Raw genomic sequence first — 72,089 nt, forward strand, 5'->3', positions numbered from 1 at the left:
ATGAGACCGCTTCAACGCTGGCTACACGATCGAGTCCCGAGGTGGGCGTGGCACAGCGGTTCCCTCCGTGTCCAAGTGACTCCGAGATGCCGCCAAACCTTAGGCCCGTGGTCGGACCCTTTGTTTCTCCGGGCGGGAGTTCCCCTAGAGCAAGTGTCCAGGCACTCCGTTGTCTCCACGGTTGCCTCATCCACGGGTTGGGGTGCCACGTACAACGGGCTTGCAGCTTCAGGTCTGTGGACGGGGCCTCAGCTGCAATGGTATATCAATTGCCTCGAGTTGTTAGCAGTTCGTCTTGCACTCAGCCGCTTCAAAGTGCCGCTCAGAGGCAAGCACGTTCTGGTCCGGACGGACAACACTGCGGCCGTAGCGTACATCAACAAACAGGGTGGTCTACGCTCCCGTCGCATGTCGCAACTCGCCCGCCATCTCCTCTTATGGAGTCAGAAGCATCTGAGGTCGCTTCGTGCTGTTCACATTCCGGGCCTGCTCAATTGTGCGGCCGACGAGCTGTCACGTCAGCAGGAACTTCCGGGAGAATGGCGACTCCATCCCCAGGCGGTCCAGCTAATCTGGAGTCGTTTCGGGGCCGCACAGGTAGACCTGTTTGCCTCCCCAGAGACGACCCACTGTCAGTGGTTTTATTCCTTGACCGAGGGGACCCTCGGGTCGGATGCCCTGGCCCACAGCTGGCCCCGGGAAGAACGCAAGTATGCGTTTCCCCCAGTGAGCCTTCTTGCGCAGACACTGTGCAAAGTCAGGGAGGACGAGGAGCAGGTCCTGTTGGTTGCTCCGTATTGGCCCAACCGGACCTGGTTCCCGGAACTAGTGCTCCTTGCGACAGCACCTACCTGGCCCATTCCTCTGAGACAGGACCTCCTGACTCAGAGACGGGGCACCCTATGGCACCCGCGTCCAGACCTCTGGAAACTCCATGTCTGGTCCCTGGACGGGACGCGGAGGTTCTAGGTGACCTACCACAAGCGGTAGTTGACACCATCACTTCCGCTAGAGCCCCCTCTACAAGGCGCCTCTATGCGTTGAAGTGGAACCTGTTCGTCGATTGGTGCTCTTCCCGCCGAGAAGACCCCCGAAGATGTTCGATCGCTTCTGTGCTTACCTTTCTACAGGATGGGTTGGAGCGAAGGCTGTCTCCCTCCACCCTCAAGGTCTATGTCGCCGCTATCGCCGCTAATCATGAGTTCGTAGATGGAAAATCTCTAGGTAAGCACGATCTGATCGTCAGGTTCCTTAGGGGAGCGAGGAGATTAAATCCTCCTCGTCCTCCCTCTATACCCTCTTGGGACTTAGCTCTGGTGCTTACTGCACTACAGAGAGAACCCTTTGAGCCTCTGCAGTCAGCCGAGTTGAAAATCCTGTCGTTAAAGACTATACTCCTGATTGCGTTGGCCTCCATCAAGAGGGTAGGGGACCTGCAGGCATTTTCGGTCGACGAATCGTGCCTGGTATTCGGGCCCGGTAACTCTCATGTGATCATGAGACCCCGGCCTGGATACGTGCCCAAGGTTCCCACTACTCCCTTCCGGGACCAAGTGGTGAGCCTGCAAGCGCTGCCTTCGGAGGAGGCAGACCCAGCCCTAGCTTTTCTTTGTCCCGTCCGTGCTCTCCGGACTTACGTGGACAGAACGCAAAGCTTCAGGACCTCAGAGCAGCTCTTCGTCTGTTACGGAGGACAGCAGAAGGGAAAGGCTGTCTCCAAGCAGAGGATGGCCCACTGGATAGTGGACGCCATCGTCTTGGCTTATCAGTCCCAAGACGTGCCCTGCCCGCTCGGGTTAAGAGCCCACTCCACTAGGGGTGTTGCCTCTTCCTGGGCGCTGGCTCGTGGCGCCTCGCTGACAGATATTTGTAGAGCTGCGGGCTGGGCGACACCTAACACGTTCGCTAGATTCTATAGCCTCCGTGTAGAGCCGGTCTCTTCCTGTGTGCTCACTTCCCATAGTCAGTAACACCGAAGTACCCGTTCTAGTGTCGGCTTGCTGCGCCATTCCCTCCCCTATGGTAGACGGATGCGTGCGCTTATTCTGCTCCAGTCGAGTTCCCCGGAACGGCGAACCCTGTTGAGTCCTCCGCAACCCACGGCAGTCGGACGTGGCAGAGCGTTCGACGCCAGGTCTAACACTCGTATGCATTGGTGGAACTTGTGTTAGGCTGGGTTCCGTATGTAGTGACCCCCACGGCGGTCCCATATGTGTATTCTTCCACGGTACGGCTCCCTACGGCGAGCCCGTGTCTTTCCCTCGGCAGAGTTCCTCTGCCGTCCCAGGTACGTGTTGTTCCCCCTCCACGAATTGGCCGGGGCCACCCCTGGGACTTCCGTATGTTGTGCTGCCCACGGCCAGCCCATACGTGTATTCTCCACATGTTAACTCCCTCTGGGCATGATGTGGCTTCCGCAGCTGCCTTCACAGGCACGCTTTCCCAGCGTTATCCAATACAGTCAGCTGAGTGGGTCTTGCGGAACAGCAGCTTTGACTCTCCCTGCGTGAACCTACCCGCCCGCATCAGATCGGGGTCTGTGGGGCTCATCGCTGGGCGCTGGAAGTGGTAGTAACTATGGCGTTTTCCATAGGGGATCCCAATTCGTCGGTACGTCCGACGTACGTCGAACGTGACCGGCTGAATGGGAACGTCACGGTTACGTATGGTAACCCTCGTTCCCTGAAGGAGGGAACGGAGACGTACGTCCCGTCGCCACAGTTGCTGTACCATCACTGCAGGTCGAGCCACTACGTGTGGCTCCTCAGTGAAAAACAGCGTGCATTCGCTCTCGCTTCCTGTTTATACCCGCGGCGCGGGGCGGAGCGCGAGATGCAAATCTCGCACGCCAATTGTTCATTGGCCGGTTCTAGATAGCTCGAAGCTGATAGGGGCTCCCAGAAGTGATCCCAATTCGTCGGTACGTCCGACGTACGTCTCCGTTCCCTCCTTCAGGGAACGAGGGTTACCATACGTAACCGAGACGTTATGACTTGTCCAGTTGCTCCTAGTTATGATGATACTCTTCTCATATCAAGAGTCAACTGTAGGATTTTCTCCACAACATGTGTGTGTGTGTGTGTGTGTGTGTGTGTGTGTGTGTGTGTGTGTGTGTGTGTGTGTGTGTGTGTGCGTCTCCCTCTGCTGGACAGGCTCGTGTACTGCAGGAGATGATGCTGTAACTCAGTATTTCCCAAACCTGTTCCTGGAGACACACCAACATTTGTGAACTCTTCCTAATCAAACTCACTGAGGCAACTCATCAGCTCTTTAGTAAACGCTTCAAAGCTGTGTTCAAAATCATGAACTTTTAAAGATGGGTTAGGGTTAGGATTGGTTTTACTGCTAAGACAAAAGCTGAGCTCCAACCCCCTGCAATAGCACAATAAAACTCACTAATCTGGAGAGAAGATCTCACAGAAAGACTGTGGGACATCATCAGCCTGCCCAAACCTTCTCCCCTCTCCCTCGCCCGACTCCCTGCCCCCTGATTCAAGACACAGAAGGTGTAAAACCACAGATGATGTGTCTTGTGAATCTATTGTTTTTTCCCTTTTATGTTTGGTATCTTTTTAAAGGTCTCAGTGCGATTGGTAAAATGATCTTAACTTCACTGCAGTCACTGGTAGGATGAGAAAGATTGAAACTTATGTTAAAACTAAATGTTAATGTTAACTCAAATGTTAATCTTGATTTATCTTGTATTATTCTGAAATCATTATTCTAGTATAGATCGATGTGGAGTCCTTTATTTCTGCAAATCTCTGTCAGGATAGATCATACCGAGGACCCAATGGATGGAGCATGGGGCACACCATTAGGGCCGATCCGATTTCTGACTATCACTGTAATAGTTGCAGCTTTTGTGTCTGTTCCAAAAAATGACATGTGCCATGTACAAGCATGGGCAGGGCCGTCGCTAGTGGTGTGAAAGGTGTGACAATTATAGGGGCCCCCACTGCCCAGGGGCCCTACTAAATTCAGTAGTTATGCTATATAGAAGTTGAAGTTAGAAGCAAACTTACAGTGGAAGTGAAACTGACTGAAAATGCAAAGAAAAAATCTGTGTATCAGTAACGTCATGAAAAGGAAAGGGAGGCCAGGACAATTGGAAAAGTCTATCAAAAAGTTCTTTAACAAGACAAGTCGGTGTGATGGGATGCCGTGCGCCGATATTTTCTCTGCCAGATTTACTCTGCGGGAATCGGTGCGCACCGCTCGAATGATTACGCGCTCAAAGTCCTCGTCTTTTTTGCGCTATTACGTAGTTTTGTTGGTTTGTATAACATGCAGAAATATTTGCATGTCACAAGCATTACAGATCTGCCGGCTGCTGATGTGATAAATTTAACAATACTGTCAAGAAAACGCGAATAAAACTCACTGCTATTGATGGATACATTTATTAGCTTTATTTAATAAAATAGCACATTATCTTCATCAGAAATTAAGACAGTGAGAAACTTCAGTGGTTTTATTCTACATTTGACTGCATACATTTTCATTTCTAAATATTTATCTCAGCTGTTAGACAGACTGACATTTTATACTTTTAAAAAAAGTTTATTTTATCATTTTTATCTATTTCTTGTCTTTTGTTGTTATTTTATTTGTTTGTCTTGCATAATTGCTTGATGACTGTAAACAAAGTTATTAATCGCTGGCACATAATGGCATTTTTATATAATGTTTTATCATAGCTGTCAACCCTCCCGTATTTTCCGGGTTTCTCACGTATTTTAGCTCTTTTCCCGCTGTCTTCCCGTTTTAGTATTTTCCCGTAAAATATCCCGTATTTTTACGTTCTGATTGTGTTAACTCAGAACACGCAAATCTGTGTCTGTGAAGTGGCTTGAGTTGCTAGACCTCCAGTCCAGCAGGTGGCAGTACACAGACAGTAGCTTAGGCCAGTGTTTCCCAACCTGGTGCCGTCTGACGAGAGCAGGGGTGCCGTGTAAAAGTCCTTTAAATATTTTTTTTTTGTTCAAATTTTTCAAATAATTCTCTCTTTGTAAACTTTGTTCATTGCATGCCGTATGTTCGAATATGACCAGTCATTTTCGCCATCATCCCCCGGGTTTAGTGCCAGAAGATGCGAATGAGAAGCAAGAATGAGCACGCTGTGAGAAAATTAGTCTCTGTTCACTCATCCGAAAGTCTCACGTCTCACAGCACGCAAATATTGAGTTCTCTTTCAAGTCTCACTCTTGAACGGATGAACTCACGTAAAAAGCATGTTAACATGTCCATGTTTATGAGTATTCTAGCAGACATAGTCTGTATATGCCTTAAGTAAACTTTATACAGTCGAGAAAAGACGACGCATATCCGAGCATTAGGTCTTAAAGGGGCAGTAGCCTTTACTGCTGTCTGTTTAATGTCAAACAAAAGACAAGGACATCACTCACTGCTCTTGATTGAATAACTTTTGTAAGTTTAATAGGATTAATCTTTAATTTATACAGTCAAATATGCAATGTTATTTTACATTTGATCAATTTCTGTACCTGAAAACTAATGATAGACGTACCTGAAAAACCTGAAAAGCATAGTTTATTTTATTAGTATCTTTGCTCGATAGTATTTATTTGTGCTGCTGCTTGTATTTAAATGATTTGTTCTTTTTATTTTATTTTTTTTTATTTGACAGTAGTCCTTTTTTCCCTGAACATAGCAAATACTGAACCGTACCAAAACGGTGAACCTAAAACCGTGATACAAACCGAACCGTGAGCAATCTGTACCGTTACACCCCTAGCGTAACGTATGATAAAATGACTGAAAAAAGGTTGGGAAACACTGGCTTAGGCTACTATCGAAGAAGAAGAAGACAGTTGCAGCGGCGGGCGGGAATTGGAGCGTCAGCATCTGCGAACTCAGACATGAGTAGTTACCAATCTTTTATACCCAAGTTTTAGAATGTGATTGGATAGATAAAAAGTTGAAGTGACGTGACAATTAAGTCTTCCCGGCAGAACTTATGCTAAAGCTTTCATTGTCTAAACGCACAGTTACCTGACAAATATTTTTAAAGTAAACCTGACTCTCCATTTTCTTTCACCCCAGATAGGGGATTTCATCTTTTATTTTCTTTTAATTCCTATTATAACTGTTATACTATATATATATTTATTTTATTCACTTATGATTATTTTAACTTAATTTCTGTGTAAAGCACTTTGAATTGCCACTGTGTATGAAATGTGCTATACAAATAAACTTGCCTTGACGTGCCTTGCCTACAGTTCACTTGAAGGAGTGTCTCATCTTTTTAAACACTCCCAACATCACACAGTTTAATCTGACCCCAATTTTAACTTTTGTAACTCAGTGTATTGGGCTGAGTGTTACAACTGTTCCACCATCTGACGAATGTGTGAGGAAACACACCGGCCACCAGACTGAGTGTTGTGCTCTGGCATGGCACTTTATCATCCGCTGGAGCCCGTCATGTATTTTTGTCAGAATCTCTTTCTGCAATGTCTCTGGAATGACACCTGTCATCTTCAACCGCATGTCATCGGGTACAGTCAGTTCTGCTCTCACATGCCAATATGGCATCAGCTCTTTGCTCACTGTGTGTTTTTCTGGCCATCCAGCAAGATAGTGTTCTTCACCTTTTTGTGTTTCTCTTCTTCTTGAGCTTGCTTTATCTGCTCCAATCTGCTGTCTGTTACCGGGAAGGAAGACATTGAGATCTCTGTCTAGCTGTAAGTCAGCCCGTGAAGGACACACATCCAGAAGCACGTGTGAAAGTGTGTCTGCTGTGATTACACTTTTCCCTGGAACATGTTGGATGTTAAAACTGAATTTCCTGTGATTTAACCTGAATGGAATATGATTCTTGATCTCTTTAACTGTTACAAGTTTTACACTTTTTACACTTTTTCCTCTAATGAGGCTTGAGATCACTTTTTTCTTGCTTAAGCAAGATTCAATAAAGACACAATTAAAGATCACTTCGCTCCCTGTTTGTGACTATGGTCTATTTCTTTGTTGTGATCTGCTAATGCTCTTGGCAGATCATCACACCATGTAACACTGTTTGCTGCTCTTGACTGTTTCATTTTGCGTACTTTTTGTATAGCTTTAGCTAATGTTAGCTCTGGATCCGATTGTAAGTGCTCCGACAGTCCCATGTCTCTGATTCCCACAACTATCCGTCTTGGATTAATTCCTCTTTTAACGTTCTGCCAGCTTGTGAACTGCTGTTATAAAATGCTCTGTAGTTTCACCATCATTTTGGAATCTATGATTATAACTGGCATTACGCCGACACAGTGCTGTCTAAATGCTTCCACCACAGTCATATCTGTTTCTCTCTGACTCGCTCAGCGGTAATAGTGCAAAGATACCGTCGGCATCGTCTCCCATGGCATTTAACAAAGAGCTGATTTGGTATTCCTCAGGTTTTGCACTCATTCCTGATGCTAGACGAAAGGGCTCGAACCGTCTGATTCATCTTGGTAATCCGCTGAATTGAAGTCAAACTGCTCCGGATGTGATGTCTGTACGGCTCCAACAGCCATGCTTCAGTTTCTCTCCTGCGTGCGGTTCTGTGTAACCTATTCTTAAGGTTCACTTCTGACACCACATAATATATCCTATAATATCTTTCAAAAAAGCACGTAGTCATGTCTCACTCACATTTGGAATGTCTTTTCTTTATTTACGTCACTGTTTATTTATTTAAGTCCCTATCCTTACACAAACCACAAGACTTCTGGAACAATGTCCTCTGGACAGACGAGACCAAAGTGGAGATGTTTGGCCATAATGCACAGCACCACTTTTGGTGAAAACCAAACACAGCATATCAGCACAAACACCTCATGCCAACTGTCCATCAGCTGATGGAGGGGTGATGATTTGGGCTTGTTTTGCAGGCATCTTGCAGTCGTTGAGTCGACCATGAACTCCTCTGTATACCAAAGTCTTCTAGAGTCAAGTCTGAGGTCATCTGTCCGACAGCTAAATGTAGCAGGGCGGTCTAGGTCCCGCCCTATTGAACATAGTTGTCACCTGAATGGTGGGTGTGACAGCCTATCACTGCCATTCCTGGCATATTTAAGGCTGAGTTTTGTCAACTGGGTGCGTATCATTGTGGTCTGGGTGTGCACGCGCAGCTCTGCGGGAGGTATGTATCTAGCTGTTTGGCTAACGTTGCTGCTTAAGTTTAAGTTTAAGTTTATTATTTATTTGACAGGGACCATGTGCAAGTACATTAATCTTACAAAAGAAAAGATGCTTTACACCAGATTTAGCCACAGCTAATTTCCATCCGCAGTCCCTGGGCAGATAAAACAATAAAATATATACATCTAAACTATCTATTTACAACCTCATTTACACTTCAGCCTAAGCTAACCCTGTACATACTGTTTACAATCAACCTTTTAAAATTGCTGCAGTTAATTCTTACTAAACATTAACATAATCAGTGCTGACATAGTTGGTTTTCTAATAATACCTTTTCAACATTTTGAGAGAAGTCCCTCAGGTCAGAGGTTAATTTTAGACTATCTGGAAGATTGTTCCATTCTTTAACAGCTTTGAATGAGAAGGCTGTCTGTGCAAAGGCAGAGCATCTTTTAGGTAATCTACAGTCATTTCGACTTGTGGACCTAGATGTCCTGGTAGTCTGAGCAGAGCTGTACAAATCTCCTCAGTGGTGGAGGTGCGTTATTATTAAGAATCTTAAAAATTAACCTAACATTTGAGTATACAATTAGATTTTCAAAATTTTATATATTTAACCGCCTAAAAAATTGGCAATGGTGATGTCTTAATTTTTTTTATCTAATACTTTTACAGCCTGATTATAAAGTGATTTTAATGGTTTTAATGTTATTTGACTTGTTTGAGACCAACAGGAGATACAATAGTTAACATGAGAAATAATCATTGCATCAGATATATTTTTGCTGCATCATAAGTGAGCATATTTCGAATATGTTTAAAAACTGAGATATTGTATTTTAAAATATTAGACAATTTTTTAATATGTTTTTTAAAACCGAATGTTGGTTCTAAAATGACCCCTAAGTATTTGAATTCATCTACTACTTTAATCTTTTTTCCTTTTACAAAAACACATGGAAAAGTCATTGGTTTTCTAATTTTAGTAAAATACATTGACACCCTTTTATTTACGTTAAGTGTAAGAGAAGCAGAGGTGAGCCAATCTGCAATGTTATTCATGACCACAGTTAATTTGTTAGCCACACTAGTGGCATCATTTCCATGTGCATAAATAATTGTATCATCCGCATACATTTGAACATCCACCTCACCACACACTGAAGGGAGATCATTAATATAGAGTGTAAACAGCAGTGGCCCAAGAACAGAGCCCTGGGGGACACCTGTGTCACAAGCCTTTGATGTAGACAGCATATTATTGACTCGCACGCACTGTACACGGTCACTAAGATATGATTTTATCCACTGCAGTGCACTGTGAGACAGTTTGTAGTTTGTCAATTTCTTCAGCAGCACTGAGTGGTTGACCGTGTCAAATGCTTTGCGTAGGTCTAAAAACACAGTGCCCACGACCCCTCCCTTGTCCAACTTAGCTTTTACCCCTTCTATAAAATGGCAGCATGCAGTTTCAGTGGAGGGGTTTTTCCTATATCCAAATTGCATGGGATGCAGTAGATTATTTTTATTAAGGTGTTCTAATAACTGTTCTGCAATCACTTTTTCAATTACCTTTGAGACAACAGGAAGTATGCTGATGGGTCTATAATTGCATACTTAATGTCTGTTGCCGGTTTTAAAAACTGGCGTGATAGCTGCATTTTTAAAAGCAGCAGGGAACACAATTTCTTTGATTGATTTATTTGTCATGTGAGTAATAGGAGTCATAAAAATATCTTTATGTCTTTTTAGAATTGTACTATTAAATCCCCAAATGTCTTTACTTTTAGAGTTCATCATTGATTCCAAAATTTTGTTTATTTTAAATTCATTGGTCGTTTCGAACTTCATAAAACTTGGATTATTCTCAAAAATAGGGTCAGATGTTTGATTGGTGCAATTTGAATGTTTGCAAAGTTCCTTAACTGATTCTATAAAATAATTATTAAAATAATTAGCAACTATTTGTGGATCGTTTTCAAGATTTTCGTTTATATTAATTTCCATTTTCTGGCGTTTAGAATGTTTTCGTCCAGTGACTTTATCAATGGCTTGCCAAAGTTTTTTAGTATTACCTTTTGCTTGTTCAATTAAATTCATATAAAAATTTGCTTTAGTCCTTCTCAACAACATTGTAACCTTATTTCTAAGCTCCTTATATAAAAGTCGATCAGTCATGTGGCCTGTTTTCAAGGACTTTTTAAGTGCTGCATCTCTTGACTTCATTAGATTCCATATGGACTCATTTATCCAAGGCAGAGATTTTTTGGTTTCATTTTTTAAATGGGATTGTTTAGAGTATTTGGATAAGAGTTCATGGAATGTTTTTAAAAAATCATTACATGCTGACTGACAATTTTTACCAGATGTTAATTGATTCCATTTAATTTTTTGTATTTCATTATGAAACAGTTCCATATCTTTTTTGGGAATATAAGAGGCCACTAAATTAAGGTCAACTGAATTACATTTTTTATATCTCATTTTTGATAATTTCCTAACCATTAAAGTGAGGTTATGGTCGGACAAGCCTGTTATCAAATTATAAGTTTTGGTAATTCGTTCTGCTTGATTAGTAAAAATTAAATCTATTAGGGTTTGGGACGATTTTGTTATGCGTGTTGGATTTTTTATAATTTGTGCCATCTGAAACGTATTACTAATTTGTTTTACATTTTCCCTGTTCCTCTTGTCCAACCAATTTATATTAAAATCACCTAACAAAATGGTTTCTTTATTGTCCCATTTTTTTCAGTATCTCAGTGAAATGGTTAAAAAAAAATGTATTTTGCTGTAGGTGGTCTATACAGCACAATAACCATAAAAGACATTTCGGCTGAGAGTCTGATTGTTACTCCCACACATTCCAACGAGTCAGTGAGATTTTCAATTAATTAACATTCCAAATGTTCCTTCACATAGATCATTACTCCACCACCCTTTCCCTGTTTCCGGTCACATCTAAAAACATTGTAGCCAGGTACATGAAATACAGTTTGTGGAGTAGAGGGTTTTAGCCAAGTCTCTGACAAACACAAAAAATCCAGATTAGAACCCGTTAGCAGATGCTCCAACTGTTCAGTCTTTGACACGACACTTCTAATATTTAAATGTCCCCCGAGAATCCCCTTCGGCTTTACGTTTGGCTCCCAGAGTATTTTTGCATGGTTTACAGTCTGGAACAATCTAAATTTTTGTTGTTTGAGAGTCACTCTGTCTTTGCTCTTATCCACTGAACACGGGGAAAAGTGGGGTGTTAAAGGGTTAACAGCAGAAATTTCAACTTTCCTTTTCACTGTGCGCAATATTATGTTGGTCTGCAAAGACGACACACACATGTCCGCGGCTCTAGAAGCAGAACTCTCCGCTATGGAAGTTGTAGAGCCATGAGCAGCAAGTGAAAGGTTGACACTGTGTTCCGCAGTTAGCCGACAGCTCACAGGGCCCGGGTTAAGATGGATATCCCCACACAGTAGCAGAAGCATACACAGTAAGTTTGACGCTTTCTTTTGTGCCGATGTTTGAGATCCATCGTTGTGGTTATGTTGATGGACGTCAGCGCGTCCGCAGTTTAAAAACACAGAATAAGCGATGTACTGGCACCACGAAATGACAGGTGAGAAATTAATATGCTTCACAGAGCGTGATGCAAAGTGACAGGAAGTTGACCAGGTGTTCCGCTGCAGCACAGATTGCAACAAATTGAAGAATCAAAACTACGCGTTGTACCTGAGCGTTCGTATCCTTTATGTGCAGACGTTATGATAGTGGTTTTATCCCTTTGATGTTGTAAGAGAAGATAGGTGGCTTCCTAGATTGTTTTAGGTTAAGTGGAGTCGCAGTACCTGCCAGCCTGCGGGCACCTACCGCCATCTTTTTTGCCATAGTGAGATGCTAGTGCCTATGCACCAGTTAAGTGTGTCTATTTTATTCTAGCCAGGTTACGGCTGGTGTGACTTTGCTGATGGGTACAGGCTCTCTTTAACCCCAGATATGGTAACCCTAATGCATTAATGTGTGTTGTGGTGTGACTCGTAGTAACTTGTGCTTCGCTTGTGTTGCAGCCCAGGTGTGTGTGCTCTTATGCAGCGTCTGCATGTTTGCAGTTTCGTCTTCGTTAAATACCTACAGATAACGTTGTGAGTGATTGAACCCGTGTGCTTAGCAATCTACTTCTGGGTACGTATATCTAGCCCCTTGAGCATCGTGGGTTTGGGTGTTTTAACTGATGTTGTAAATCTGTCTATTTTCGTGGGGCAACTGCTCGTGAACACTTCGGTTCTGCGGCAGCGCAAACGCTCCTTCGACGACACCGAGACTGCACTGTTTTGTTCTGCTGTAGTTCTGTGACTGACCATTCTGTTATTTTATTTGTTTTTATGTTTCACGCTCAAGCTGGTGGCCTAGGGGAGGATGGCTAGCCCGAGCCGTCACGTAAAATGAGATGTACTCTTAACAGTGCATGTTTAGCCCCACTGATTGTTATATTGCCACGGGCAGCGTGTGTGTCCTGTTATTTGAGATCATTTTCCTTCAATCCTCACTCCTTCACGGAATGGCGTGGAAATGTTTTGATTTGAGTTCTTCCAGTGGTGTTCAGTTTTTCATTAATTTAGTTCTTGTATTTTGTGATTTTAATTTTAAACCTATTCAATTGTTTTCCTTTGTATTGTTTATTTTCTTCCCTTTTTGGTTTTGTTATCATTTTCCTCTTGCCGCTCCATGGCCGGTATTGGTTCATATGCTCGTCGTGAACCTAATTAAATCTCTGCCTGACTCCTGTGGCCAGTGGGCCTTTTGTTGCAAGAATTTATTCTCATACAATTTGTCTTTGTTTAATGTGTTTAAGTGTGTTCTTATATTTGGTTTCTTTTTGTTTGCTCACTGTCCAGCTAGTTGCCCACTGGTAAGCCTCAGCCTGAAGGTTCTTTTGTTTTTCTTTTACTATTATTATTTTCTCTTTTCTTTGGTCAACAGTTTTTCTACATTTTATGTGAAATAAAGTCATTTTTGTATTTATATCTACGTCTCTTGGAGTTAGTGGTGACGAACCTGTGTGCCCTATATTGGGTTTGAATTTTCCCATTTATAGAATCGGGGTGGCGTAGTCGTGCATTAGTGTAAACGATTTTTGATTCCTTCGCCATACTCTGGCGTAGTTATACTTTGGGTAAATTTGTGTCTGCCCATCACAGCCCCGCCACATAAAGCTTGGCCGAAATTGGGTCATGAAACAGGACAATGATCTCAATTTTATATTTATATTAAAACCATTCAAAAGTGTGTCCTTTCTTTTTCACAAGACTGTATATCAGCTGCTTGCCAGTCTTTGCACAAAGTCGTTTCACAGAGGCTTAGTAACTTAACCTGCAGGTAATCATTAAAGTGAAAACATTTGAACACTTTCTATTTAATCATCAATACAAGGCCTTTTACAACATAACAACACCAACAGAAACTCAGAAATCCAGTCTGTCTTCAGAAGCTCCACCCTCTTACAAAACCAGGAAATGACTAGTCATTATTTCTAACTTTCATTTCTACTGAAAGCTAAATCGAGTCAGTGTTGTGAAGAACAGAGGACACTTTATATTAGGATTATTGTGTATTTCTGAATTATCCCAGATTAGATTTTGATTGTAATGGTTATTTACTTTTCAAACCAAAGACCAGAAAGTGAAACTAAACTGTAGATCATTGGATATTTTACAAGACGAGGAAATGGATTCAAAATCTGCAGAAGAGCTTTATTGTCCTATTTGCTGTGAAATCTTCAAGGTTCCTGTTTTATTGTCCTGTAGTCACAGTATTTGTAAAGAGTGTCTACAACAGTTCTGGAAAACTAAGGAAACTCAGGAGTGTCCCGTTTGCAGGAGATTGTCAAAACATGATCCTCCAGTTAATCTTGCATTAAAAAACTTGTGTGAGTTGTTCCTAAAGGAGAGAAATGAGAGGCGTTCATCAGAGTCTGAGGAGATCTGCAGTTTACACAGTGAGAAACTCAAACTCTTCTGTCTGGAGGACAAACAGCCTGTGTGTTTAGTGTGCAGAGACTCAGAGAAACACACCAAACACACATTCAGACCCTTCAGTGAAGTGGTTTCATCTTACAAGGTAAGACAAACGTCTCTCATTTCATGCTAAATACAGTGATAAACATAGAAACAGTAATAAATCAGTATTTATTTTTGCTCAGACTAAATCTCCATGACTTACTACTGATATAAAACGCTGCACTGCTTCGACCGCTCGGATGTTCAAATCTTCTTGAATGTAACAGCATTGGCACAAAATATGTTTTGAAAACAATAGAAATGTCATCCGTTATTCATATTTTTTCATTGATAATATGTGATTTATTACAAGACACACCAAAAAGTGATAGTAGTATCTTTTACAACTGCATGGATATAATAATTAAGAATCGGCTGTTGCAAAATCCACATTTGTTTGGTGAAAACAAGATTTCTTGATGTTCATCCTTTCCAAATTATATAAAAAATTGTCCTGAGAATGACCCATTCAACATATAAATAATAGAACACGGAAAACATCCAGACACACAATGTTTAAACCTCTTATAGCTTCACAAGTTTCACAGATTTTCATCTTAACCTGTAGGAGGAATTTAATACAGCGCTGACGTCCTTACAAAACAAGCTCAAACATGGAGAAGAAATGAAAGGAGAGTGTGATAAAACAATCCAACACATCGAGGTGAGGATGTGTAAAGAGTTAAACACTCAACATTCACACACACAGTTTATTATTGACATTAGTGGAGTGTGTGTTCACACAGAGCTGACTGAAGTGAATGTGATGTGATTTCAGTCTCAAGCTGAGCACACAGAGCGTCAGATTAAAGAAGAGTTTGAGAAGCTTCATCAGTTTCTCAGAGACGAAGAAGAAGCTACAATCACTGCACTGAGGGAGGAAGAGGAGCAGAAGAAGCAGATGATGAAGGAGAAGCTGGAGGAGATGAACACACACATCTCAGCTCTTTCACACACAATCAGAGACATGGAGGAGATGATGAAAGCCAATGACGTCTCGTTTCTAAAGGTGACCAATCAATCTGGCTTCATTCTTTGAGCAGAAAACAACTTGAGACTCACTGACAATGAGAGTGTTTGATAAGATATTAACATGTTTTCAAACTCTATATTTTCCAGAACTTTAGCGTCTCAATGGAAAGGTGAGTGAGCTGCTCGTATCTCTTCTCTCAGTGGATCTGAACTCAAATTCACTGCAGTTCTGACTCCTGAATGTTCCTCCAGAGTCCAGATCTCACAGCCGGATCCACGGATGAGTTCTGGAGCTTTGATTGATTGGTCCCGTTACCTGGGTAACCTGCCGTTCAGAGTCTGGAAGAAGATGCTGGAAACTGTCCAACACAGTGAGTCTCAGCAGATCTGACACCAGCGCAAAACATCCTTCAGATAGAAACACACACAACATTAACATCTGAGAGAAATATATTTAATAATCTCTTGAATTTGTGAGTGAATCTGAACTGTATTTCAGAAGATCATCAGATCATACAGTGAACTCATAATGACTACAGAAGTCTGTTCCTCATGGTCTCTGCTTATGTATTAGGATACAATAGTGTTTATTAAGTTGGCCTGGAAGAGCCAACTTACTGAAATCCGATTAAACTTAATGTTATTATTATTATTTTTCTTACTCTAAATTTCTGACTCTAATGGTGCGTTCACACCGGACGCGAATGACGCGATTTGCGTGAGTGAATTACATGTTAAGTCAATAGAAAGACACGAATAGACATTCTGAGGTGCGATTCACACGAATGAGGCGGCGCGATTTGAGTGTTTGACGCGTGAATCGCGTGAATGGCGCGAATCGCCCGAGTTGAAAAATCTGAACTTTGGCGGATATTCGCGCCACGTTAGCCAATCAGGAGCTTGCTCTTGTAGTGACAACAATGAGGAGAAAATCTGTATATTAAAGAATTAGTTCACCTTTAAATAAACTTTTGCTGATTATTTACTCACCCCCATGTCATCCAAGATGTTCATTTCTTTCTTTCTGCAGTCGAAAAGAAATTAAGGTTTTGGATGAAAACAGTCCAGAGTTTTTCTCCATATAATGGACTTCAATGGGCCCCAAACGGTTCAAGGTCCAAATGACAGTTTCAGTGCAGCTTCAAAGGGCTTTAAACGACACCAGACGATGAATAAGTTTCTTATGTAGCCAAACCATCAGTTTCTGCGAGAAACCCAGCAGTATTTATGCTATTATTTTACCTCTTAACTAGGGATGTGACGGTGAGGAAATTTTCCCACCGGTTAATTGATGTGTGACAACACCGGTAATACCGGCATCACCGGCAGAGGCTTTTAAATCACTAATTCTATCTAACCGAAAGTAACATACACACGACCACTCTGAACTGAAAACGCGCCAGTGCGCACACACCGTGAATGGCAGCTCGTCTGTAAATGCGCGCTCTGTGAGGCCATGTGTGCGTCTCAATCAGTTCCCTAGTTCAGTAGTCAGGGCACTGATCAAGCATTGATCAGTCTATGATTGAGATGCACGCCATGAATGAATAACAGTTCGTCCGTAAAGCTGTTTATACTCGACGCGCCCGCACGGGCGCGAGGGTGCGCGCGGCAAAAATAAATGCGCGCAGTTAGCGTAGCGCGGAGGCTCGCACTGCAGAGCCAGGCGAAAGTAAACAATGCGCGCTCTGTGCGGCCGTGCACATTTTACTTTCGGTTTTGAATTAGCGGCAATTCGGCTGCGGGTTGCTTGAATTGTGGGTTCATTAGCCTATTATTTTTTAATGAAAAACACAACAACAAAACAAATGACAAACTCCCTTAAACAGGCGCTTTTACGTTTCGCTTTGAAACCAAATCCTCAGCGATCATCTCAGTCAGCTCCTCACTCTTAAATCTGATGAATGACTCCTGCCGCTGCCGAGACTCACGGTCGGATCCTGCTTTATTAAGCAGATACGTTCAGTTTTTATTTGTATTGTCTGTTCTCTAACTGAACGAAATGATTTTATTACTATAAAAAAATCAAAAAGACGGTGGGCGGTGCCACGGTGGGCAAGTGATGTAACCGGTGTTGAGTCTGGACACCGGTAACACCGGCAACACCGACTATCGTAGCAACCCTACTCTTAACAGACGAACGTGATCATCTCTGAGCTCAGCCATTACTTCCGCAAAGTGAGGTCAAATACGATTGTGGTCATAGATATATCAATAGTAGATGCCTCATTCTACTGATCCGTGCAGGCGCTAATGAGGCATCTACGCATACATCTATGACCACGCTCGTATTTGGACCGTTTGGAGCCCATTGAAGTCCATTATATGGAGATAACCCCTGGAATGTTTTCATCCAAAACCTTAATTTCTTTTCGACTGCAGAAAGAAAGACATGGACATCTTGGATGACATGGGGGTGAGTAAATTATCAACAAAAGTTTATTTAAAAGTGAACTAATCCTTTAATATCTGGTTCAGACAATATAATTATCACTGTGATAACATGAAATTACATGAAACACAACCCAGTCTCTTTTTGTTAAATGCAATGTATGATCAATAATACAAAAGTAGAAGTAAAAGGTATAATAAGCAGTGTTGGGGAAGCTACTCTGAAACAGTAGTTTGACAAGCTACAAGCTACTTAAACATGAAAGTAGTTCAACTACAGCCAAGCTACCCTTCTGAAAAAGTAGTTAGATACACTACAAGTTACTACCAAAATGTAGCTAGCTACATCGAAACTACTTTTATTTATTTAATTTTATTTTTACAATTAAATGCATATTTACAAATAACTGAATAATCGTTAATGAAGAATGTTTTAAGTTAAATGTTTGGGGTTTAAAACAACACAATGCAATACAATTATGATAAGAGTAAAGTTTTATTTTGTAAACTATCCAAATATACAATACTCAAATGTAGTCTATATCTCAAACTGACTGTCAAGTGCAAAAGCGCTACAAATGTCCCATCAATGCAGGAACAAAATATAAGCAACTTTGATACACAGGAGTAGACAAAAATGCATATATATATATATATATGTATATATATGTATATATATGTATATATATATATATATATATATATATATATATATATATATATATATATATATATATATATATATATATATATATATATATATATATATATATATATATATATATATATATATATATATATATATATATATATATATATATATATATATATATATATATACAGTGTTGGGGGTAACGCATTACAAGTAACTTGAGTTACGTAATAATATTACTTTTTCAAGTAACTAGTAAAGTAACGCATTACTTTTCAAATTTACAACAAAATATCTGAGTTACTTTTTCAAAAAAGTAACGCAAGTTACTTTTTCACATTTATTTGACTGACAGCTCTCCTGCCACCATGTTGTGAAAAATAAGTGGAAAGGCGTGTGTGTGAACATGATGGTTATTGTAGTTCTAGACTAACTCGCACAATAAAGATTCTGTACTCCTCAAAATGAATAAAATCAGTCAAATGCAAAATCAGAGTACTCAAACCTCAAATATATAAATGTTAAATAGAACAAATATTTTTATGCATTTAATCTACCTTTATTGACCAATGTCGTGCTGCTGACCTTTGATGATTCAGTTAAAGCCATGAGCAAAAATTACTAGATTTTTTGTTTTTATTGGTAAAACGTTTTTCTCCTGCGTCCTATTCTTCCATTATCCAGAATGGCAGCACATTTATACCTCAGCCTGAGGCCTATTATTTCAATTTTGGTATGAAGAGGTCTTTACATTAGCACAAAAAAGGACTTTTTTTGCTATTAAAAAACAAAACTAAAAAGCAAGCCCAGCCCAGGTGAGAAAAAGTAACGCAAAAGTAACGTAACGCATTACTTTTCTTAAAAAGTAACTAAGTAACTCAATTAGTTACTTTTTAAGGGAGTAACGCAATATTGTAATGCATTACTTTTCAAAGTAACTTTCCCCAACACTGTATATATATATATAGCAGGATAATCAATTTAAAAAGGCTATTATTCACCTGTATGTGCTTGAAGTCTTCGACGCAGACAGCGTTTTAATCTTTTGTTTGTATAAATCAAGTGTGACCTTTACTAGTCGATTTGTGTGAAGTTATCAACCCACTCCTGTACGTCCTTTACATAATCATCAGACGATCTCTTCTCTGTGAACCGTAAAGCCGCAAGATGCGCAATGAAATAAAGATGGTAGTAACGCGCGATTTTAGGATGTGATCAAATAAGAAGAAAACACTGAGCTGCTTCAATGCATTGCAGGCTCGTCAAAACACAAAACGTAATGTAGCTTTTGGTCGCGCTACACCGCTACTTGCTGGAAAAAGTAGTTAGCTACTGGAAAAGCTACATTGTTTTAAAAGCAACTGAGCTACTGACAAGCTACTGAAAAAATGTAGTTAAGTTAGTAGCTTAGCTACTTGTAGTTAACTACTCCCCAACACTGATAATCAGCTATACATGAAATAAAGCAAACAATTCAGTCAAACATTCAAAGTCAGCGCTAGTCGGCTACAACGGTAACTTAAAGTTAAATAGCCTAAAAATAAAAAAGTAATGAAACTTCACTTTGCCCTCAGCCTAAACGATTTGCCAAGGAACAAATTATAGATCCATGAGACCAAAGATCGGCCGTTACATCATCACAAGACGAATTATATCTGGAGCCGCCACAGAGACATCAGAGCAGCGGCAGAAGAACTGGCTGAGGAAAAGCTGCTCTGTTGTGAAGTGAATGTCACGCGAATGAAGCGAGTAAACTCAAAATGTTCAAGCGTCCAACTTCGCACCAATTATCCGCGTCCAGTATCAGACCTTCAGACTGTTCTGGCTTGAGTTGCTATATCTTTTCTAACTGATCGGACTTACGCTTTTCCTAAAAATGCTGATTAAAACTCGGAAAAACTCCCATAGACTTTCATTGACGGAATGTTCAGATTTTCAAACTGTCCAACTGTCAAAAATTCAAATCTAAACACTGAAGCCCAGACTCACTCCAACTGACATTCAATGAACTAAACCATAGAGACTCATTCAACTCTCTATCTATCTATCTATCTATCTATCTATCTATCTATCTATCTATCTATCTATCTATCTATCTATCTATCTATCTATCTATCTATCTATCTATCTATCTATCTATCTATCTATCTATCTATCTATCTATCTATCTGTCTGTCTGTCTGTCTGTCTGTCTCTGTCTGTCTGTCTGTCTGTCTGTCTGTCTGTCTGTCTGTCTATCTATCTATCTATCTATCATAGCAACCACCCAGAACACCGTAGCAACCACCCAGAATACCCTAGCAACCACAGAACATCCTAGCAACTGCATAGCAACTACCCAGAACACCATAGCTACCACACCAAGTGTACCCTAGCAACCACATATCAAGACCGCAGCAACCACTCAGCATACCCTAGCAACCGCATAGCAACACTCTAGCAACCACCCTGAGTACCCTAGCAACCACATAGCAAGACCCTAGCAACCACACAGAGTACCCTAGCAACCACATAGCAACCACCCCAAATACCTTAGCAACCGCATAGCAACCACCTTAGCAACCACATACACCCCAAGTACCTTAGCAACCGCATAGCAACCACCCTAACAACCACCTGAGTACCCTAGCAACCACATAGCAAGACCTTACCAGCCACCCTGAGTACCCTAGCAACCGCACAGCAACCACCTGAGTACCCTAGCAACCGCATAGCAGGTCTAAACTACTAACTAAAACTCAAACTATTTAAAACTTTAAACTTTTCTAACTTTTTCAAACTTTCTGGTCCGGCTTTTTCAAGCCAATTAAAGTTTGTATCGATGAACTTTTTAATCTAGTTGAATACTGATATTAAACCTGAAGCCTCAATCCATTCTGACAGAAACTGAGAGACCATTGTTATGATAGCAGGATTTATGTTTTATATTTACATTTCTGATCATATTTCCTCCTGTAATCTGATGTTCTTCTCTTTGCAGCTCCGTTGACTCTAGATCCAAACACAGCAGATCCTCGTCTCACACTCTCGTCTGATCTGACCAGTGTGTCGGTCAGTGATGAAGATAAAACACTTCCTGATAATCCAGAGAGGTTTGACAGGTGTGCATGTGTCCTGGGATCTGAGGGCTTTAACTCAGGAACACACTGCTGGGATGTGGAGGTTGGGGACAATACAGTCTGGATTCTTGGAATAACCACAGCATCAAACCAAAGGAAGGGAGAGGTTTTCTTTAAGTCTAATGTCTGGCGTGTGATGTACTGGGACAGCAAATACGGCTCTCAATCCCCAGATCAACCCGACACTGTCTTTCCTGTTAAAGTGAAGCTTCAGCGTGTGAGAGTTCAGCTGGACTATGACAGAGGAACAGTGTCATTCTCTGATCCTGTCACTAACACACATTTACTCACATTCAGGACGTCCTTCACAGAGACTGTGTTTCCATTCTTATATAATGGCTGCACAACTTCTCCTCTGAGGATCTTACCAGTTAAACTGATCATTACAGCAGAAAATCACAGTTAAATCTGATTCTGCTTCCAGATTAATTCAGTTTTACAAGTTAGAGCAAGTTTCTCTAGTTTCTTCTAGAGAAATGTACATAATATACATAGTTTTGCAAATTATGCTTCAATAATAACACTGTAATCAAAGCGTCTCATTCGTCAATCACACTTACATTTAAAATGTATCCAATAAATCGAGCTCTGGAAACATACAGTATGAACAGCAGCTGTTTATATATTCTTACATCATGTTTGACAGAATAACAAGACAAACTAAATAATTGCAAACCACTATTTAAAACATTTTTAACATTTTTGAAAATTAAAATATGTTTCTCTTTTTTATGGTTTAATTTGGTTAAAGGTTTGTTACAGTGACAGATTTTCATGGATGCACAAAACTGCCTTATGTAACAGAAGCTGGAAAAATATACACAGTATATACATTACTGATCATTATTTTCCTGTTTATCACTGTAAAGCTGCTCTGAAACAATCTGTATTATATAAAGCACTGTATAAATAAAGGGGACTTGACATAAAGTTGCAATGAAAAGGAAATAGAGACAGATTTTCCTCCATATTGTGATGCTCATCCAGTTTGTCCAGCGCTGCTCCTGAAGAACTGCCTTTCTCAGAGTTCAGATCAACACACCTGTAGTTCACAACTGACCCTGAACATCTGTAGGTTAGTGTGTTTGATTAGCATGAGGAGATAAACTCTACACTAGAAAGTAGACGCCTCAGGCAAAGGCACTGTGTGTGTGTGTGTGTGTGTGTGTGTGTGTGTGTGTGTGTGTGTGTGTGTGTGTGTGTGTGTCTCCCTCTGCTGGACAGGCTCATGTACTGTAGGAGATGATGCTGTAACTCAGTATTTCCCAAACCTGTTCCTGGAGACACACCAACATTTGTGAAATCTTCCTAATCAAACTCACTGATACAACTCATCATTTCTTTAGTAAACAATTCAAATAGTTTTAGAAGTTTCCAGTAACAGTTCTGGCTCTTCTTCCTGTGCTGTGAATCATGATACTCAATGTAATGTTAGAATGGCTCATAAAGATGAAGCGGCCGTGAACTGATCAGTTTCTGCACTTTTAACCACATGGACTCTGTGTTATCTGTGATGGAGCTCTATCTGCAGTATTTCCTGTATTTACATGTCACTCTCTATTACTAACAGAACATAAGCAGATTCTCACATCCCCATTACAGTCCAGTGTGTTATTATAACGCATGCATGAGGCCGGGTTAAAATCCTGATATCATTTACATTTTTATAATGAACCAAACAAAAGTGTTGAGGGAGCTTTAACCCCACAGACACACGGGGCAAAGACACAAATACTGCAGATGAAATAATGTGTTTTTAATAATGTCTCAGTTAATACTTGTTCAAAACAATCACTTTAGCAAACTCTGCACTATTTTCTGTTTATTTTGATAAAATAATAAATTTTTGATCAATAAATATACTCCCATTAAAATATGTTAATATAGAAATATATTTAAAAAATATAGAAACAAAATTATTTAAAAAAGTAAAGATCCTGAAAGCATTGAAAGAGATCCCATAATAATTTAATATAGATTTAACAATACATTATATTTTATAAAATTATATGATAAATATAATATTTCTTTATAAATTTGGTGATTATCTCTAAGGTGGACACCCAACATCTTATATGATATTTATCATCTAATCATGTCATGTCAACAGATGTTAAAGTCAGCCGCTGTTTATTATCATGTTAATTATTGTGCCTTTTACCCCAAATATCATACTTTTACATATTCTTCTGTTATTGAAAAACTGTTGCTTTAATGAAAATCATGAAGACCTTGGTCTCAAAATATATTTTATAATTTTATCTTATTTGCTACTTAAATCAATGTTTTAAAAACATTTCTAAAAACATCAAATATTAGATGACATTAGCACAGGATCATGCGCTGCTGCCCGTGAGTCAAAGATCAGACATTTTTCCACGTGCATCTTGAAAAGTGGATGTTTTAGAAAGTGCTGAGGTTTAGAGGAACATAAAATCAAAGGCGTGTGTAATTTTACTTGCACAGTACTTTCCGGGCTATAATCTAAAGAGTTACCAAATTATTTGTTATTAAAGCCTCTACATTCACAAAGTATGTTGCTTTTATACTGAGTGAGTGATGAGGGAATGATCATTGAGTGTGTGCAGGTGGGAGCCAGGAGGGATTCTGGGAAATGTAGTGCTGTAATATGTTAGCACCAAGATGTTGGCAGCAGATCCTTTAAGTCCTGTAAGTTGTGAGGTGGGGCCTCCATGGATCAGACTTATTTGTTCAGCTCATCCCACAGCTGCTCGATTGGATTGAGATCTGGGGAATTTGGAGGCCAAGTCAACGCCTCAAACTCGTTGTTGTGCTCCTCAAACCATTCCTGAAGCGTTTTTGCTATATATATATATATATTTGCATCAATGATTTATGAATACTTTACTGCCATTGTAACATGTAATCAATAAAAAAGTAACTGAATTCTAATTATGAGTATTTTAAAGTGTAATATAATCCAATTACAATCACAATTTTTACAATCTCATTATGTAATCCAGATCACATGTAATCAGTAACAGCACTGATTAGAATATATAACATTCAGTGTTGTTCAGTGTTAGTGAAATTCATTCTTATGCGTTACATCCCACTGTTCGCTTATCTGTGATGTGGTCACAACAGGACATCAAAGCATTTTGAGGCCACAACATATGAACTGTGGGAATGTGAGTTAATAAGTACCAAACACGGACATGTAGGCAGTCATAGTGTTTTTGAAATATGCTGAAGCAAACACCTGAAATATAAATAGTAGGCTAGAATCATTCAGTATATGGTACTAATCAACCTGTACCAACACAGTACAGTAATATTTCTATTGACTCATTGATTTTGAACATTAATTGAAAGATGATTCTGTTGTTACTATCTGCATGTGCGTAACTCATTCCCAGCTAACAAAAACATGCTCTTAGAATATGTTGCCTACATTCCCATTAAGTTATGAAAACATTATTTCTGAATGTTGTTTAACCCTGAAGCCATCTTTTGGACAAATGAGGGCAAAATCGTTTTGTTTGTTTTAAAAAAAATACATTCCTTAATCTGAGCGGTACAAGACTTGGCTACTTTTCCTAAATTTGCCACGTGAACACACACATTTATTTTTACTCGATTCTACAATGATGTTAAGTAAAAAAAAAAAAAAAAATCCTTAATCCCGCCTTTGTGGACAAAAATGGGCACCCGTAGGAATGAATGGAAAAAATTGTAATTCCGAGCATATTTTTTTTTTATTTGTCCAATAAAAATCAATAAATCCAACACAATGCAGCTCATACATACACACAAATGAAGGACTGAGCCTATACAACATTCTCAATGTGGCAAACACTCACACACACACACACACACACACACACACACACACACACACACACACACACACACACACACACACACACACACACACACACACACACACACACACACACACACACACACACACACACACACACACACACACACACACACACACACACACACACACACACACACACACTCACTCAAACACACACATCCACAAAAGCAGTGCATTGAAAGCCATTGAATGAGCCTATAACAGAGTGAGTTTTAGTTTTAGTCAAACACAAATACACATCATTACTGAAGTTAAAGAAATATTAAATATGACATCAAAATAAGCATATTTTACATAAAAAATATGATACTTTGAGAGGTAAATACATTCGTTAATACGAATAATTCGTTAAAAAATAATTAATAGAATTAAGTTTATCAAAGATGGTGATATAACATTTAAAAAAAAATTGGGAATCACACTTGTGACCTTCGTGCCCAAATGTGTCCACGAGGGCGGGATTAAGGGCAGTTATACGAGGGTGGCTTGAGGGTTAAACGTTTGTGGCGTGGAATGGAGTTGTGAGGAGTTATTTATTAAACGGTGTGAGCTGTTGCCACCTCTGAGAGCGAAAACACACTAGACACCGCCAAAAAGTGCTACTGTAAAATCACAAACCTGACTCTCAATCTCTCCCATACCAGACAGGGGCGCCCCGAATTTAATGATTCAGGACTTTTATTTCTTATGCATGCATATTTTGGGATTATTTTATCATTATTTTAATACCTTTTCTATGTAAAGCACTATGAATCACCATTGTGAATGAAATGTGCTATATGAATAAACTTGCCTTGAGTAATAGAAAGACAACGAGAGAATTTATTAAACAATGTGTATTAGGGCTGGGTATTGACACAAATTTCACAATTCGATTCGATTTCGATTCACAAGCTTTCGATTTCGATTTTCGATTCTTTTCGATTCAATTCAATATAGATTATGTTGGATATGTATCAGGTATAATACATGGAAAATTTTCTCAAGGAAAACTAATTTCTGAACTAATGTTGTAAACAATGGGAGTCAGTTGATCCTACATTAGCCTACTAATATTGAAGGTACAAATGAACAGATTTGTATACAAACACTTAAATGACACTAAATTATATTTTTTTTATATAATAATAAAGTTATAATATTAACTTTACAATTACATAATCATAATTCTACTTTTTTTAAATATAAACATTTAAAGGGTGGCTGTCATAAAAACTTGCCAGATTTATTAAATATTGAAGAACATTGACTATCAATAGTCTATGTAATGTGGTGCATATAATTAGCAGAATGCTCCTCTCTAGTGTTCATTTTTCTAGCTGGCTAACGAGTTTATGGACACTGGATATGTTTTTTTATGAGGTTACTGTGACGTTACGTGACATTGTTTACTTGTAAGCGGTATTTATGTTTTTTAATTTCGTAAAAAAAAAAAAAAGACTAATCGATTCTTGGGTTTTAAGAATCGATATTGTTTTGTAAAAGTGAGAGTCGTTTAAAATCAAGAAATCAATATTTTTTTACCCAGCCCTAATGTGTATTGTGAAAAGCACTATGCAAAAAATTTGGACTTTACATTCATATGTAAACATTCCAAAAACATTCAGCAAATATTAATAACACCATAAAGACCAAGAACATTTTCTCTCAATGTTATGATTTCTCTCAAGTAAGTCATCGTAAGGACGTTCCATGAGCGTTGTACATTACAAGAACATATATTAACTATATATATATATATTAGTGCTGGGCATCGATTAAAAAAAATTAACTAATTAATCTCATTTTTTTCTGTAATTAATCGCAAGTTTTTAATATTTTAAGTTTTTAATATTTTGATATTGTAATAATTTCAGTTACTCTCCAAATTAATTTAAAGACAGCATATTGTAAATATGTGTTGTATTGTCATCTTTTTATGAATGAAGGCCAGTAACTGATACTAAAGTCTCTATGAAACATTAATGACGTTACATTACAGTATAACGGAACCATTATAACCATTTTCTCTGTTCCCGTTGTTCTTTGATGAACATTAATGACAGGCATCATCAGTGCTACTGTCACTTTAAGAACAGCCGCGGATCTCACGCGCTGTCCCGCGCATCTCATTTCCTCACAACTCTTTAAGTTCATTTAAGACGTTATTTAACTAATTTAAGACTCCTAATATGATAATACTCAAAATCCTCTGTGTTATTGTTTGTTCAAGAGCAAACGAGAACTCGATGTGAGCAGGAAACTGACGCGAGTCTATCTATGCGTCGAGTGTGTGTGTGTGTGTGTGTCAGTGTCCCTTGATTAGCTGACATGAGACGCATCCACACACACACACACACACACACACACACACACACACACACACACAGAGACAGGACACTGGCATCCAGCGCGTTCGCTTGTGTCTTATCGCGCTTGGAAGCATTTACATGAATAGGAGCGTGGTGATCATTTAACGCTAAGCAAAAATGGATATAAAAACGGACGCTGCGTTATTTGCGTTAAATATTTTTAATGCGTTAAGCTGAAAAAATTAATCGCCAGCGTTAACGCGTTAATTTGCCCGGCCCTAATATATATATATATATGTTCCATAAACATTACTTTAAAGGTGCAGTGTGTACATTTTAATGGCATCTAGTGGCGAGGTTGTGAATTGCACCCGCCCACCGCTCACCCCTCTCTTTTGAAGCACATAGAGAGGCTACGGTGGCCGACACAGGACAAAGATGTGGTCATCTGAGAAAGCAGAGAGTAGCTAGCGCTCTGTAGAGAAGTTTGTCCCTTTAGGGCTACTGTAGAAACATGACGCCACAAAATGGCGGCCTCACTGTACGGGGACCCACGGTGTGTGTAGATAGAAACGGCTCATTCTAAGGTCATAAACACATAACGGTTCATTATACACCACTGAAAACATACACTCTAAAAAATGCTGGGTTAAAAACAACCCAAGTTGGGTTGAAAATGGACTAACCCAGCAATTGGGTTGTTTTAACCCAGTAAATGGGTTGTTTTAACCCAGCGGTTGGGTTAAATGTTGGCATAAAACAACCTTATTGCTGAGTTAAAACAACCCAATTGCTGGGTTAAAACAACCCAATTGCTGGGTTAGTCAATTTTCAACCCAACTTATGTTGTTTTTAACCCAGCATTTTTTAGAGTGTAGTTATGTATATTATATTGCATTTCTGTTAATAGATCCTCCTAAATATTACACACTGCACCTTTAAGCAGAACTAACACATTTTGTATTCGCTCTTAACTTGAAATATTTGAGTAAGCTAATTCATACACAAAATGGCGGCTTCACTGACTTCCCGCGGTGTGTGTATAGAAACGGCTCATTCTGAGGTAATAAAAACATTATGGCTCATTATGTAAGGTTTTTAAACATAGTCTTGTGTATTATATTGCATTTATGTTAATAGATCCTCATTAATATTACACACTGCACCTTTAAGAACGGTTTGTCCTAACATTTGTATAACTTTCTAAGAACATTAGTGAAAGTTATGGGAGTGTTTCATGTTAGCTGGGTTTGAACTAATACGACTTCCTGAGGGCAGATCAAATGTGTACAAACAATAAAAAGTAAATACACTGTATTTATCTTTCAGCGGCCGTAAAAGAAGCAGAAAGATCAAACTTGAGACATATGTGAAAGAGGAGCACTAACGGATGCAATTTGAGAACAAGTATCTTTCTAAGCTGTATGCGGAAACATGACGGTTAACTGCAGTGATTTCTCACAAGATTAATTTCTCATATCTTTGCTATCCCGTTCCACCTGCGTTCAGCAGACCTGCCTAAACACGCTTTTTGTTTCGTGCCATTGACAAAAACCCCTTTCATGTCTGCTACACTTCTCGGGAACTGTATGATTACGAGCATCTGTTTTCTTTTCTTTTTCGAGACTGCACTTCTTTTATTGGGCACTTCTTTTATCTCTACTTATGTAAAGAAAGTCCATTTTTTCATGCACAATCTTGTCCAAATCACCTGCATTCAAAAGAGTCATGTACAGTTTCCTCGTTCCATGCGTGTTTATTGAGTCTCTTGGGCTGAGAAAGGGACTACTGGTTGTCATGAAACCTGCGGGTATGAGATGAATGATGTCTGACAACCTTTACTACAATACCTTGAGATTTTCATACCCTTTCTCAGGAGGTTTCTGCACAGCATTAGCTATCAAACAGTGTTTAAACTCAATGCTGTTGGCCACAAACATTTGATTGTATTGCTTACAGATTATTTGAATTTTGATAAATCCTCTTGAAATTAGACTTACAATCAATCAATCAATCAATGTGACATATTTCTGAGTGAAACATTATTATTCACAGAAAAGGGGGCAGGACTTGATTTTATCCATCAGGAATTGATCGGAAAGGCGTTTTATAATGTGAAAGGACGAAGGTCAAGCTCATCTCAATGTTTCCCAATGGTTAGGCTTCTTTATTATCTGTCTTTATTCAGCCTTCCTTGTTTGTTTCATTAACATCAACCACATTATGGATTTCATTAACTATATACTACCGAGATTTGAGAAAGCTGTGATGACTAGAACAATGCCTAACATGTTATTTGGCTTTTGGTGAACATAGTCACAGTATTTTCATTTTTTTGAAATGCCTGAATTCATAACCAATCTTTAAACTCAGCATAGTAGATACACATTTATATTGTTCCATGATCCAGATGATGGTGCTGAATGCATCAGACTATACAGCACAACTTCCCATAAACGCACGATGACTCACAAGAGGAGAAACATGAGAACAATCTAAACAAGTGCATTTTTCTTTCTGCAAGACTGCACCTGTGAGTATTTTCTTTTCACTTCAAGCCATGTGACACCATTGCTGAAAGAGAATTAGCAGAACACAGCCCTCAAGTGCACTAATCTTCACTTTATGCATGCTTAACATTTTTTAAGAGTTATTTTATTTTTTAAATAAACGTCCTAGGAAAAGGAAGCAAGACTCTAAAATTAGGCCAATCTAATACTAATAGATTTATATTTTGTTATTACTATGATTACAATACTATAAAAACTTGTTTCCGCCACAGAATAAAATAAAATAAAAAATGTATCTCACAATTCTGACTTTTTTTGTAGAAATAACTGTGAGTTATAACTGTGAGTTATAGTCAAAATTACATGATATAAACTCACAAGTGAGTTATGAAGTCAGAATTGAGATAATTAGTCAGAATTGCATGATATAAACACAATTGTGAGATATAAAGTCTGAATTGCGTCTGAGTTTTGTCAGAATTGTGAGATATAATAAAGTCACAATTGTTTGTTATAAAGTCACAATTGCATGATATAAACACAATTACGAGTTAAAAAGTCAGAATTGTGAGATATAAAGTCAGAATTGTGAGATATAAACACAATTGCGAGTTATAAAGTAAAAACTGCATGATATAAACTCGTAAATATGAGTTAAAAAGTCAGAATTGTGAGATATAAACTTGCAATTCTGACTTTTTTCTCGCATTTGCGACTTTAGATCACGCACTGTTAACCCAGATAAGTTGAATTTACTTAAAACATTTCAGGAAACTGGTTACCCTAAACAAATTAAGTAATGTGAACTTAAAAATGAGTTAATTTAACTTAAAATAATTTGTAATATCAATTACTTTGCAGTTATTACACATAGTATATTTAAGTTCAATGTACTAAGTAAGTTAAGTTTATATCAATTTTTTTATTTTTTAATTAGTTAAAAAATAGAAAATTAAGGGAAAAAAGCAAATAAAAGGTATATTCATACAATTTTCTGTTTTAGTTCAATTCAATTCCAAAACATATACACCGTAAAAACAAATTTGTTCAGTTTACTTCATTCAATTGTGCAAACTTGTTGCCTCAAGTTGTTCTTACTTAAACCGTTTATGTTTTGTCAACTTAATTCTATCTGTGATCTGAGGAAGTGTACTCCCAGAGTGCATTGCGGCATGAATGGGCTTTATTTTACCATTTGTCTTTTGTCAGTATTACCCCAATAACGACAGCAAATAAAATAGTAAAGGTCTTATCAATAATTAAAATTAAAATAAATAATAAGAAAAAACCTTGTTACCACTGTTGTGTTTTGATGCTGAATGTTGAAGTCTGTGTGTGACTCAAGCATGGTCATTGTTCAATTGCAAGATATTGTTACAAATATAGAGAAATTATATCAACCCAATTAAAAGTTTATGCCATAACTGTAAGCAAAAAATGTTAAAAGATCATTGTTTGACATGAAATATATGTTAAATATCATTAATTCACACACACACACACACACACACACACACACACACACACACACACACACACACACACACACACACACACACACACACACACACACACACACACACACACACACACACACACACACACACATATATATATATACTATTTATTACTTCCCATCCTTTAAAATCAGGTAACTGTGTTTCTTGTTGCATCGCTGCATTAATAGGAAGAGAATTAAAATAATATGCCCAACCAAAGGGAACACTAATCACAATAATGGTGAAAAAATAATGAGAGGAGGACATGAGTGAAAAGTCTATTAAAAAGTGCCCCGCCTCAAAAACCTTTTGCCCGCCTGTTTTTCTTTTTTCTTTGCCAAAATGGTACTCAAACCAGTCAAGTAAAGTTTTCTTGAGTTTTCTAAGTAATTAAGTCACAGCATGCAAATAGTTCAGATTACTAACTTGTTTTAAGTAAGTTCAACAAATTATTGGACATTAAGTAAAGTTTACTAAAAAAGTTTAAATAAGAACTGTTGAATTTTACAGTGCACAATTCTGACTTTATATCACTCAATTGTGAGATAAAAGTCCCAATTAACTTTTTTATTTTGTATTCTGTGGTGGAAACAAGCTTCCATTCAATACTAACCAAAAGTCAATGAATACTATTTGCAGGTAATCAAAATTATGTTTTTCTCCCAAACTTTTGTAATATTTTTTTTATACATATGCATTTAACTGATATATCTCGCTTTAGTTTAAAGGTTTGAGTTCACAGAGATTTCCAGTTTCCCATGCATTTGTTTTGTTCACTTTCCTTTTTGTGTGTTTGTGCTTCATAAACACCACTGCAACGGCCAGAAGAACACAGCCTGAGACGAGCATCAGGCCCAGGCCGCAGAGGAAGAAAAGCCAGGCGTTTGAGTCGCCCCTGCAGTCTTTGATAGGAAGTGTCTTTGGAGGCGGCAGCGTCGCCGGCAGGTATTCCGGCACGGCTCTCACGTGACATTTCTCCAGAGTCTCGTTGACCAGCAGGTTGACCCACACGGTGGTCTGCAGCGGGTCAGGCTTTCCTCCATCGCGGACGGCGACGAAAAGGTGGTGCATGCCGTAGTCCTCGCCGCGCAGACGCTGGACCAGCGTGATGTTTCCCGAGTGCTGGTCGATCTGGAAGGGGCTTTGGAGAGCCGGTTCACTCGCAACAATTTGGTAAGTGATGTCCGAATTCATTCCTGAGTCCTCGTCAATGGCGTAGATCTTTGTTATCATGCTCCCTGTCTGGGTAGCCGGCGATATGGTCAGACAGGAGAGGTTGCTGCTAGGAAGAAGGACCTGGGGTTGATTATCATTGACATCCTCAACGAAAACAGTCATTTTAACCGTAGTGGAAAGAGCCGGTCTGCCGCCGTCGACGGCCACAACCAGAAGGTCATAGCGGTCCTGCTTCTCACGATCGACCTCACCGGTGCTGCGGAGCGACCCCTGCGCCAAGTCTATAGCGAAAGGGACTTTTTCATTTACAATCCGCACATCCACTATTCTTCCGTTGTCTCCTTCATCGCCATCGCTTACTGTGACTTTCCCAACTTGGGAAAGCCGTGGAAGGCTCTCAGACACGAAGAAGTAGAAGTGCGGGGACGAAAAGGCCGGGGGATTGTCATTCAGATCTAGTACGTTCACGCACACAATAGCAAAACCCTCCTGTGAAGGATCGCCGCCGTCCCGGGCCAGAACGGTCAGGATGTACGTCTCCTGCTGTTCTCTATCCAGCGACTCTGCTATTGAAATCACGCCGGTGTCTTCGTGCATTGTGAACGGCCCCCCGTTTGTAAGCCTGTATCGTACTTTGCCAAACTGATCTGCGTCTGCGTCGGTCGCATGGACGTTAAGCAGAGACACTCCAGGTGCGTTGTTCTCCTTGATGTCCTTTTCATATCGTGTTTGATCGAACTTTGGCGCATTATCATTCACATCCTCAACCGCCACTTTGATCACTTTCCCTCCATGCAGACGTGTGCCGTGAAGATCAGAAATAACCACTGTAACATCATACTCGCTGCACACCTCAAAATCCAGCGGTTTTGATGTTGAAAGCAAATAGCTGCCTGCTTGCGGTTTCAAAGAAAAAGGCATGCTGTCTGCTTCTAAGGACAGAGTGCCTTTATCACCAGAGGTGTCTTGTAACTCCAAGAGGGCTAAGACGGTGGGGGGCTCGTTCTCTTGTAACACGATCACTTGGTTTTTATGCTCGGCGACAAACCTGATCTTTATGCTGGGCTCTGGATTCGCCGCCGGCTGAATGTATACGGTTACCTGAGTTTGAGCAGGGGGGCAAAGTGGGCTATTCGCGAGGACTTTCAACACGTGCTCCTCGCGACTGTCAACCTGCACGTCAACAGCTAAGCTGATCAGGCCTGTGTGTCCGTCCACGTGAAAGAGCGTTCTAGCCCTGTCTGAGATCTGACGGCTGAAGGAAAAAGTGATCTGGGCATTTCGGCCCAGGTCTTTGTCTGAGGCTTTAAGCTGTGCCACCGCAGCGCCCTTGATTCCTAATCCTGGCACAATGGCTCTGTTAGGGCTGTCGGCATCAAACTCTGGGCAATTGTCATCCACATCGGTTACAGTTACACTGAGATTAGCTGTCGCGCTAAGTGCCGTTGAACCTCCATCGACAGCTACAAGAACCAAGAAGTGGTTTTCCTGAGTTTCCCGGTCTAGTTCCCTTTGTACCACCAGCTCAAGTTCATACCCATCTTGTCTGATGCCAAAAAAGCCATCGGAGCCTTCCAAGTGGTAATGTATCAAGCCATTACCGGCAGCGTCCTTATCCTGGGCTTGGTCATCCAGCGGAAAACCCGTGCCCTTTGATGCATCTTCAGGTATACGTACATGAATCTCGCTCCTCTCAAAAACAGGAGAGTTGTCATTAACATCATCCACGGCAATTATTATCAGCACCAATTCATCAAGACCCACGACTGCAGTGTCCGAAAAAGTGCAGTCCCCGTCCTGAAGAGTCGGACACAAGGTCTCTCTGTCGATGCGCTCTTTAGTGAACAGATCGCCTGTGCTTTCGTCCACCCTGATGTACGTCCCGTCGACGAGCTTGAATGGAGCCGAGTAGCTCCTGCTCAGACTTCCGATCCTAACGCCTGCTTCTTGCTCCTCCAGGACGGTGAAACGCAGCGTGTGGCTTTGGATTTGCCCCGCAGATGCCAAGAGAAGCACCCACTACAAAACAAGAGAAGGCACTTATTACTGGGAAGAAAGCAACACCCTTCTTTCCATATGAAAGTTTAACCACCCTGTGTAATCCTTAACCACCAAGCCAGTCTTTTTCCCCCCCCTCCTGTTGAATGCGCTTTTGCAAAGGCTGTATTGTAGACTTAATGCTCCAGCAGCCAGAGATTTAACTTTAGACTATATCATCTGAACTAAGCTTGCAAATGCATGCATACTTTCCATGAACAGGCAACAAAATAGGTCTTGAATTCTTAAAAATGAATGCACAAAATCATTAAATGCTTCCACAATTAAAGTAGGTAACACTTTATTTTAAGGTGACGTAGTTGCATGTTACTACATGTACTTACTGTAGTAATAACAGTAAATTATGCATAATTACAAGCAACCATAGTAAATACATGGTTCATTATTATTACTCAGTACTTATTTGAGTAAGTACACTGTAACTACGTCACCTTAAAATAAAGGGTTACACTTAATTTAAGGTGTAATTATACATTTAAGTACTGTCTTTAGCCCTTATTTAAGATTTAGCGCATTTCAATTAATAGTAACATTTTGTCAAATTGTATTGAATAATAATTACATATTTTAATTGAATAACTGAACAATCCTTAATCAATTATTCAATTAGAATATGTAAGGATTATTCAATTCAATTTGATGGAATTTTACTATTAATTGAAATACATCTTTAAAAAATGCTTACTTTTTAAATGTACTTACTATTTTTTATGTACTTGCATGTAATTAAAAAGTAACTACATGTGTGACTTTAAAATTAAGTGTTAATAACATTTGAATATTATATTAAGTATATAAAATATGTCATGCTACCCATTTTCTATGTTGTTTGTATTCATAATTCATATCAGATTGTATTATTTTGTAATATTTTAGAAGTAAACATCCTGTAAAACAACACAATCCAAGGTTAAACACTGTAAAGGAAATGGCAGGATGACATATTTACATTTAAAAGGGGCTTAACAGGTTCGGCAGCAAATGTATGTTTTAATAAGCATATATTTTCCCATTAATTCATAATGTATTTGACCGTTTTTATTAGTATAGCTAACAGGAATAGTTTGAAAGACTGAAATGTGCGTGGTATATCAAAAATGCATGATATATAATAAATGCATAATATCTAACATAGCTCTCTTTAAAAAAAAACAAGGGATGTATGCCTTTTTTGGTGTAAAGTAAATAAACCAATAAATAAAATAACAGTAGGGACTATTTTCCCTGTTCATGGAAAGTGCCAGGAACACATTTTTGAGTTGGACTTTGTCCCTTTAAATTGTTAGACATTTATTTTCTAGTCCTTTGTATTCAGAAGTCGAATTACTCTGTGTTTAAAGCACCAAATGAAATAGTTGGATCACCACATGTATAATGCACAATGACTTCTGTGGACTTTACCTCAGAGTAACGCCTGGCGTTCAACGCCAGAAATAATGAAGCCTTTTCTTTCTGAACATAGCCGAATAACAGCGAGTAATGTCCTGTGTGTGACACTGACCTGTAGTGTAGTCCAGTTCATCGTGTGGTGGTGTTGAGCTGTCCATTCTCCAGGAACATGTTGAGCTCTGTGAGCTCGAGACGAGCTCGCGTGAATGCGTCGGGGCGGAAACAGCACCTGTGCTATAGGTGAGCAGCGCGAGATTAACCCGCCGTTGCTGAAAGCGAAAAATACTGGTCTGACGGGATGCTTTTCTGGTTGAATGAGCTTTAATGGTAGACGAGTCGCGGTTAAGCATTTTCCCTAAGCGCCCTGTAATGCTTTATAATATACACTGTAAATGATAATAAAAGAGATTACAGAAGCTTTTCTATTCAGCTATTGATATTCAGTTTTGCTTTTCTGAATCAAAATGAGTTTTCATGGATTTCAAAACAAAATGCACAGTTATATTTGTATTAATACTGGCTCATATCTGTCTCAGTGACGCCATCATGAGGGCACCATTGATATCACATTTATCTGATGCCTCTGAACTCCCTCTTACATTGTCCAAATTCACACAATTTCTCCCCTCACACTTCCTTCATTTGGAATAATGGCAATCTATTGGTTGCCAATACATCCTTATTTTTAAGGAATTGGTTTAACAGGGATATTAATCATTTTATGTTTGATAATTTGATAATATACGAACAATTCATGCAAACCCAGAGCACTGGAAAAATATATTTTTACTGCTTGTTCAAACTGCCTAATTAAAACGAGCTAAAGCAACACAATTGCTATACATTTTGTCCTGCGTTAATTTGATTGTGTTCAATCCACTTAAATATAAGTCAAATTGAAGTTTCCGTAATCCGTTTGTGTTGAGATTACATAAATGATTTGTGTTGCATTAACTGAGGCGGGGCTTGTGAGTTCCCAGCATGCTTTACATATGGCTAAATCTAGAGTAAATGCTGTTATTTTATTGTGCATTTACATTTAGGCATTTGGCAGACACTTTTATCCAAAGCGACTTACATTGCATTCAAGGTACACATTTTACATTTTTAAATGTTTGAATTTTTGAATGTAATTTTTAAATTATGTGTAAAAGTGTTGTTTTATGTATTTATTGTAAGATGAGAATGGGGGAGACTTGTTTGTGTTTAATATTCAATTATGTTGGAATTATTAGAATAATTAGAATAATTTACAGTTTGTGGAGAAGAGTGGAGCATTTGCGGACTGATACAGGTAATGTCATAACGGCTTTGCTAGCATTTATGATGCTAATGTGCTATTGCTAACTAAAAGTTTGTCACTAGCTAGCTAGTGCAGTATTATAATGCAGTTGTGTAACATTAACATTTATGAAATTCAATGCCTGAATCATGCCAGGGAGCCGTATAAAATTCCCTTTGAGACCACAGGGTCACTTAAAATGACTTCATTCCATGATTACATGAACAAATTATGTTTGTTTAACTTTTTTACACAATTAAATAATGTAACTGCAACATACACATTTTTTCAGTGAATTTCCCTGTGCATTTTAAGGAATTTAATTCTGTTGTTAAAGCTATTTCTCCTACTCTGGTTCAGCTTGTTCGAAGTCATATTCAATATAACTCAACAATAATGATGAACCCAAAATTAATATTAAACAGCGTTGAATTGATTGATAAAAAAATGCAACAACAAACATGTACTATTTTTCAAAAACAGTATAAAATAGCACCTTTTTTTGGAACTATTATTGATACTATTAATCGGAAGGCTTGGTTGATCCTCTTTAAATATTGTATTAATAATAAAACTAAAGAAATGCATTTTAAATTTTGCATACCATCTTTAAATCATTAATTTCAAGATACTCTGATGATTTATGCTCCTTTTGTAAAAGTGAGAAAGAGCTGTTGACACATTTGTTTTTCGAATGTAAAATCATACAAAGTTTTTTGGAGGGATTTGGCAGATTTTATCTTTAATTTAGTGAAGATTTATTATTATTTTACATTAAAGGATATTCTTGTATATGATGAACACAATGTTAACAAAGATCGTGAATACATCGTTAATCTATTTATATTGCTGGCAAAATTGTATATACATAAACAAAAATATGTAAATTCATCCCCAAACTTGAAGGTGTTTATAGTGGAATTTGACTCTTTTAGGCCTATGTCTTCTTTGAAATTGTTATTGTCATTAACATGTTTAAAATATTATGATATCAGTTTCTGATCCCCTGCTAAAAATGAATGCCACATGATGTGTAGCTACTACTGTATGTTATGCCATGTTTGTTACCTGTTCCTTCTTCAATAAAAAAATAATAAAAAATAATAAAAACATTTATCTGATGCCTCTAGACACATAGTTTAATACTCTATCAATATTCTGTAAGTCTATATAATATGCTGAACTTCTGAAAAAAAGAAGAAAAGGTACAAAAGGAGATATGTATAAAAATGTAAAAAGTCCAATGATAACATCGGATATAAGCTCCATCGGATAACCTATATAAAAAAAAAAAATTCCCACAGTAACCTGTTTCCGCCAACCTGACAGTCGCTGTCATAAAAAATGACAGAAAGATTAATTATAGTAGGGCAAATACTTTAGGGAAAGGAATGTAATTTGCACAACTGGCCTTAGGAAAAGAAAACACACGCACTTAATACATTCATGAAAAGGAAAGAGTATATCATAAACATAGTGCTGTCAAAGGAGCGGTCGGAAATCTTGCTCTCGTTCCGCATGTGACGTCATCACGTGTAGGAGTCGGACTCGGGGGAAATTTCACCCTGTGACCGCGAAAAAAAAAAAAAAAAAAACCCTGTGACCGCGGAGACCGAACCGAGTTCTGATTGGTCGCCGCATTGTGCGCTGGGCGGGGTCTATGTAAACGCGCATATGAGAAGAGAACCCTAATGTGAGAATCAGTTTACAGGACTGAGAACATCAGGATGTCTACAGCAAATACTTCTGGTAAGCCTAAGCTCTTCTTCTATAACACTGTGCCACATTATTATCAGGGAGAATAGATGTATTTGAGTTGAATCATGTTATGTGTTAACAGTCATAACTAGTTTAACCTGCGATTGTAATGTAATGTATTAGAGCTGGATCTGGAGCTGGGAGACCTGCTGCAGGAGTTTAATGATGTTGTGAAGGAGTTGAGCTCTGAACACATGAAGAGACACACAGGAGTGAGCGATGGAGACGACTCGGACTACTGTAAGTACACTAGCTGGGCAACTTCACTACAGTACACACAGAGAGGGAGGCCTTTTCAAACACAGGTGCCTCATAGTCACTGCTGTGCAAATTATTTCTTTAAATAAAATCTTTATATAAAGAAAAAAGCCTTGTAATGCATTATACAAGCATTCATAATGTACGTTATAATGCATTATATCTTTTCATATGTCACTGTAACCAGGTTAAAATGCATGCAGATTCTGAAATTCTAGTGTTTTTATGCATTATGCTTTCCTCAGGTCTGTTCAATGGATAGATACGTGTTATAACAGTGGTTACAATCATTCATGAAACCATTATAAGGTGCATTATTAAAATACCTGTACAATGCATTGTGCATAAAGGCTTAACTTAATGCCTTTTCTTACAATACAGTTCTCTATTATCAGTCACTGCCATGCAAATCATTTTCATAATTTGCTATAAAAAATATATATTTTTAATGCATTATAAAGGCCTTCATAATGTACGTTATATTGCATAATATCCTTATGTAGTGGAGAGCACAACCGAACACTTTTTGACTTTCTCAGTTTGTGTAAATCCACTTGGGGTTCAGAGTATTTATTTTTTCCCCACATTAATATGTCTAGAACAATTATGTGGTTTTGTTTCAATAATACAGTTTATACTTTTTTCTTGATTTCCCCCCCGAAAGAATGGAAGTGAAATGTGACAACATGCCCCATAGGTGAGGGGTACATTATAACATGAGCAAATGACACTGATATAATCAAAATATACAAGACAAACTAAAATACTTTGTCAATAAAATACAATTATCAACTTTTAAAAATAAAATAATGGCATTTTTTAATAATGAAAAATAAACACATTTTTGAGTTGACAACAAACGCACATCAAAACACAGCAGCATAGTTTCTGAACATTGACTCATGGACTTTATTCACCTTTTTCTCATGGTTTCTCAAAATAATTGATAAAAGTATAGAATATAATATCATATTTTTCTAATAGGGGCTCATTGTGACAACATGCCCCACCTGCTCAACTGGGATTAACCCGCGGCTCGTGTCTTCTGCTGTTAGATCAGCATTAAAGAACCATCTCAACTCTTAAATAACAGATATAAGATTACAATAATATCACTGTGCTAATTTGAAATAAACACAAAAAACAGAGATTAAAAATTACTTAAGAAATGTACTTTTGCTATGGTTAAATAAATGTTCAGTGATATCTTCCAGAGATTTTTTAATGTTGGCACATTTTTTCTGTAAATAGTGTTGATATGGAAGCTAGTAAATACTCTAAGTTTGGTTATCCTAGCACGTGTGTAAAGTGTTAAACCATGCGTGTTACCCACTAACCCCGTGTTAGGTTGTGCCCCGCTCTCCCCTAGTTGTAACGAAGTTTGTTCACTGAATAGATAAGTGTTATAATGTATTATAACTGTGGTTACACTGATTGGTGTGATCAAACAACACTGTACATAAAGGCTTAGCCAAACCCTTTCAAGTACAAAGGATAAAAGGATTTTCTGCTTTTATCAAACACACACCCATGTTTACTTATCTACACGAGGCCAAAGGATAACTTTAATAGCTAAGTATAGCGTTAACCATAAAAACCTTCTTGAACTTTTGAACAGAACATTGTTATATTTAGCTTACTTCTGTGGCTGTGCTTATGTGATTCATATCGATCCTCACAAATGTAAAAGAATACATGTATTCAACTGATCAATTCTTATTCTCTTTCTGAGCCAAAATGTGAACGTGATCTCCTCCAAGAGCTTTAAAGCTACCACCACCAAACTCAGACGGTTCTGGCTCGGGTTGCTGTATCTTTACAAGCTGATCCGACTTATGGTTTTCCTAAAAATAAAGATTAAAAATCGCAAATGTCCCTTATGCTTTTATTGAGGAGGGTCAAAACTTTACTACACCAACTCTAACAGAGAATTTAAGCTTCATCCACTGTGCATCTATCACTAGCAAAGCCTAGCAACCAGCTTTGGACATGCTATCAGTGTACTAAAACATGCTCGCGACATGCTAATTTAATGCTAAAATAACAATAAAAATCATGCTACCAGCATATTAATTTATGTTAACACGTTAAAATATCTTAACAACATAGTAATTAGCCCATTCATGTTAAAACATGCTAGCAAACATGGTAATTTATGATAAACATATCATGCTAACGCATGTTAAAATACTATCAACTTGTTAAAATATGCTAGAAACATGTTAAATCATGCTAGCAAAATGCTAATTCATGATAACACATGTTAACAAACCTGCTAAAACATGTTACCAAAATACTAAACATGTTACCAACTTCATGTTAAAACATGTTAACAACATGTTAAATCATGCTAGCAAACATGCTAATTCATGCTAACAAAAATGCCTAAACATGTTAGCAAACATGTCAATTAATGTTAAAACATGTTAACAAAATGTTAAATCATGCTAGCAACATGCTAATTAATGCCAACCATAATGCCTAAACATGTTAGCAACATGTCAATTAATGTTAAAACATGTTAACAAAATGTTAAATCATGCTAGCAACATGCTAATTAATGGTAACAACATGTTAAAACCTGTTATCAACATGCTAATTAGTGTAAAAAAATACTAGCTAAATGTTAAATCATGTTAGCAAAAGGCTAAAACATCTAAGCAACATACTAAATCATGTTAGCAACATGTTTATTTATACTAACAACGTGTTAAAACATGTTAACGTGTTAATTAATGCCAGCAAAACATGTTAAATCATGCTAGCAACATGCAAATTCATGTTAACAAAAATGCCTAAACATGTTAGCAACATGTCAATTAATGTTAAAACATGTTAACAAAATGTTAAATCATGCTAGCAACATGCTAATTAATGGTAACAACATGTTAAAACCTGTTATCAACATGCTAATTAATGTAAAAAATACTAGCTAAATGTTAAATCATGCTAGCGAAAGGCTAAAACATCTAAGCAATCATCTAAATCATGTTAGCAACATGTTTATTTATACTAACAACGTGTTAAAACATGTAAAAATGTTAATTAATGCCAGCAAAACATGTTAAATCATGCTAGCAACATGCTAATTAATGCTAACAAAAATGCCTAAACATGTTAGCAACATGTCAATTAATGTTAAAACATGTTAACAAAATGTTAAATAATGCTAGCAACATGCTAATTAATGGTAACAACATGTTAAAACCTGTTATCAACATGTTAAATAATGTAAAAAAATACTAGCTAAATGTTAAATCATGTTAGCAAAAGGCTAAAACATCTAAGCAACATACTAAATCATGTTAGCAACATGTTTATTTATACTAACAACGTGCTAAAACATGTTAACATGTTAATTAATGCCAGCAAAACATGTTAAATCATGCTAGCAACATGCAAATTCATGCTAACAAAAATGCCTAAACATGTTAGCAACATGTCAATTAATGTTAAAACATGTTAACAAAATGTTAAATCATGCTAGCAACATGCTAATTAATGGTAACAACATGTTAAAACCTGTTATCAACATGCTAATTAATGTAAAAAATACTAGCTAAATGTTAAATCATGCTAGCGAAAGGCTAAAACATCTAAGCAATCATCTAAATCATGTTAGCAAACATGTTTATTTATACTAACAACGTGTTAAAACATGTAAAAATGTTAATTAATGCCAGCAAAACATGTTAAATCATGCTAGCAACATGCTAATTAATGCTAACAAAAATGCCTAAACATGTTAGCAACATGTCAATTAATGTTAAAACATCTTAACAAAATGTTAAATCATGCTAGCAACATGCTAATTAATGGTAACAACATGTTAAAACCTGTTATCAACATGCTAATTAATGTAAAAAATACTAGCTAAATGTTAAATCATGTTAGCAAAAGGCTAAAACATCTAAGCAACATACTAAATCATGTTAGCAACATGTTTATTTATACTAACAACGTGCTAAAACATGTTAACATGTTAATTAATGCCAGCAAAACATGTTAAATCATGCTAGCAACATGCAAATTCATGCTAACAAAAATGCCTAAACATGTTAGCAACATGTCAATTAATGTTAAAACATGTTAACAAAATGTTAAATCATGCTAGCAACATGCTAATTAATGGTAACAACATGTTAAAACCTGTTATCAACATGCTAATTAATGTAAAAAATACTAGCTAAATGTTAAATCATGCTAGCGAAAGGCTAAAACATCTAAGCAATCATCTAAATCATGTTAGTAAACATGTTTATTTATACTAACAACGTGTTAAAACATGTAAAAATGTTAATTAATGCCAGCAAAACATGTTAAATCATGCTAGCAACATGCTAATTAATGCTAACAAAAATGCCTAAACATGTTAGCAACATGTCAATTAATGTTAAAACATCTTAACAAAATGTTAAATCATGCTAGCAACATGCTAATTAATGGTAACAACATGTTAAAACCTGTTATCAACATGCTAATTAATGTAAAAAATACTAGCTAAATGTTAAATCATGTTAGCAAAAGGCTAAAACATCTAAGCAACATACTAAATCATGTTAGCAACATGTTTATTTATACTAACAACGTGCTAAAACATGTTAACATGTTAATTAATGCCAGCAAAACATGTTAAATCATGCTAGCAACATGCAAATTCATGCTAACAAAAATGCCTAAACATGTTAGCAACATGTCAATTAATGTTAAAACATGTTAACAAAATGTTAAATCATGCTAGCAACATGCTAATTAATGGTAACAACATGTTAAAACCTGTTATCAACATGCTAATTAATGTAAAAAATACTAGCTAAATGTTAAATCATGCTAGCGAAAGGCTAAAACATCTAAGCAATCATCTAAATCATGTTAGCAAACATGTTTATTTATACTAACAACGTGTTAAAACATGTAAAAATGTTAATTAATGCCAGCAAAACATGTTAAATCATGCTAGCAACATGCTAATTAATGCTAACAAAAATGCCTAAACATGTTAGCAACATGTCAATTAATGTTAAAACATCTTAACAAAATGTTAAATCATGCTAGCAACATGCTAATTAATGGTAACAACATGTTAAAACCTGTTATCAACATGCTAATTAATGTAAAAAATACTAGCTAAATGTTAAATCATGTTAGCAAAAGGCTAAAACATCTAAGCAACATACTAAATCATGTTAGCAACATGTTTATTTATACTAACAACGTGTTAAAACATGTTAACATGTTAATTAATGCCAGCAAAACATGTTAAATCATGCTAGCAACATGCAAATTCATGCTAACAAAAATGCCTAAACATGTTAGCAACATGTCAATTAATGTTAAAACATGTTAACAAAATGTTAAATCATGCTAGCAACATGCTAATTAATGGTAACAACATGTTAAAACCTGTTATCAACATGCTAATTAATGTAAAAAATACTAGCTAAATGTTAAATCATGCTAGCGAAAGGCTAAAACATCTAAGCAATCATCTAAATCATGTTAGTAAACATGTTTATTTATACTAACAACGTGTTAAAACATGTAAAAATGTTAATTAATGCCAGCAAAACATGTTAAATCATGCTAGCAACATGCTAATTAATGCTAACAAAAATGCCTAAACATGTTAGCAACATGTCAATTAATGTTAAAACATCTTAACAAAATGTTAAATCATGCTAGCAACATGCTAATTAATGGTAACAACATGTTAAAACCTGTTATCAACATGCTAATTAATGTAAAAAATACTAGCTAAATGTTAAATCATGTTAGCAAAAGGCTAAAACATCTAAGCAACATACTAAATCATGTTAGCAACATGTTTATTTATACTAACAACGTGCTAAAACATGTTAATTAATGCCAGCAAAACATGTTAAATCATACATGCATAGAAACATGCAAATTCATGCTAGCAGTGTGTTAAAAATGCTTGCATCATGCTAATTCATGCTAGAAATTAAATTCAAACAATTAAATTCAAACTTTAAGCTTGTCAGAGTTTTTTCAAACCTTCAGACGAGGCTTTTTTCAAGCCAGCTTCATCTAGTTAACCCTTGTGCTGCTCAACCACCCTTACATCCACATGAATGAAGCACACGTGAACCCTTTCTTGTGTTTTCAGGTAGTGAGGCTTCGCTTGTCAACAGTTTGAATGCCAGTCAAGAGGAGCTCAACATCACAAGCATGAGCGCGGAACCAAAAGGTATTCACATTACAGCAGATAGACATCACATTTACTGAACAGGCCTTGATGGGTTTCCTCCCATGGCTCGACCCCTGTGTGCTGTTCCGCCCATCTGATTGCCCTGGATCGATGCTCTTTATTCGGCTACAGAAAGCATGGTGGAGCTGTATATGATAATAAGATGTGAACTTGGATAGACATTTAAAAACAGTTTAATCACTCAGTCAGTTTAAGATGATATATATGCATGCGTTTTACTAGTGCTATTCTAATTGCGTTGCATTATTATATTAATTATAAGGGCATTGCATTTAGTATGGATGTTGGGGACACGTCCCTACCAATATACAGCAATAACTGTCATCAAACAATTACAATATATTTATATACAGTACAAGTCAAAAGTTACAATAATAATACAACAACATTAGAATTGCACTTGTAAAACGCATGCATATTTCCAAACTTTTGTGGCATTTATTAAACCTTTATTGACCGGAGTCAATACAAACCCCAATCAATAAACGGAGTGAAAACAAAGTGAGTGTTTAAAATGCAGACGCATCTCCTTTACTTTCTGCTGTTAGACTGAATGCAAACTGTTTGCTGAAATATCCACCAAATAAACAATAGCAGTGAAATAAGAGCGTTTATGAAATAACTGCATTTATGTCTCCACCAATGTCAAATTCATACCTATGCCCGCTTGGTTTATTAAAACCCTTTGAATATGTGGCATTTTATCATGCATAAGGAATTTCAGCCCCTCCGTTGTTTCGCCTTACGTAATCCAGAGAGTCGCATTTCTTTCTGGCTGGAATGTTCCACAGGAAATGCCATTTCCACGGAGTCGTGAGCGCTCTCACGTCTCTCTCTCTCTCTCTCTCTCTGCTCTTTACAGCCAGGCTTGGGGACACCAGCGACCTTCAGAGCTTCATAGATAACCTGGACAGAGAGCTTGCAGGTACAAACACAATCTGCTCAGGTTATATTACAACTGAAAATGCAACTCAGTCACTCTCAGTTCTACATAGAATCTCAAAGGGTTCCGTCAGCGGTTCGTTTCACTTTGACTTAGTTCATTTTTTATATTAGTTACATTTTCTGTAAGCTCATAAACATACTTTATCACTAGAAAAAATCTAACCAGTCTCACCAGTTAAAGTTTACGATTTTGTTTCTCCTTCCATAGAACTTTTTTGGTTCTTTAGAATCGAGTCAAGAACCCCAGGGTTCTATATAGAACCTCATTGGACCTTTTCCCACCAAAAGTGTATCTTTTGAAAGCATGATAAAGGCATAATATTTGTAGAATCAGAATTACACTGTAAAAGTGATCGGTTGACTTAACCCGTTTGTGCCCACATTTTTCTGAATGCTTTCATGCATATAGTCGTGTTAATAGTGTCCTATGTGAACATGTTCTGCATTTATTTTCCCCAGTTTTTTTTCTTGAAAATCATATTTGAATGTGCGGCAACTATAGTTATTAATATGTTGTATGCACCCCTTCAATGTCAAATTTGAATAGGAGGAGAATATTTGGCATCTAACTCAAAATAACTGCTTTCAACAGATCAATCTTTATTCATAAACAAATTTATTATGTATAAAAGTCGAAGAACATTCGATGCAAACTCAAAAAAGCTGCATCTATCTTATAATCCTTTGAATATAAAAACACAACAAACAACAAATATCTTAAAAAAAAAACAATAAAAGTTTTAAAGTGGTGAAACATAGTGCAGAATAAAGTGCAGCCATTATGTTGCCCCAACAGGGGATCGTATATCAAAAAGCTAAATTAAAATAAATAAATAAATAAATAGATTGACGAAAAAATTACATCTATATAACAACAACAAAAAAAATAGTCCCATAGTATTCGATGGCTGACTGTAGTTGGTGATTTCATCTAATAATGTAAATGTAAACTCATTACTTGTCTGAATTTCCACATTATAATGGAATCATAAGCTACTAGTCATAAAATGAATGAGGGTCCTTGACCGAGTAAAATGAAACGCATCCAAACTGGATGAAGGGTCCTTAACATTTTAGCCCTTACAAGACATAATATCATAAAATATTTTTTATGATATTATGTCTATATATTTAGGTGGGATATTATGAAAGCAAAAAGCACTAAACAAGAGCAAAAATCTTGATTTATTAACCTGTTAACACAGTATACCCCATTTCCCCATTATATATGTACTTACAAGTCATTTGTCCACCGGCAGCTATAGTTGCCGCTTGGACTTTTGACTAAGTGTACAAAAAACTATAGATCTGGGGCCCGTTCTTCATACGTCGCTAACTCAGTTAGCTGGATTTGATTGTTGACGATTTGACATGATCTCGGATTTTTTGGTTCTTCGAAGCTCATCCTGTCATAGCAACAGCTCCGTAAGCTTAAACCTGCTCATGAGCGGCTGATTTCATGTAAACAGGATTAGATTCATCTTGAGGTGATACTTAAAATCTGTCCCAGCCACTGCTACTTTATTACAAGAGTTCATTACTGAACCAGGGGCAATAATCATAATTTGAAATAATAATAATAATATAAAAATGTTATATTGTTTATGTATATGAGAATGTATATAATATTATAATGTTGTATATAATAATATAGACACAGCCACTTGATTGAGCGATTTATTTGTGATGGAATAATTACTTTATAATTTTATTGGAGGTTTACACACATGTTGTACAGTTACTCTGAGCCATGCATTAATTTAAGTGATCACAGATATTATGGGATGGCTTGATGCAGCGCAAGAGATGCAGATAATTTGATCTTGACACTTAAGAAACTTTAATGCTGTCACGTTACAAATCTGCTCCAAATTGAATTAAAAATTAAATTACAACATTGAAATAAAAATATAAAGGGTGTACAAATACTGTATAAAATCGTGAATATAAATAATTGGTAATCATGTTAAAAAAACAAAAAACATTTATCAATTATCTATTATAACTGTTATGTTGGTTTGGTGGTTTGGCTGTTTCCTTATAAAGGTCCAGATATTCGTGGGGTTTTTGGTGTAATTTGTCAAGTTTTTTCCAGGTGGCTTTTTAATTATATGATGTCACGTTGCTGTCTTGACGCCAGCCAATCGCTGCACTGCTGATCGTGGTTTCGAGTATCGATGCGTCTGCCCTCTTCAGGGAACACAAGAACGCGCAGTGATCTTAGATAATTTAATCCAGATATTTTAATCCAATCCGCAAATTCGTTTGAAGAACCAAATTAGCCTGAGATCAGTTATCACGATTAAAAGATCTGGGATCTGTCGAATCATCTCAGATGTAATAAGCAACGTACGAAGAACTGGCCCCTGTTGTAAGAATTGTTTTGTTTGGATGATTCTAGAGACCTTCACGATTATGTAGATCATATATATGTCAACAAAAAAAACGTATTAGTAACATGAAAATAACCTTTCTTTGGGAGGGTTTGCCTTCGCCACGCTTCCTGGAAGTAGGGGTAGGAAGTTGGCAGCCTCATGTGACAGGAAGGAAGTTAATACCTTTTTTTTTCTTCTTGAAATCCTTTATTTGGTTGTTTGCTTGCGTGTCATTAAGATATAAAACATGGATAATATCTAAAAATTATGACAACTATACACTGCGGCCATTATAGTTGCCGGTGGGCTTAAAAAAAGTTTAAAAAGTACAATTATTAAGTTCATAAATAATAAAAGTTATGTGTAATTGGAATTGTCAAGTTCACATAACTTCATTTAATAAAGTGTATTACTTAATTATTTTAAGGCAACGGGTTTCCTCACTTTTTTAAGTTAAGTCAACATTTTATAATCAGAATGTAGAATTGTATAAATATAGATCAAAACACCCACAGTACAGTCAAACCAAAATGTGTCCAGACACCTTCAACATTTCTCACATTATCACAGTTTATTCGCTATAGTTTAGAAAATGGTGATAAAATATGAGAAGAACTTAAGAGTTAAACTGTCAGAACAAATTTGTCTTGATAATGTCAGATAAACTTTGATAGAAAGGGATGATGTAATGGATTACAATCAACCAATCAGCTGTTCAATTTAAGGGTGAACCAGGAAAGTCCGCTAGTTTGAATAAATTGTTGGGTATAATATGTGACAGTTGACTTTATTTTGCTATCCTCACTTATATAAATTAACTATAGTATCCTGCACACACTAGTAAACAATTATATCTGGTGTCCGAATAATGTTTGGTTTTACTGTACATACATTAAATACAATCAACTTGGATGTTTAAGTCATTTCAACTTAAATTACATTAAACTGACTTAAAAAAAATCAGTTAAACCAATGCAAAAACATATGTTGTTTTTTAGACTTTTTTAAACTTATAGACCATATAAAGCATTCTCTATGCACAAAATGTTTGTCTAACCTCAAGTGTGCGATAACCACATACTATAAAAAAATATGGATGTAGTGTCCGTAAGGCCACGCCCTTAATAATGCAGAACTTTAAGGCTTTATATAATGTAAACAAATGAGTTATAACCCCCCCCCCACCCCCCACCCCCCATCACAGTTGTCATGAAGGCCAAAATTAGCTGTGTAGACCAAAGCCACAATGTGTCCAAGGCTGTAAACATGTGTTCTTCTGCTGTAAAGTTGGGCATTTTAACATGAGCTCAATGAGATTATGGCCAGTCGATCAATTGCAGTTTAAGTCACTTCTGTTTGGGCTTCAAGAGGAACTGGGGGAGGTTGCCGCTTGGCGATAACAAACCTCAAAACTCATGAGGTTACTTTCATGCGTCTCTGCCATATAACTGGATATGTCACCTATTAGTAGATAATGTAACAGAACACAAATGGCATTACACACCAACGCCCATTATCTTGTTCTCACATTGTACTCAGTGATAGACCTGCAATCTATTATAACACCAGTCTTGACAAATACAGGTCAAATATCCATCAGTGTGATAGTGCCTGAATTACTAACAAAAGGCCAGTGGTTTAGCAGTGCTCCGCTCTCAGTGAAGTGGCAGTCGTGAATCATAACTCCACAGACTGTAAACCCACCTCACTCCCCTGATCTTATCTGTCTGACAGAGATGTGAGCTGACGGGACACACCTGAGGAATTTCTGCTTCCACACCAGGACATCAGGCAGCTCGAAGGCTTCTTTCCCCCGGCGCGGAGGAAACAGAGCTCACAGTGTCTCTGTCATTCATCACGAACATCCAAGTTTCTCAGATGTTTTACTTTTTTATAAAGAATTACATATTTTTATATGAAAAGCACAATTTCTTTTAAGTTATGAAGATTTGTTGAAACATGGCTATTTTTTTAAAAGTTTTTTTATATAATGATTGTAAAAAATATCAGTGTTACCATGTTTAACATAATGTGTACTTTTAAATTTACCTTGTAAATAATTTTTTTTAAATAATAAAGGTTTTTGCATTCAAATCTATTAATGGTTTATATATTTTTTTTCTTATATCAGGAAATAAAAACATTGGTTACACTTTATTTTATGGTGTCCTTGTTACACATGTAGGTACTAAAGTTTAATAAATTATGTATAATTATATGCAACCAACCCTAAATGTAACCTAACCCAACCCTATAGTAAGTGCAATTAATAATAATTAATTATTATTACATTGATTCCTTTTGGTGTTTTTTTTTTATTATGTTTTGTTAAAATAGTTTTGTTTTCTGTTTATTTTAGTTTTTTTTTTTTACATTTGGACCTTGAGTATGTAATAAATATATGATGATGATGATGCTGTAACAAAGACGCCTTAAAATAAAGTGTAACCCTTTATTTGAAGGTGTCCGTGTTATAGTATCATTATATATTTAACATAATTAACTACATGTACTTACTATAGGGTTAAGACTAGGGTTTGGTTTAGGGTTAGTTGCATGAAATTACACATCATTTATAGTAATTACTACAGTCTTACTACACATAGGACACTGTAAAATAAAGTGTTAACAAAGTGTTTTATGTAGGAAATAACTACATCCTTATTATTTAGGGTTAATTTGGCATATCTGACAAAAGAAAGTGCTTAATTGTCATGTAAATCAAGTCGTTATGCAAATTTGCGGTGAAATATGACCTGGACAAGTTTTGTGAGATTCACCTAAAAAACTATAATTGACATACATTTATGACACATTGATACAAATTTCACGGTTCAATTCGATTTTGATTCAGAAGCTTGTGATTCGATTCCGATTCAATATCGATTAATTAGGATATACAGTATATGGCAAATTTCCTCAAAGAATGCTAATGCTGTAAACATACCCCAGTTGATACATCACGTACATTTAAATTGCAATAACAACGTTATAATAATACATTTTTTATGACTTAACACTTAAACGGTGGCTGTCAAGAACAGGTTAAGTAAAAATACAATTATAATGCAATATAGTGCATAAATTCATCAAAATACTCAACACTGTAAAAAACCGTTGCTGCCTTACATTTTTTAAGTACAATCACTTTGGATATTTAAGTAATTTCAACTTAAATTACATGAAAACTCACTTAAAATTGAGTTGAATGTTGTGTAACTTATAAAAAAAGTTGAAAATGGCTTATTTTGATTGATTTGAGTTGTATGAGTTTGAGGAGCAATGTAAAATCATACTGTATGTTGTTGTAACTTATTGATCATATACATTTTACAGTGTAGAGTACATTTTTCTTTCTCACTTACGAGTTTTGAATGACTTTCCTGAGGTAAATGTAATTACGTTATTGTTCTCAAGCTGTTTCATGACGTATTTCTGCAATTGAAACACTGAAGCGATTACATGAGACATGATTCATTTCAGTGAGTTGTCCTGTATCTTTCAACATACCTTCTGATGTTCATTCATGTTTATTTGCTGCTGTAACTGGTAGTAAAGCAGAGGAGATGATCGCTTCACGTGCCGCTTGAACTGAGACTACAGTCGCCACATTAAAGATTGCCAAAACGGTATTTATTGCTTGAGTTTCATAATAAAATTGAGGAAAGTGGACATTTTGTTTCATATCATAAGTAACAAAGCACAAAGATTATTGCTTACACTTGTTTCATAGCCTGGCTCCGTCCTCCTAAGTACTTCCGCTCAATTTTCATTTATCCTTCAGTACTCCGTCTGGGACTGCGATATATTCTCTGGTTTTCTCCGGTCAAATTTTAACCGGTCCAATCAGCGAACAAAGGGAGTGGCTGAGAACGATGGCGTTGCTGTTGTGCGCTAGTTTGAGATGACATACATCACGACCAAACGTTAGCGATTGGTTATGGCAGATCCAATAGTTTTACACTTCAACAGAGTTCCCGCCTTCAAGGAAGTTAACGCTCGTCAATGGAGAGCGGCCAGACTCTCTGTACAAATGAAATGTACGGGAGTCTGGTAGGACCCGGCTACTTGTTTCACACATTAACTGAATTATTTCTCGAATTAGCGATTCTTGGGATTTAAAGGTCCCGTTTTTCCTGATTTTTTGAAGCTTTGATTGTGTTTACAATGTGCAATATAACATGTTATCATGTTTCGCGTGTAAAAAAACTGTATTTTTCACACAATTGACTTATCTGTATACCGCTGTTTTCACTGTCCTAAAACCGGCTTGAGGATTTCCTTATTCTATGAAGTCTCTCCTTCAGAAACACGTAAGGAGTTCTGATTGTGCCAGCGGTTCCCGTGTTGTGATTTGACAGCAGCTTAGCGCACGTTGCCCGGAAAGGTCACGCCTCTTACCATAACGGGGAGATGCATGCGCTCAAAGTACAGCGTCCCGGAAGGCCAAACAAAGGTGATTTGACTCCGGGATGAAAATAACAGCGTCTGGACAACATGGCGACAAACACACTACAAACGCAACCGAACGTAACACTTCCTCTTCTCCACGTGGGAGAGCAACACGACCACGCCCCCTTTTTTGCGTATTCTTGTGGGCGGAGGTTAGTCGACAAACTGTTCTACTGACGTCATTAAAGCAGGAAGTACCAGGATATAGTCCAAACCGGCCGTTCGCTGTAGGCTTTGAAAGGGAACTTCTGTTAAATAAAATATCTCACTTGACATTGAACTTTGAGCTTTATAATTTTACAGGTATTATTTATGCTTTAACAGCAACATTACACAATAACTAAAGTTTGAAAAATGGGATCACGAAGAACAGGACCTTTAAGAATTGATATCTGGTCTTCAAAAAATGGTCTTGAAAATCGATTATAATCGAGAAATCGGTATTTTCCGCCCAGCCCTACTATAAACCCTAACATAAAGTTCTTGCTTGAGCGTGTGCTGTATTTCACATGTATTACAGTTGTAGTGTATCTTTACCACTGTAGCTCTCGATTCAGGTCCTGGTTAAACCATCTCTGTTCAAACAGGAAATGCAACTAGACGCCCTGCAACATCTGAAAGAGGAAGTTGAAGTTGCACAGCAACCAGCACTGTTTTTTTCTTGTTTGTGGTATTGTCACTAGAGAGAATGCACTTGAAATGCTATAGCATTGCAGAAAATATCAAACAGGTTGTATATTATATTTGCTTATGGGTTGACGTCCATGCTTTTAAATGTGTGAATCTTTCATAATTGACTCTAAATTACCCTTCAAACCAGTGTGATTTTCCTTCTTCTGTGGAACAGAATACATTTTGAAGAATGTTGGAAACCAACCATTTTGGTTACCATTGACTTCCATTGTATTTTCGACTTCATATTAAAACAACTTAAATGACAGATTTTACATTTTTAGCTGAACTATCCCTTTAAGTGTCTAAATAATGTTAGTCTAAACTAAAATTTGTCCACAGGACACTTCATTTTTGTAACTTTATTTTTGGCTCATATATTACATAATGGAGCAGATGTAGACGTTATGCAACGAGGCACGAGTGAAAGCAGTGCTTATGGAAACTGGGCAGCTGTGCCGATGGAAAGAGGAAGTTCGGAGTGTCTTGTGTCCCGTGTGGTTTGAGGAAGAATGCTGACATCATCATTGCTCTTATGAGAACACATATTATTACAATAAATAGTCCAGGCGTGTGATTATGAAGTCACCAGTGGATATTTTTAAAAAATCCCAAACATTTCTGAAACTGTTAGGTCAATAGTCCTAGTCAGAATAACATTTCCCACATGGTAACATTTCCCACTGTGTAATGGAGCGCTCTGTTTGCTTTCGAGACAGTTAAATGCTTTTCTGAAGATTGTGTCCTCTTGTGTCGTTTTTTGAGGGACCCATAATGCTCTTGGTAATAGACTCATAGTCCAAACTGACCTGACTGTCAAGACCGCAGTGTGAGTGGATGTGTTAAGGGTCGTGAAAAACAGCCGTTTTGTCATCTCTCGCTTTCTTTCTTTTTTCGTTGACAGTGTTTACGGCCTCCTGCTCTGGGTGTGTGAGCTGAGCAAATGATAAATAACACTTTCGCCTGTGAAGAAGAAAAGTGACATGAAAAAGACTGAATGTGAAAACTGGGTTAGACTTTATAGCAAAATTAGAAACCATACTGTTTTTTTCTTTACACTCCACTGAACTCTTGAGGGAAAAAGTGTGGAGTATACAAGTGCTGGTCATATAATTAGAATATCATCAAAAAGTTGATTTATTTCACTAATTCCATTCAAAAAGTGAAACTTGTATATTATATTCATTCATTACACACAGACTGATATATTTTAAATGTTTATTTCTTTTAATTTTGATGATTATAACAGACAACTAAGGAAAATCCCACATTCAGAATCTCAGAAAATTAGAATATTACTTAAGACCAATACAAAGAAAGGATTTTTAGAAATCTTGGCCAACTGAAAAGTATGAACATGAAAAGTATGAGCATGTACAGGACTCAATACTTAGTTGGGGCTGGTTTTGCCTGAATTACTGCAGCAATGCGGCGTGGCACTGCTCAGGTGTTATGAGAGCCCAGGTTGCTCTGATAGTGGCCTTCAGCTCTTCTGCATTGTTGGGTCTGGCATATCGCATCTTCCTCTTCACAATACCCCATAGATTTTCTATGGAGTTAAGGTCAGGCGAGTTTGCTGGCCAATTAAGAACAGGGATACCATGGTCCTTAAACCAGGTACTGGTTGCTTTGGCACTGTGTGCAGGTGCCAAGTCCTGTTGGAAAATGAAATCTGCATCTCCATAAAGTTGGTCAGCAGCAGGAAGCATGAAGTGCTCTAAAACGTCCTGGTATACGGCTGCGTTGACCTTGGACCTCAGAAAACACAGTGGACCAACACCAGCAGATGACATGGCACCCCAAACCATCACTGACTGTGGAAACTTTACACTGGACCTCGAGCAACGTGGATTGTGTGCCTCTCCTCTCTTCCTCCAGACTCTGGGACCCTGATTTCCAAAGGAAATGCAAAATTTACTTTCATCAGAGAACATAACTTTGGACCACTTTTTTTCCTTTTTGTCTTTAGCACAGGCGAGACGCCTCTGATGCTGTCTGTTGTTCAAGAGTGGCTTGACACAAGGAGTGCGACAGCTGAAACCCATGTCTTGCATACGTCTGTGCGTAGTGGTTCTTGAAGCACTGACTCCAGCTGCAGTCCACTCTTCGTGAATCTCCCCCACATTTTTGAATGGGTTTTGTTTCATAATCCTCTCCATGGTGTGGTTATCCCTATTGCTTGTACACTTTTTTTTCTACCACATATTTTCCTTCCCTTCGCCTCTCTATTAATGTGCTTGGACACAGAGCTCTGTGAACAGCCAGCCTCTTTTGCAATGACCTTTTGTGTCTTGCCCTCCTTGTGCAAGGTGTCAATTGTCGTCTTTTGGACAACTGTCAGGTCAGCTTCTTCCCCATGATTGTGTCGCCTACAGAACTAGACTGAGAGACCATTTAAAGGCCTTTGCAGGTGTTTTGAGTTCATTTGCTGATTAGAGTGTGGCACCAGGTGTCTTTAATATTGAACCTTTTCACAATATTCAAATTTTCTGAGATACTGAATTTGGGATTTTCCTTAGTTGTCTGTTATAATCATCAAAATTAAAATAAATAAACGTTTGAAATATATCAGTCTGTGTGTTATGAATGAATATAATATACAAGTTTTACTTTTTGAATGGAATTAGTGAAATAAATCAACTTTTTGATGATATTCTAATTATATGACCAGAACCTGTAAATATTTAGAAAACTAACGGTTGATTAATCGGTTATCGGCAAGTACGGCCCAACCTAGTCATCTGTATCGGTAAAATCCACTATCGGTTGACCTCTGTTTATAACTCGCAATTTGCATAGTGTGCATTTAATTAGAACTAAATCCATAAAACAATCCCATGATGGAACCCCTAAAATGAAGCACCTAACAGAACCCATTAAGGTTCTATACAGAACATTTTCTTCTAAGACACACAATAAAACATTCAAAATGTGAAATACTACAGTTATGGGTAGTGTTTGCACATTGCCGTGAGCCAAAATGTGTCAGTAATATTCTAGTCCCAAGAAATGGCTTAAATCCATGGGATTTCTCCCTCTCTCTTTTTGTCCACCATTCCAAAATTGTAAATCAGATTGTCTGAAAAATTAGTAGCACATGAGCAAATACAATATCCTTCAATCAAAATGGCAATAGTTACATGATCCAAGCACAATAGAGTACTATACTAATGGCCCATTCAAAGATTTATGGCATGCAGTGTGTATTTTTTCTAATCCGGTTTTTAGATAAACAGTTTGACGGCTGACAGTCCCAGATGAACCCCTGGGTCTCTTCTGCATCCGTCTATGAATATCCAAAGAGATTTGTCTGGAATGGACGATTGAGGATTTCAGCATGAATGGCCCTCCACTGCTGTGACAATGTCCACCTCTTTTGATATAAAACAGACATATTTGCTACTCTGCTGTTTTGCATTTCAAATAGACACTGAAGGGAATGATTGTTCATGTAGACGGCATGTTGAACAAAAGAAAACAGGTGCTTTCAAGCATCCTTCCAGTGATTGCCTAATTAGAACGTAGACAAGAAAATGTGCGTGCATCTTGGAAGCCCCTCCTCAGGAAGACAGAGCCAGGCGTCTTTGTTTACAGTGGCTTGTCATCTGTTTGATGCAATGCTTTGCTGAAGTACACCCTCGAGAGCTGCACTGTGCACGAAGCAATGATTGCATTACGATAGGGCAAAACTACGCTACATATGCTGCTTATGCAACAAAAGATAAAAAAAAAGAAAAAAAGTAGAAACCAAGAAACAAGCTTCTACTCTGTTTATGCCAACCAAATGGCCCCACAGAAGCCTGGGTAATTACATACACAAACAAACAGTACAAACTCATTTTTCTTCCTGGAATGAAGTGCACACAAGTTCACGCGGTTGCACTGATAGTCAACCGAGCAGGTTCTGATCTGATCTGTCAACAGCATTAACAGAATTGGAATATGGCACAAAGTGCCACTCTGAGAAGAGATAAAAGTATCAGCAAATGTTTAATCACACTTTCACAAAGGCTGTTGTGTGGAACAGGAAGAACAGGAAATAGCAAGGGAATATTTTGGGTAAACTTCACTGCAAAAGAATGTCAGTCTTTTGTACTCAATTCTATTTCATGTTATTTTTTAGATTGAACGTTAACCAATCACTCATTTTTTATAATTATATAATTAATTTAAATATTAAATTATACAATTAAATAATCGAATAAAGGCCAGAATATTTCCCCCCTATAGGCATTAGATTCTTAAAACATTTGTATCACTGCCATCTGATGGCCAAAACTTGCCAATGCAGTTCTAAAAAGCTGTTTTATATAAAAAAATAGGAAGAAGTTTCTCAGTTGCAGGAGAGTCTAGAGCAGTGGGACTTTATAGCAGGGGTCCGGGGCCCCAGCAAACACCCAAGGGGGCCTCAAGATGACTTAAAACGCAAACTAAAAATCAAGAAATGTCTTATTTTAACTCACTCTCTCAACTTTCTTTGAAAAACCAGGATTCCCAATGTCTAGAAAAACTTGGATATATGATGTAGCCTAATTTTATAAGTGTGAGACCTGAAAATATCAGAGGTTTTATGCATTATTAGTTATGCCGGGCTCTAAAACATTGTATGGACTAGAAATGGTAAATAAAAGAATAGAGTAATACACACAGAAAAACTTGAGTCATAGAGTTTTGAATATTATTGTGGACGATGGGGAACGATGGAGTCAAAACCGTTCGGAAACATTGGTCTAGAGGGAGTTTTTCCTTTTGTTTGGTTTCTTTTTTTGTATGAACTGATGTACAACCGAACTGTTACAGTCGTACACAACCGTACAACCGAACCGAATACCGGTGTCTAACCTGACGAACGTAAATCGCTTTAAAATGGTTAAAAGGGTTGGTTCACCCAAACGGTTTTTAAATGTCATTAATTCCTCACCGTCATGTCGTTCCAAACCCTTAAGACTTTCATTCATCTTCAGAACACAAATGTAGATATTTTAAAAGAAATCTGTCATTTCTCACCCTCCATAGACAGCTATGCAACTGACACTTTGTCGCTTTAAAAAGATCATAAAATGAATCCATATGAATCGAGTGGTTCAGTCCAAATTTTCTGAAGAGACTTGATTGCTTTATAATGAACCTCATTGGTGCTGCTTAACATGAGAATGGACCTCATTGGTTCTTGCTGAAGCTCAAGCATGAGAATGAACCTCTTTTAATTTTTGGGTGAACTAACTCTTTAAATAAGACGCAGGAGACTATGTAATGAAGTGCACTGCAATGTGTGACACAGTGTGAAAATAATGTCTTGAGCAGCAGAAAGTCTGGATGACTTTGACTCATATTCAGCCCTGTGCTTGAGGGCCACGAAATGCATTTCCTGATTAGAGACATATTTTAAATTGGGGCTATTTTTCCGTTGTGAGGTCAGAGTCCAGCATGCCATTTTCCTTCAGTACATGCCATATTACTGGAGGTACAAGAGGATATCATGTATCATTTATTAGACCTTTTGGATTGCCGGTGGTCATGTATTTCAGAGAGCAGCTGCTCTGAGTTCTTTCAACAAGGACAAATTGTAAGCACAAATTTAAACCCAGCAAATAACAACGTCAGTCATGGGTTATGCCGTGCATGCAGCCATTATGCTTTTATGGAATACTCTAAATTTCTGTGATCAGTGAAAACATGAAGTTAATGAAGTGTTCATCTAGTCAGTATTTACACACTTCAAATGCTATTAAATGCTTTATAGCTGGGAGCATATTTCTACCGGCTGTTCTGTAGCAGATTAGTTTTTGGAATAAAAATCACAGAGATGTTATTTTTGCATGCTAACCTTGCTCCGATTCCAAATTTGGACGCATCCAAAAAAACTGAAAAGAAAAAGAAAGCTCATTTTGGCTTCTTATAGGATGACTGAACTGATCTTAAACCTCTTAAAAACCCGCAATGAAATCAAGACGTTGTCAGAACGTATGCCCTGAAAAAACAGCTAAAAAATGCATGCATAATATCAGTTGAACATGTATTCATGATTCATGAGTTTCATCATCCGAATGGCACTGAGTAAAGTGAGTAAATCAAACCTACATGTGCAGATGTACTAACAGTTGTCTACTGACATTTGTTGGTTCAAAACCAACCTAGATTCACTGGAACAACGTGACTCTACTTACATTTTGCAAAACCGTATCTTTGCGTACAATTCACTGCAGTTTCCATCTGAAATGAGACCGCAAAATACCAACAACTTTCATTCCTAGTCACACAAATTATGACGACAGGGGCAGGTTATCAATTAATAATGGTACTATGTTATGACCTCAAAACATTTTTATAGTGCATGATTTGTAAACGAAACCATTTTGATGTTTGCATTACATAATAAGCTCCAAATGTGAAGCTTTTCTTATATAGTAAACTCACCTGGTACACATGAGATGTGAAGTGTTTGTGTACGTGAAACACGAGTCATAATGTAAGAGCTCAAAGACGAGCTAAAATTTTTATCTGCGTTTTTATCTCATGTTTGCTTTTGTTAATACCATTGGTTAGGATTAGGACCCATACGTACAACAGCCAACGTAATAAAAGTTGCCAGATTTACTTTGGTCTGTTTCAGATAAAACCGCACATGCTTTTAGAGCCACTTTCTGGAAATTTGACTTTGAAAGTGTCACCAAATGTTCAACAAACATAATATCATGCTGAAATGTCGCCATGGGCACATTTTCCCAATGAGCCTGGGTTGTTCAAAACAGAAAGAATACATATTAAAACCACTTATTACTATTTAGCAAACAAACAAACAAACTATTAAGATGAATCAAGAGAGCAATGCTTGAGAATGTAGCTTTACTTAAGGCCAAATTCATTTCTTTTCAGTGGCACACTCAATAGATCTCATTTAGGGAACTCTCAAATCAGCACCTGAAATTAGAGATAATGACATGATGATAATGATATTGGTTCTTTAGCATAATAGCACTGAGGTCAGGATCGTCTGTTCAGGGTATTAAATCTCACTCCATTTTCTTTGAAGAAAAAAGACAGAACACCATCTGAAGGTAATGAAAGAAAGAGCAGGAGATTGCTGAAGAGGCTTTGTCAGAGATATTCACACAATACAACTAAAAGAGAGAGGATTTAAATGGAAATTGTTATTCAATTCTTCTGAATGCTTCAGAAAGTAGAACAATCGAATATTTATTTAATAATAACAAATATAGCTGCAAGCAGAGATTAAGGGGCCAAGAACCTACAAAAAGGACTAATTCAAGACATATTTGTATATAAATACATCTAATTTAATACATTTAAAACATATTTTCAAAAGACACGCTCGGAGTTGTTAACTCTTTCCCCGCCAAACACGGAATGTTTCGTTATTTGTGAGAAAACGCTTCCCTGCCAAACACGGAATTTTCCGTGTTTTCCCTGTTATACGGTAGGGGGCGCTATTGCGCATCTTCTGAATGAGCACAGAATCTCCTGATCAAAACACAGACGACGTCGCAAAAAAACTAAGCGATCAAATGTAAGCAGATGCATTATGAAAAATAACGTGATCATCAACATTAAACATTTTTTAAATCAAAACTATCTAATGTCACTGAATGAAATGTGGACCCAGGACGAGCGATAGGACTGAAGCTTTAAGGCCCGGGTATACTTCGGCCGTCCGCGTTCGTGCACCGCCCGCATGACGTAATTTTCGTCACTCGGAGGGCTCGCGGCCGGCCGCACACCCCGTCCGCGCGCAGCCCAAATTTTCAGACCGCGCGGACGGTCCGCGTGCAACAGCGCATGCGCCAGCAGTACAGAAGAGTCCACTAGGTGGCAATACGCACAGTATTGAGCACAGTGTTCAGCCGTCGAAGAAGAGTGTGCAAAGACCGGTTTAAAAACAACACACTTGAAAAAAAGAGAGAATTTTCGATTCTTCAGTGTGTCTTCCAAACTATGTTGCAATGGTGGATCCACTACAGTTCTTCTCCGATCATGCCCAGCGAATGTCCCGTTGATGACAGGACTCAGTGCTGCCCTCCGATGTCTGGTAGAGCATAGACATTTTTTTACTGCGCATGTGTCGAACGCGATCATCCGCGCGCATCCGTTGTGTGTAGTATACTTTGAAAGACGCGCGGACAGGGCTGCGCGCGTGACGCGTCCGGGCGTCTCCATCTGTTATTTTTTTCTCAGCTTTTTGTTCTTAATGTTGCTTTTTTATGAAACTAACCCATATTGCAGTGTTGATAATAAAGGAATGCATTGATTTTGTTGTTGTTTAAAAGCAGAGGGTCTGCTCTTTCTTTTGATATATTGCATGTTCAGATATTCATAAAACAAAATATTCTATGGGCCATTCATGTTTTGTGAAAATGATCAAAAACCCTTGCAGTGGCTGGAAACTTTTTTTTTTAAACTCTAGCGGGGAAAGAGTTAAAAAAAAAATATATATATATATATATATATATATAACTTTTATTACAACCCATTAATCCAAGTCTGATTTGATATGATCTATTTTTTACATTCTGATCCTGAATTGAGTGCTATTTTCCAGCATCCTCCGTTGATTGTGTACAAACGGGCTAGGAATTTAAAAGATCACTTATTACATGCTCGTTTTCAGAGTCCAGAAGGGTAATTATCGATGTGGTAATTTTGCTCAGTGCAATAATACATTTAAAACATCTTTTTTTCTGTCATCCAAGAACTGGTAAAACATATAGAATTAATTATGTGATCACATGTGTCTCTACGTATATTGTTTAGATGATCCAATGTCCTTGTGGTTTGGGTTATGTTGGAAAAACTACCCTCTATAGGCCAGCGACTAGTCGACGTCAAGCTTAAAGCGTCATGGGAGAGCATTAAAGTCAACTAGTCGACTAGCCTGTGCAACCCCTTCCACCTAGAGGGGTGATATTGATTACCTTTAACTTTTTTAGATGATTTTAGGCAAAATGGTTGAAAAATCATAAATATAGTCACTTGTAATATGTTTTCATTACTTATCATTTTTGACCAATAGGTGGCGCTATCACCAAACTGATGTGGTCTGGTCAGTGTGGGGTGACAATGACATACACAACGTTTGGAGTCAATACAGCAAAGCCTTGCAGAGATTCAGCCTCAGATTCAGTTTGGCATCATGCCATCAAATTCATTGATACGTTAAACGATAACGGTTTTGTCTATCAACACTGAATCCATAGCTCTTTTGCCAGCAAGTTCTGAATATGATCTGAATTGAACTGGGTGAAAATCGGACCAACGGTCTAGGAGGAATTAAAAAAAGTAGGTTTTCAAAGAAATTCTAATGACAGACAGGAAGTTCGGCCGACAATGGCTAAATTGGTATCACTTGGTATGACTCAAGGAATATATCAAGACCATTTTCAATAAAATAGGCAAAATTAATCAAAAGCTATCATAATTTTTGTTTAAAATTTCACTATAATCTTTAAACACAAGGTATCTGTCCTTAAACTTTGTCTGTTTCTTCAAGTTCCTTCAAGACATCGCGCCGAAGACACTTACCGAGTTTCATAATTATATGCCAATGCATTTGTAAAATATAGCATTTTATGACAAAATAAAATATTGACTAATGCCCAAAATCAGTGATATGGGAAAATAAGGAATCATTCAACTCGGCATGCCGCACCGAATCAAAAGAGACCAGGTTTTGAGATTTTTGGCCAAATCTATAAGCTAAAATAGCCCTTTTCATATCTCCACTAGGTGGCACTGCTGAAACTGTGCAGGTATCCTCAGGTCATGGTTGTCATAATGCTGTGTTCACCCCAAACGCGAATAGAGCAGCAGAAGCGAGTGATTTCAATGTTAAGTTAATGGAAAGGCGCGTTGACGCGCGTCTGGAGGACCTGCGGCGCGATGGATGCGATTGCACCTCATTCGCATGTACAGTTCGCGTGATTGACGCAAATTGAGCGTCTTGTGCGTTATGTGCGAGTGGTTCTTTTTGTGCATTCACGTGTTTGAAGCGAATTCGCGTCTGACGCCCAACACAAAAAACTTTAACTTTGGCGTCAATTTGCGCCGCGTTAAAGGACAACTCCGGTGAAAAATGAACCTAGGGATAATTAACACATGCTTACCGAGTAGATCGTTCTCTGGGATGCATTTTCATGAAAAACGAATGTAAAGAGTTTTATCTCTATAAACAGATTAGCTTACAACGCTAGTCTATGGGGCATATAAAAAGTAAAATTAAATCGCTAGTTAATACCACTTAATTTTTCACCGGAGTTGTCCTTTAACCAATCAGGAGCCTGCTTGATGCTGTCACGTGGTAAAGTGACGTGATGAGAAACCCGCATAATTTAAAGGTCCCGTTTTTTCTGATTTTTTGAAGCTTTGATTGTGTTTACAGTGTGCAATATAACATGTGTTCATGTTTCCCGTGTAAAAAAAACACTGTATTTTTCACACAATTGACTTATCTGTATACCGCTGTTTTCACTGTCCTCAAAACGGCTTGAGGATTTCCTTATTCTATGAAGTCCCTCCTTCAGAAACACGTAAGGAGTTCTGATTGTGCCAGCGGTTCCCGTGTTGTGATTGGACAGCAGCTTAGCGCACGTTGCCCGGAAAGGTCAAGCCTCTTACCATAACGGGGAGATGCATGTGCTCAAAGTACAGTCCCTGAAGGCCAAACAAAGGTGATTTGACTCCGGGATGAAAATAACAGCGTCTCGACAACATGGCGACAAACACACTACAAACGCAACCGAACGCAACACTTCCTCTTCTCCACGTGGGAGAGCAACACGACCACGCCCCCTTTTTTGCGTATTCTTGTGGGCGGAGGTTAGTCGACAAACTGTTCTACTGACGTCATTAAAGCAGGAAGTACAGGGATGTCGTCCAAACCGGCCGTTCGCTGTAGGCTTTGAAAGGGAACTTCTGTTAAATAAAATATCTCACTTGGCATTGAACTTTGAGCTTTATAATTTTACAGGTATTATTTATGCTCTAACAGCAACATTACACACTAACTAAAGTTTGAAAAATGGAATCACGAAGAACAGGACCTTTAAAATGTACTATTTACTATTGTGTCACAAAATGTAGTTTTAAGACTTTTTCAGGTGAGAATGTAATTGTTTAAAGCTCAAATCTGTGGTTTACTTATAAAGAGAGCGCCTTTTTTTTAAAAATGTATCTGGCGTTTTTGGAGTTGTGAGCTCCAGTCGATCAGCGGCGCTCAGCGCTCATTAACCCCGGTGAGAGCAGCCTTTCCTCGGCTAGTCTTTCTGACATTTGCCACTGGCTCTGATGTCCTGTAGTGGTTCGTCTTGTGTAGTTCTAACAGCCTATCTTTGGTCTCATCAATCTATAATTTGTAGGGGTGTGACGAGATTTCTCGTCGAGGTGAAAAGCTGTCTCGTGTCATTATATTGTCTTGACCTGGTCATGACGGATTGTGAGGGTGAAGTTAGGATAGAATATGCCAATGGTACGTTTACATTACGCCTCCACTGTAGTTTTGCTTTTTATAGAAATAAAAACTATTTACTTCAAGTGGATAACAGTCGCTTCAATTCCATCAGCTCATCCGACACGATCGAGCTGTTCGAGTCGTGCGCAGCACTGATCACGTGACGAGAAGACATTGAGCGAGTGTTATGAGTGTGTGTTACGCGTTAGTGAAGCGCTCGCATTGAGCGTGTGTGTGTTACATGTTAGTGGACTGGGCCGTGGCGGAGGATTCGTTGCGCAGCAGAAGCGTCAGACGTATATTTTAAAATGTGTGTTCAGCACCACCGCTCCCTATTGACACAGAGTACACACGATCGCGAAAGTGAAAAATAAGCGGGAGCGCGCATTCAAACGTTCAATACGTTACCGCTGTTTGAAAGCGGCTCCCTGAGGCACGTGAATATCTCCCAATATAAAAGCTTGTTGTAACCATCTCTTAGCTCTGTGTCATGTTTGAAGAAAAATTTGGTCTCTATTTGCACTTTGAATATTGAGTACTTTGATTATGGTTATTGTTTGCACTTAATATCTGATCAGTTTGTGGGAAGGAGTTCAGTTAGGAGGCCAAAAGAAGCTCATGTGCAGTTCTAAGGTCTGAAGAGACGATCATACAGGAAAGAAGCCAGTCAGTTGAGTTTTTGGCAAAACCTTTACAGTCCTTGTTGACTTTTACTGCATATGATAATTCATACTCAGAAAGTAGAACTGAAATGACATTCAGATGATGTGTTAAAAACATGCAAACAATTTTTCTAGTCATGTATCTCATCGTTGAGCATCATTGAGGATTTCTTAAAAATACTTTGTAAAAATCTTGTCTCGTTCTCGTGAACCCAATCTTGTGTCTCGTGAGATAAGTGTCTCGTCACACCCCTAATATTTTGTTGTCTGCCTAATCGTTTTGACTGAGGGCAAAGAGAAGTTTCATAACTTTATTTTTTTAGGATATTTAAATATACATGCAATGAAGATAATGTAGGAGTTGCCTGGACCACATTTGCGTGGCTATTAATGATGAATATATTTTTTTAATGAAAAGAGGCTGTGGACGCTCGAATGGATTCAAAATGTTCAAGTGTCCAACTAGATTTGGTAGATGCCATTTTGACGCTCTATTCACGTTTGGTGTGAACGCAGCATGACACACACCAAGTTTGGTCAGAATACACTAAAGCATTGCAGAGATATAGCCTCATGTCCATTTTGGCGTCGTGAGCCAAGGAATCAGAGGAAAGAAGATGTTTGCTTCTAGCCTTTATGGTTTAGAAGTTAATAACATAATTGTGAGTGCAATTTTTGGACAGTTGGTGGCACTAGAGGGATTGATGTAGAGACTCCAAACTTGCTGTGGTTAGTGTTCAGACTGTCCTCTACATGTGTGCCAAATTTCATAACTTTCCCGCAAGCGGTTCTATGGGCTGATTACTAATGATTACAATAGGTGTCTACACACCTCCGGTTGCTTAGCCCCTAATAATAATACTAATAGGTAAAACACATTTTTAGGGAGTGCTGCTACTTTCTGGTGAGGTGGATAGATGCATTTATCTTAAAATCTCAGCACTTGGATCCTGTTTTCAAACGAAGATACAATTCAAACCCAAGCCTGCATGTCTCATGGGAAGTCGTTCACAATTATTACATTCACACATCACTCAAAACACATTAGTTCTGTGTGACCGCTTCACCGTCTTCAATTAATATGCAACATTCGAACATGCAGTTATTTCCCTTCCTTTGCATGCAATTACCTGCAAGATCATTTTATTGTTTGTGTGCAGTCGTCACAGTTGGGTTGGCACAGTACATAAGGTTAATAAGATTAAAATGCGCCGTTAGCTTGTCATGGTTGAGATCGCTTCTTAACACCTTAGAGCATGTGCTATTAGCTCTATTTAATGTGCACTACCTTGTGGGCGCAATTACTCTGTATCTCCTGCACGTCTGTTCAATGGGTACTGTAGCCCTCAATGCAACTGCAGCTAATAATCTTTAAATCTATTTTATGAGTGAGAGGGAGGGAGGGAAAGAGAAAGAGTAATGCATCCGCTCAAATACTCCCATCCTTCAAGTTTAGGCCCACAAGTCCAAAAGTGAGTGCAAACCATCTACATTCCCTAAACTCTTTTTGAGAGCCCCCTCATTTTTGGGGGTTACTTTTTCAGTGTTTTGGTAGTTTTGTGTTACCAGATCCTGGGTCAGAAGTATCAACCCAGTGTTTGGGTAGTTTTTGTGTTACTCAGATCCTGGGTCAGAAGTATCAACCCAGTGTTTGGGTAGTTTTTGTGTAACCCAGATCCTGGGTCAGACGTAACAACTCAGTGTTTGGGTAGTTTTTGTGTAACCCAGATCCTGGGTCAGACGTAACAACCCAGTGTTTGGGTCGTTTTTGTGTTACCCAGATCCTGGGTCAGACGTAACAACCCAGTGTTTGGGTAGTTTTTGTGTTACCCAGATCTTGGGTCAGACGTAACAACCCAGTGTTTGGATAGTTTTGTGTAACCAGATCCTGGGTCAGACGTAACAACCCAGTGTTTGGGTAGTTTTGTGTTACCAGATCCTGGGTCAGACGTATCAACCCAGTGTTTGGGTAGTTTTGTGTTACCAGATCCTGGGTCAGACTTAACAACCCAGTGTTTGGGTATATGGTCGAAAATAAAAGGAATTATCATGCAAACCAGTGGTTATGTCGAGTATTTAAAAAAAAAAGTTTAGAGGATTTAAGTTAAACAATAGGGCTGTGTTGAAAAAATCGATTCACCAATTCTGAATCGATTTTCATATTAATTTCTAAAGATCGATCCGTAACTCAAATCCGTAATTTTTATTTGCCGCGTCATTGAATTCACGCATTCGCGCGAGGTGGAAGGACATTAAAACAACGAACATGTGATCTTTGAAAACTCCCGAAACGCTAAAAGCTGCGATCTGGCAGATTGTGGTTTCTCTTGATTTCAGGCGTTTATCCTCCGAAGCCGTACAGGGTGCGTCCCTGCCGCTTCAGCGCGTACACAACATCCATGGCGGTGACGGTCTTTCTCTTGGCGTGCTCGGTGTAGGTCACGGCATCGCGGATCACGTTCTCCAGGAACACCTTCAACACTCCGCGGGTCTCCTCGTAGATCGGACCGGAGATACGCTTGACACCACCGCGGCGAGCCAGACGACGGATGGCGGGTCTGGTGATTCCCTGGATGTTATTGCGCAAAACTTTACGGTGATGCTTAGCGCCTCCTTTACCTTTGCGATCTTAATGTCAATTCTTAATGTCATTTTTAATAATACATCAGGTTCGCGTCTAAATAATTGGTCTACTGCTGCTGATATACCTCTGCGTCCTCTGTCGTCTACACCAGTGCAAGTTTGTGAAAGCAGTTGTATCAACACTCTGGAAGGGGGATTGTTCTTCGCATCCATCAATACTCCATTAATTTGCAGTTGAATGTCTATAATAATAGTATCAATATGTTGCATAACTACAGTCCAGTAATTCAGGTAACAGCTGGAAAAAAATGCTTTCTTAAAAAACACTTATCTAAATCTCGAAGATCAGATCGGATCGAATCGGATCGAATCGAATTATGATAATCGATTCAAGATCTTGAGAATCGGAATCGAATCGATTCTTGAAATTTGAATCGAAACCCAGCCCTATTAAACAATAAATATTAATTCATGTATGAATTAAAAAATGTGTCTAGTATTATAGTAAAAATGAATCAACAATGCTTGTTTAAATCAACCCCTTATGCTGGGTTAAATAAACAACCCAATTTTCTGGATGAAATTAACCCAACATGTGTTCTGTCCTATATTTACCCAGCCCTTGGGTTAAAAAAAATCCAAATTGAGTTTTTTTAACCCAGTCTTTTTTAGAGAGTATATTCCAACTTTGTTATTATTTCTAATGTACGATTATTCACTCAATTCATCACAGTTAAGTTAAACCTTATCAACCACATGAAAATAATACATCTCTGACTTCTCTAGCTGCAGCTCACCGTAACATTTCCAATCATCAAGGGAAAGCTACACAAGCCTTTTAAAAAAGAGCAGGATCTTTGCGTTTTTTACCTTTTTAAGTGGTCCTTTCCAAGTTAACACTTTTATTATTGCACATACTCCGAGTCAGTGATTTGAACAGACCCCTATACCTAAACTAAACATGCACAGGTTCGTCCAACGGACACAAATGATACAAATGGCATGGATTGCTGAGGAGAGGCGAACTGTTAGGTTTATAAGATTTAATTTTCACTCGGTTGACAATACAACGGATGAGTGAAATCCCCTTTATTTTATCTTTAAATTGAAGGAGGGACCCAGGTCATATCTAGAGACCAGGAAATCAGAGAGACTTAAGGGAGATATTGAATCCTAGATGTGGGCCGGATCTGGGCCGACAGAATGTTGCTCTCTGGGACGCAAAGAGAAAAAAGTCAGAATTGCGAGATAATAAGTTGCAATGGAGTCGGAAATGAGGAGACATTTGTGTGCATGAGCACTAGATAATTAACAAGATATAATATTCTCAAAAATAGCCTTCCAAACACATCTTATTACAAGAGTCAGAAAATGGTCTAATTAATGGAAATGTCCTATTAGTTTCTACTGCGCATTAGACCCTTTCAGAGCTTCGGTAAGGCCAGAGACAGTAAAAGAGGAGCAAAGGAGCAGAGGAAAGCATGAAAAGTCATTTGATTTATGAGCGCAGCTCTTAAGACACAGAGGAGAAGATGTTATGCACCGCGGCTTCCAGCCTAGGAGCTAAAGTAATTTCCTCAACGGCAGGTACACGCTCAAGCGAACAAAGCTACAATCAAATTGCTTCACTGCACAGCCTAAAAACTTGTTTAATGTCATACTTATGCCTATTCTTCGGGTTTAGCGTGACACCCGACTCCTTTAGTCGGTAGATATTGAAGCAGGTGTCTGTCATGTGGCCCCAAGGGTCTCCGGGTTTCCATCCGCTCATATCCGTGCCGTCTGTGATATAACATCATGTTCATCCGAGGAAACCCAGCTGCTCCTGCGAGACCTCCGTGATAAATGTTGTGTTATTCCTTCAGTCAATCAGGGATCAAAAGCTGAATATGAGTGATGAATCAGCTTCCATCAAAACATCCTTAAACACCCACATGAGTAATAAATACTCTCATCTGCTGATGACTCAGGTTCTAATTCAAGCCTAGTTCCAAGGGCTTTTTAACCACTGAGGCATGGCATTTATTCTTCATTACAGCTAAATGCATTATGAACAAGAGTTTGTTGTCCCTTTAAAGTTTGCATTCATGTGCTTGTTTATGTTTCGGGCCCTACACTCTCAGAAAAAAAGGTACAGTGGAGGTACAATTTTGTTCCTTGGGGAACAAAACGTATAACTGTACCTTAAAAGGTACACAATTGGTCCTTATGGTACAATTATACCATTGTGTTCCTCTACTTAGAGCAGGACAAGTTCTGTCCTGCAGAGTTTGGCTCCAACCCTGAAAGATGTCTATAGAAGCTGTTATTGAGAATTAACAGAGGTTTAGATGTTGATGTTTTATTGTTTGGTCGCCATTATGGTGATCAGTGTTTTCGTTTAGTTGGCCGGTGCGACTCTTGACTTTTTATGGGAGTTTGTGGTTTTTGATACAGTGTTAACAAAACACATAATCTGTTCAAATCAAAAGAAGCCATGAACAAAAATTGTGATGAAGATTAAACTCATCACTGACTAAAAATATTAATTAATAATATTCACCAACAATACTTTCTTGCCACGGATCAGACGTTCTGATTTCTGATTTTTAAATACATTCTAAGGGGAAAAAAGTTTAGACGCACACAGATATCAAGAATCAGCATATGAATCTCAACAACGGTGACATACTTAATGCTGCAATGCATGCTGGGAGCCACGAGTTTTATACTGTGGTGGCTTAGTAGGGTTGGAAACTCTGCAGGACATCAGCTCTCTAGGACCGAACTTGCCTACCCCTGACTTAGAGGTACAAAAATATACCCTTAAGGGTCCCACCCCAGTGACGGCCACTTGTACCTTTTTTTTGAGAGTGTAATACACCCATCTGACATCTGTGGAGAAACTGCTAGGTGAAGGTGAGGCATTGATTTGAAAGACAGTTGAACGTAATGCGACTTTCGAGGACAGAACTGCATTGATGTGCATGTCCTGGAGGGGGTTTGAGTTATTGTGAGGAAGAGTAGCAGGGGGTTGATGAAGGTCAAATGGGACAAGAGTCTGGTTGTCACAGGCCAGCCCTGCTGATCAGCATTGCTGATCCCAAGCCGCTATACCAGCTCTAACAAGCATAAACCGGCCTGGACCAAACTGGAATTCATGCTGTTTATGCTGGACTTTCAGCAGAGATATCCTCTCAGAACCTGAGCCTGATGCTGGAGGCTCAACTATTGTAGTTAGGGGTGTGCGATATTGACCAAAAATGATATCTCAGTGTTCTGGGGTTTCATCGATAACAATAATAAGACAATGTTTTGCTGAGTGTGTTTACTGTGC

At 38.0% G+C, this 72,089-nt stretch overlaps 3 protein-coding genes across 3 annotated transcripts; 2 read left to right on the forward strand and 1 right to left on the reverse strand.

Moving 5' to 3' along the window:
- Positions 1 to 11,366: 11,366 nt before the first annotated feature.
- LOC307139309 (nuclear factor 7, ovary-like) lies at positions 11,367 to 22,293 on the forward strand. Its single transcript, XM_079838209.1, has 7 exons — positions 11,367 to 11,629; positions 11,780 to 14,253; positions 14,761 to 14,856; positions 14,971 to 15,201; positions 15,312 to 15,334; positions 15,417 to 15,535; positions 21,188 to 22,293. The coding sequence occupies exons 2-7, from the start codon at positions 13,861 to 13,863 to the stop codon at positions 21,730 to 21,732; spliced, it is 1,407 nt and encodes a 468-aa protein (XP_079694335.1). The 5' UTR covers positions 11,367 to 11,629; positions 11,780 to 13,860; the 3' UTR covers positions 21,733 to 22,293.
- Positions 22,294 to 31,369: 9,076 nt separating this feature from the next.
- Positions 31,370 to 36,300, reverse strand: pcdh20l (protocadherin 20-like). The gene is made up of 2 exons (XM_079838179.1): positions 36,209 to 36,300; positions 31,370 to 34,668 (listed from the first exon to the last, which is right to left on the reverse strand). Exons 1-2 carry the CDS (start codon positions 36,227 to 36,229, stop codon positions 32,191 to 32,193), a joined length of 2,499 nt encoding a protein of 832 aa, XP_079694305.1. The 5' UTR covers positions 36,230 to 36,300; the 3' UTR covers positions 31,370 to 32,190.
- A 2,786-nt stretch (positions 36,301 to 39,086) lies between these two features.
- On the forward strand, positions 39,087 to 52,615 carry LOC307140285 (uncharacterized protein). The gene is made up of 5 exons (XM_079839669.1): positions 39,087 to 39,127; positions 39,260 to 39,376; positions 45,522 to 45,602; positions 46,486 to 46,548; positions 50,678 to 52,615. Exons 1-5 carry the CDS (start codon positions 39,106 to 39,108, stop codon positions 50,683 to 50,685), a joined length of 291 nt encoding a protein of 96 aa, XP_079695795.1. The 5' UTR covers positions 39,087 to 39,105; the 3' UTR covers positions 50,686 to 52,615.
- Positions 52,616 to 72,089: the final 19,474 nt, after the last annotated feature.

The sequence above is a fragment of the Gobio gobio genome (assembly GCF_949357685.1).
Source record: "Gobio gobio genome assembly, chromosome: 16".
NCBI classification, from domain to species: Eukaryota; Metazoa; Chordata; class Actinopteri; order Cypriniformes; family Gobionidae; genus Gobio; species Gobio gobio.

Excerpts from the sequence above, each read along its gene's own strand:
- pcdh20l (XM_079838179.1), bottom strand. The coding sequence starts at position 36,229 with ATGAACTGGACTACACTACAG. Across the intron at positions 34,669-36,208 it reads TGAACTGGACTACACTACAG|TGGGTGCTTCTCTTGGCATC; the intron begins GTCAGTGTCACA and ends CTTGTTTTGTAG.
- LOC307139309 (XM_079838209.1), top strand. The coding sequence starts at position 13,861 with ATGGATTCAAAATCTGCAGAAGAGCTTTATTGTCCTATTTGCTGTGAA. Across the intron at positions 15,202-15,311 it reads ATGACGTCTCGTTTCTAAAG|AACTTTAGCGTCTCAATGGA; the intron begins GTGACCAATCAA and ends TATATTTTCCAG. Across the intron at positions 15,335-15,416 it reads TTTAGCGTCTCAATGGAAAG|AGTCCAGATCTCACAGCCGG; the intron begins GTGAGTGAGCTG and ends ATGTTCCTCCAG.
- LOC307140285 (XM_079839669.1), top strand. The coding sequence starts at position 39,106 with ATGTCTACAGCAAATACTTCTG. Across the intron at positions 39,377-45,521 it reads TGGAGACGACTCGGACTACT|GTAGTGAGGCTTCGCTTGTC; the intron begins GTAAGTACACTA and ends TTGTGTTTTCAG. Across the intron at positions 45,603-46,485 it reads CATGAGCGCGGAACCAAAAG|CCAGGCTTGGGGACACCAGC; the intron begins GTATTCACATTA and ends TGCTCTTTACAG.